This window comes from Triticum aestivum, chromosome 7B, assembly GCF_018294505.1.
Source record: "Triticum aestivum cultivar Chinese Spring chromosome 7B, IWGSC CS RefSeq v2.1, whole genome shotgun sequence".
NCBI classification, from domain to species: Eukaryota; Viridiplantae; Streptophyta; class Magnoliopsida; order Poales; family Poaceae; genus Triticum; species Triticum aestivum.
Genome location: NC_057813.1, coordinates 626,067,957 through 626,126,540, shown reverse-complemented (window position 1 = coordinate 626,126,540; position 58,584 = coordinate 626,067,957). Strand labels below are relative to the sequence as shown.

General features: G+C 45.7%; 2 protein-coding genes and 1 long non-coding RNA gene across 8 annotated transcripts; 1 reads left to right on the top strand and 2 right to left on the bottom strand.

Moving 5' to 3' along the window:
* Nucleotides 1-23,100: 23,100 nt before the first annotated feature.
* Nucleotides 23,101-23,954, bottom strand: LOC123156069 (probable phospholipase A2 homolog 2). The gene is made up of 2 exons (XM_044574233.1): nt 23,689-23,954; nt 23,101-23,590 (listed from the first exon to the last, which is right to left on the bottom strand). The coding sequence occupies exons 1-2, from the start codon at nt 23,858-23,860 to the stop codon at nt 23,241-23,243; spliced, it is 522 nt and encodes a 173-aa protein (XP_044430168.1). The 5' UTR covers nt 23,861-23,954; the 3' UTR covers nt 23,101-23,240.
* Nucleotides 23,955-27,288: 3,334 nt separating this feature from the next.
* LOC123156067 (uncharacterized) lies at nt 27,289-35,975 on the bottom strand. Of its 6 annotated transcripts, none has more exons than XM_044574228.1 (20): nt 35,745-35,975; nt 34,648-34,825; nt 34,474-34,555; nt 34,316-34,393; nt 34,136-34,195; nt 33,948-34,052; nt 33,311-33,421; nt 32,499-32,540; nt 31,983-32,081; nt 31,819-31,907; nt 31,457-31,575; nt 31,270-31,382; nt 31,127-31,169; nt 30,945-31,036; nt 29,842-29,890; nt 28,918-28,988; nt 28,169-28,288; nt 27,960-28,075; nt 27,803-27,848; nt 27,289-27,699 (listed from the first exon to the last, which is right to left on the bottom strand). In XM_044574228.1, exons 2-20 carry the CDS (start codon nt 34,803-34,805, stop codon nt 27,667-27,669), a joined length of 1,626 nt encoding a protein of 541 aa, XP_044430163.1. In that variant the 5' UTR covers nt 34,806-34,825; nt 35,745-35,975; the 3' UTR covers nt 27,289-27,666. The 6 variants fall into 6 exon arrangements, with proteins under 6 accessions (XP_044430163.1, XP_044430164.1, XP_044430165.1 ...); XM_044574229.1 differs by having other exon boundaries at nt 28,169-28,291; nt 30,945-31,003; XM_044574230.1 differs by having other exon boundaries at nt 30,945-31,003.
* Nucleotides 35,976-39,140: 3,165 nt separating this feature from the next.
* Nucleotides 39,141-39,757, top strand: LOC123157250 (uncharacterized). The gene is made up of 2 exons (XR_006478837.1): nt 39,141-39,239; nt 39,411-39,757. It is a non-coding gene; the product is annotated as an uncharacterized lncRNA (long non-coding RNA).
* The last annotated feature ends 18,827 nt before the right edge of the window (nt 39,758-58,584 follow it).

Genomic DNA, 58,584 nt, shown 5'->3' with positions numbered 1-58,584 from the left:
ATGATGATCATGTAACTTCAGATCAAGTTACCACCGAATCTCGTAGGTAAACCAGAGTAAGGTCCGCACCAGAGTGGTACGGCAATCCTGTTCTGGAAGTCATGCTACTAGATCATGATGAACCTACGAACTATGAAGAAGCGATGGTGAGCCCAGATTCCACGAAATGGCTTGAGACCATAAAATCTGAGATATGATCCATGTATGAGAACAAAGTATGGACTTTGATTGACTTGCTCTGATCAGCAAGCCATGTTAAATAAATGGATCTTCAAGAGGAAGACGGACACTGATAGTAGTGTTACTATCTACTAAGCTCGACTTGTTGCAAAAGGTTTTCGACAAGTTCAAGGGGTTGACTACGATGAGACTTTCTCACCCGTAGCGATGCTTAAGTCTGTCCGAATCATGTTAGCAATTGCTGCATTTTATGATTATGAAATTTGGCAAATGGATGTCAAAACTGCATTCTTGAATGGATTTCTGGAAGAAGAGTTGTATATGATGCAGCCAGAAGGTTTTGTTAATCCTAAAGGTACTAACAAAATGTGCAAGCTCCAACGATCCATCAATGGACTAGTGCAAGCATCTCGGAGTTGGAATATACGCTTTGATGAGTTGATCAAAGCATATGGTTTTATACAGACTTTTGGAAAGGCCTATATTTACAAGAAAGTGAGTGGGAGCTCTGTAGCATTTCTGATATTATATGTGCAAGACATATTGTTGATTGGAAATGATATAGAATTTCTGGATAGCATAAAAGGATACTTGAATAAAAAGTTATTCAATGAAAGACCTCGGTGAAGCTGCTTACATATTGAGCATCAAGATCTATTGAGATAGATCAAGACGCTTGATAAGTTTTTCAGTAAGTACATACCTTGTCAAGATTTTGAAATAGTTGAAAATGGAACAGACAAAGAAAGAGTTCTTGCCTGTGTTGCAAAGGTGTGAAATTGAGTAAGACTCAAGACCCGACCACGGCAGAAAATAGAAAGAGAATGAAAGTCATTCCCTATGCATCAGTCATAGGTTCTATAAAAGTATGCCATGCTATGGACCAGACCTATTGTATACTCTGCCCTGGTTTGGCAAGGGAGTACAATAGTGATCTAGGAGTAGATCACTGAACATTGGTCAAAATTATCCTTAGTAGAATAAGGATATGTTTTTCGATTATGGAGGTGATAAAAGAGTTCGTCGTAAAGAGTTACATCGATGCAAGCTTTTACACCGATCTAGATGACTCTAAGTCTCAATCTGGATACATATTGAAAGTGGGAGCAATTAGCTAGAGTAGCTCCGTGCAAAGCATTGTAGACATAGAATATTTGGAAAATACATACGACTCTGTAATATGACAGACTCGTTGACTAAACTTCTCTCACGAGCAAAACATAATCATACCTTAGTACTCTTTGGGTGTTAATCACATAGCGATGTGAACTAGATTATTGACTCTAGTAAAACCTTTGGGTGTTGATCACATGACGATGTGAACTATGGGTATTAATCACATACAGATGTGAATATTGGTGTTAAATCACATGATGATGTGAACTAGATTATTGACTCTAGTAAACCCTTTGGGTGTTGATCACATGACGATGTGAACTATGGGTATTAATCACATACAGATGTGAATATTGGTGTTAAATCACATGATGATGTGAACTAGATTATTGACTCTAGTGCAAGTGGGAGACTGAAGGAAATATGCCCTAGAGGCAATAATAAAGTTATTATTTATTTCCTTATATCATGATAAATGTTTATTATTCATGCTAGAATTGTATTAACCGGAAACATAATACATGTGTGAATACATAGACAAACATAACGTCACTAGTATGCCTCTACTTGACTAGCTCATTAATCAAAGATGGTTATGTTTCCTAACCATAGACATGTGTTGTCATTTGATTAACGGGATCACATCATTAGGAGAATGATGTGATTGACATGACCCATTCCGTTAGCTTAGCACTTGATCGTTTAGTATGTTGCTATTGCTTTCTTCATGACTTATACATGTTCCTGTAACTATGAGATTATGCAACTCCCGTTTACCGGAGGAACACTTTGGGTGCTACCAAACATCACAACGTAACTGGGTGATTATAAAGGAGTACTACAGGTGTCTCCAAAGGTACATGTTGGGTTGGCGTATTTCGAGATTAGGTTTTGTTACTCCGATTGTCGGAGAGGTATCTCTAGGCCCTCTCGGTAATGCACATCACTATAAGCCTTGCAAGCAATGTAGCTAATGAGTTAGTTACGGAATGATGCATTACATAACGAGTAAAGAGACTTGCCGGTAACGAGATTGAACTAGGTATTGAGATACCGACGATCGAATCTCGGTCAAGTAACATACCGATGACAAAGGGAACAGAGTATGTTGTTATGCGGTTTGACCGATAAAGATCTTCGTAGAATATGTAAGAGCCAATATGGGCATCCAGGTTCCGCTATTGGTTATTGACCAAGAATAGTTCTAGGTCATGTCTACATAGTTCTCGAACCCGTAGGGTCCGCACGCTTAAGGTTTTGATGACAGTTATATTATGAGTTTATGAGTTTTGATGTACCGAAGGAGTTCGGAGTCCCGGATGAGATCGGGGACATGACGAGGAGTCTCGAAATGGTCGAGACGTAAAGATCGATATATTGGACGACTATATTCGGAGTTCGGAAAGGTTCCGAGTGATTCGGGTATTTTTCGGAGTACCGGAGAGTTACGGGAATTCGCCGGGGAGTATATGGACCTTATTGGGCCATACGGGAATAGAGGAGAGAGGCCGAAAGAAAGGAGGCGCGCAGCCCCCCTCTGGTCCGAATTGGACAAGGGGTGCGGCCCCTTTTTCCTTCCTCCTCTCCCCCTCTTTCCTCCTTCTCCTACTCCAACAAGGAAGGAGGGAGTCCTACTCCCGGTGGGAGTAGGACTCCCCTTGGCGCGCCCCTCCTAGGCCGGCCGCCCCCTCCCCCCTTGCTCCTTTATATACGGGGGCAGGGGGGCACCTCTAGGTAGAACACAAGTTGATCTACGGATCGTTTCTTAGCCGTGTGCGGTGCCCCCCTCCACCATATTCCACCTCGGTCATATCGCCGCGGAGTTTAGGCGAAGCCCTGCGCCGGTAGAACATCATCATCGTCACCACGCCGTCGTGCTGACGGAACTCATCCCCGACACCCTGCTGGATCGGAGTCCGGGGATCGTCATCGAGCTGAACGTGTGCTGAACTCGGAGGTGCCGTACATTCGGTACTTGGATCGGTCGGATCGTGAAGACGTACGACTACATCAACCGCGTTGTCATAAAGCTTCCGCTTATGGTCTACGAGGGTACGTGGACAACACTCTCCCCTCTCATTGCTATGTCATCATCATGATCTTGCGTGTGCGTAGGAATTTTTTTGAAATTACTACGTTCTCCAACAATGGCCAACGCTCATGTCCACCTCAACTTCAACGCGTTCCTAGAGAAAACCAAGCTGAACGATGATGACATCAACTATACGGACTGGGTCCGGAACCTGAGGATCATCCTCATAGCTGCAAAGAAAGATTATGTCTTAGAAGCACCGCTAGGTGAAGCACCCATCCCAGAGAACCAAGACGTTATGAACGCTTGGCAGTCTCGTGCTGATGATTACTCCCTCGTTCAGTGCGGCATGCTTTACAGCTTAGAACCGGGGCTCAAAAGCGTTTTGAGCAACATGGAGCATATGAGATGTTTGAAGAGCTGAAAATGGTTTTCCAAGCTCATGCTCGGGTCGAGAGAGATGAAGTCTCTGACAAGTTCTTCAGTTGTAAGATGGAGGAAAATAGTTTTGTCAGTAAGCACATACTCAAAATGTCTAGGTTGCACAACCGCTTGACTTAGCTGGGAGTTAATCTCTCGGATGACGAGGTTATTGACAGAATCCTTCAATCGCTTCCACCGAGCTACAAGAGCTTTGTGATGAACTTCAATATGCAGGGGATGGAAAAGACCATTCCTAAAGTATATTCAATGCTGAAATCAGCAGAGGTAGAGATCAAAAAGGAACATCAAGTGTTGATGGTGAATAAAACCACTAAGTTCAAGAATGGCAAGGGTAAGAAGAACTTCAAGAAGGACGGCAAGGGAGTTGCCGCGCCCGGTAAGCCAGTTGCCGGGAAGAAGCCAAAGAATGGACCCAAGCCTGAGACTGAGTGCTTTTATTGCAAGGGCAGCGGACACTGGAAGCGGAACTACCCCAAATACTTAGCGGACAAGAAGGCCGGCAACACCAAAGGTATATATGATATACATGTAATTTATGTGTACCTTACCAGTACTCGTAGTAGCTCCTGGGTATTTGATACCGGTGCAGTTGCTCATATTTGTAACTCAAAGCAGGAGCTGCGGAATAAGCAGAGACTGGCGAAGGACGAGGTGACGATGCGCGTCGGGAATGGTTCCAAGGTCGATGTGATCGCCGTCGGCACGCTACCTCTACATTTACCTACGGGATTAGTTTTAAACCTCAATAATTGTTATTTAGTGCCAGCTCTGAGCATGAACATTGTATCTGGATCTTGTTTAATACGAGATGGCTACTCATTTAAATCCGAGAATAATGGTTGTTCTATTTATATGAGAGATATGTTTTATGGTCATGCCCCAATGGTCAATGGTTTATTCTTAATGAATCTCGAACGTGATGTTACACATATTCATAGTGTGAATACCAAAAGATGTAAAGTTGATAACGATAGTCCCACATACTTGTGGCACTGCCGCCTTGGTCACATTGGTGTCAAGAGCATGAAGATGCTCCATGCTGATAGACTTTTAGAGTCTCTTGATTATGAATCATTTGACACATGCGAACCATGCCTCATGGGCAAAATGACCAAGACTCCGTTCTTCGGAACAATGGAGCGAGCAACCAACTTATTGGAAATCATACATACTGATGTGTGCGGTCCAATGAGCGTTGAGGCTCGCGGAGGATATCGTTATGTTCTCACTCTCACTGATGACTTGAGTAGATATGGGTATGTCTACTTGATGAAATACAAGTCTGAGACCTTTGAAAAGTTCAAGGAATTTCAGAATGAGGTAGAGAATCAACATGACCGAAAAATAAAGTTTTTACGATCAGATCGTGGAGGAGAATATTTAAGTCACGAATTTGGTACGCACTTAAGGAAATTTGGAATCGTTTCACCACTCACGCCACCTGGAACACCTTAGCGTAACGGTGTGTCTGAACGTCATAATCGCACTCTATTGGATATGGTGCGATCTATGATGTCTCTTACCGATTTACCGCTATCATTTTGGGGATACGCTCTAGAGACAGCTACATTCACTTTAAATAGGGCACCGTCTAAATCCGTTGAGACGACACCGTATGAATTATGGTTTGGGAAGAAACCTAAGCTGTCGTTTCTAAAAGTTTGGGGATGCGATGCTTATGTCAAGAAACTTCAACCTGAAAAGCTCGAACCCAAGTCGGAAAAATGCGTCTTCATAGGATACCCTAAGGAAACCATTGGGTATACCTTCTATCTTAGATCCGAAGGTAAGATCTTTGTTGCCAAGAACGGATCCTTTCTGGAGAAAGAGTTTCTCTCGAAAGGAGTAAGTAGGAGGAAAGTAGAACTCGATGAAGTACTACCTCTTGAACCGGAAAGTAGTGCAGCTCAGGAAAATGTTCCTGTGGTGCCTACACCGGCTGGAGAGGAAATTAATGATGATGATCAAGGTACTTCAGATCAAGTTGCTACTGAACTTCGTAGGTCCACAAGGACACGTTCCACACCAGAGTGGTATGGCAACCCGGTCCTGGAAATCATGTTGTTAGACAACGGTGAACCTTCGAACTATGAAGAAGCGATGGCGGGCCCAGATTCCAACAAATGGCTTGAAGCCATGCAATCCGAGATAGAATCCATGTATGAAAACAAAGTATGGACTTTGACAGACTTGCCTGATGATCGGCGAGCGATAGAAAACAAATGGATCTTTAAGAAGAAGACGGACGCGGATGGTAATGTTATCATCTATAAAGCTCGACTTGTCGCTAAGGGTTATCGGCAAGTTCAAGGGGTTGACTACGATGAGACTTTCTCTCCCGTAGCGAAGCTGAAGTCCGTCTGAATCATGTTAGCAATTGCCGCATACTATGATTATGAGATATGTCAAATGGACGTCAAAACGGCATTCCTTAACGGCTATCTTAAGGAAGAACTGTATATGATGCAGCCGGAAGGTTTTGTCGATCCCGAGAATGCTAACAAGGTATGCAAGCTCCAGCGATCCATTTATGGGCTGGTGCAAGCATCTCGGAGTTGGAACATTCGCTTTGATGAGATGATCAAAGCGTTTGAGTTTATGCAGACTTATGGAGAAGCCTGCGTTTACAAGAAAGTGAGTGGGAGCTTTGTAGCATTTCTCATATTATATGTAGATGACATACTTTTGATGGGAAATGATATAGAACTTTTGGACAGCATTAAGGCCTACTTGAATAAGTGTTTTTCAATGAAGGACCCTGGAGAAGCTGCTTACATATTAGGCATCAAGATCTATAGGGATAGATCGAGACGCCTCATAGGTATTTCACAAAGCACATACCTTGATAAGATATTGAAGAAGTTCAATATGGATCAGTCCAAGAAAGGGTTCTTGCCTGTATTGCAAGGTGTGAGATTGAGCTCAGCTCAATGCCCGACCACGGTAGAAGATATAGAAGAGATGAGTGTCATCCCCTATGCCTCAACCATAGGGTCTATTATGTATGCCATGCTGTGTACCAGACCTGATGTAAGCCTTGCCGTAAGTTTGGCAGGAAAGTACCAAAGTAATCCCGGCAAGGAACACTGGACAGCGGTCAAGAATATCCTGAAGTACCTGAAAAGGACTAAGGATATGTTTCTCATTTTTGGAGGTGACAAAGAGCTCGTCGTAAAGGTTTACGTCGACGCTAGCTTCGACACAGACCTGGATGACTCTAAGTCACAAACCGGATACGTGTATATTTTGAATGGTGGGGCAGTAAGCTGGTGCAGTTGCAAGCAAACCGTCGTGACGGGATCTACATGTGAAGCAGAATACACGGCAGCCTCGGAGGCGGCACAAGAAGCAATCTGGGTGAAGGAGTTCATCACCGACCTAGGAGTCATACCCAATGCGTTGGGGCCGGTCGCACTCTTCTGTGACAACACACGAGCTATTGCACTTGCCAAGGAGCCCAGGTTTCACAAGAAGACCAGGCACACCAAGCGTCGCTTCAACTCCATTCGTGGAAATGTTCAAGATGGAGACATAGATATTTGTAAAGTACATACGGACCTGAATGTAGCAGATCCATTGACTAAACCTCTCCCTAGAGCAAAACATGATCAACACTAGAACTCTATGGGTGTTCGATTCATCACAATGTAACTAGACTATTGACTCTAGTGCAAGTGGGAGACTGTTGGAAATATGCCCTAGAGGCAATAATAAAATGGTTATTATTATATTTCTTTATTCATGATAATGTTGGGTAACGTAGCAGAAATTCAAAATTTTCTTACGTGTCCCCAAGATCTATCTATGGAGAAACTAGCAACGAGGGGAAGGAGAGTGCATCTACATACCCGTGTAGATCACTAAGCGGAAGCGTTCAAGAGAACGGGGTTGAAGGAGTCGTACTCGTCGTGATCCAAATCACCGGAGATCCTAGTGCCGAACGGACGACACCTCCACGTTCAACACACGTACAGCCCGGTGACGTCTCCCATGCCTTGATCCATCAAGGAGAGAGGGAGAGGTTGGGGAAGACTCCATCCAGCAGCAACACAACGGCGTGGTGGTGGTGGAGGAGCGTGGCAATCCTGCAGGGCTTCGCCAAGCACCGCGGGAGAGGAGGAGAAAGAGAGGTAGGGCTGCGCCAACAGGTGAAGAACTTCGTGTATTGGGCTGCCCCTTTGCCTCCACTATATATAGGGGGAGAGGGAGGGCTGCGCCCCCACCTAGGGTTCCCTCCCTAGGGGTGGCAGCAGCCCCAATCGCCATCTAGGGTGCGGCCAAGGGGGGGAGGGGGGAAACTTGCCCCCCAAGTAAGGTGGAAGCACCCCCTCCCCAAACCCTAGGTGCCTTGGGCCCTTGTGGGGGGCGCACCAGCCCACCTGGGGCTGGTCCCCTCCCACACTTGGCCCATGCTTCCCTCTGGTGATGGTGGCCCCACTTGGTGGACCCCCGGGACCCTCCCGGTGGTCCCGGTACGTTACCGATAAAACCCGAAACGTTTCCGGTGACCAAAACATGACTTCCCGTATATAAGTCTTTACCTCCGGACCATTCCGAAACTCCTTGTGACGTCCGGGATCTCATCTGGGACTCCGAACAACATTCGGTAACCACATACAAACTTCCTTTATAACCCTAGCGTCATCGAACCTTAAGTGTGTAGACCCTACGGGTTCAGGAACCATGCAGACATGACCGAGATGTTCTCGGTCAATAACCAACAGCGGGATCTGGATACCCATGTTGGCTCCCACATGTTCCACGATGATCTCATCGGATGAACCACGATGTCGAGGATTCGATCGATCCCGTATACAATTCCCTTTGTCTAGCGGTATTATACTTGCCCGAGATTCGATTGTCGGTATGCCGATACCTCATTCTATCTCGTTACCGGCAAGTCTCTTTATTCGTCCCGTAACACATCATCCCGTGATCAACCCCTTGGTCACATTGTGCACATTATGATGATGTCCTACCGAGTGGGCCCAGAGATACCTCTCTGTCATGCGGAGTGACAAATCCCAGTCTCGATTCGTGCCAACCCAACAGACACTTTGGGAGATACCCATAGTGCACCTTTATAGCCACCCAGTTACGTTGTGACGTTTGGTGCACCCAAAGCATTCCTACGGTATCCGGGAGTTGCACAATCTCATGGTCTAAGGAAATGATACTTGACATTAGAAAAGCTTTAGCATACGAACTACGATCTTTGTGCTAGGCTTAGGATTGGGTCTTGTCCATCACATCATTCTCCTAATGATGTGATACAGTTATCAACGACATCCAATGTCCATGGTCAGGAAACCGTAACCATCTATTGATCAACAAGCTAGTCAATTAGAGGCTTACTAGGGACATGGTGTTGTCTATGTACCCACACATGTATTTGAGTTTCCTATCAATACAATTATAGCATGGACAATAAACGATTATCATGAACAAGGAAATATAATAATAACTAATTTATTTTGCCTCTAGGGCATATTTCCAACAGTCTCCCACTTGCACTAGAGTCAATAATCTAGTTCACATCGCCATGTGATTAACACTGACAGGTCACATCCCCATGTGACCAACATGCAAAGAGTTTACTAGTGTCACTAAACTAGTTCACATCACCATGTGATTAAGACTCAATGAGTTCTGGGGTTTGATCATGTTTTGCTTGTGAGAGAGGTTTTAGTCAACGGGTCTACAATATTCAGATCCGTATGTACTTCGCAATTCTCTATGTCATATTGTAAATGCTTCTTCCACGCTCCAGTTAGAACTATTCCAAATCGTTGCCCTACTATACATATCCGGTTTGCTACTCAGAGTCATTCGCATAGGTGTTAAAGCTTGCATCGACGTAACCCTTTACGCCGAACTCTTTATCACCTCCATAATCGAGAAACATGTCCTTATTTACTCCAAGGACAATTTTGACCGCTGTCCAATGATCCATTCATGGATCATTCTTGTACCCCTTGACCGATTCATGGCAAGGCACACTTCCGGTGCGGTACACAGCATAGCATACTATAGAGCCTACGTCTGAAGCATAGGGGACGACCTTCGTCCCTTCTCTCTCTTCTACCGTGGTCGAGCTTTAACTCTTAACTTCATACCTTACAACTTAGGCAAGAACTCCTTCTTTGACTGATCCATCTTGAACACCTTCAAGATCATGTCAAGGTATGTGCTCATTTGAAAGTACCATTTAGCGTTTTTGATCTATCCTCATAGATCTTGATGCTCAATGTTCAAGTAGCTTAATCCAGGTTTTCCATTGAAAAACACTTTTCAAATAACCCTATATGCTTTCCAGAAATTCTACATCATTTCTGATCAACAATATGTCAACAACATATACTTATCAGAAATTCTATAGTGCTCCCACTCACTTCTTTGGAAATACAAGTTTCTCATAAACTTTGTATAAACCCAAAATCTTTGATCATCTCATCAAAGCATACATTCCAACTCCGAGATGCTTACTCCAGTCCTTAGAAGGATTGCTGGAGCTTTGCACACTTGTTAGCATCTTTCAGGATTGACAAAACCTTCTGGTTGTATCACATACAACCTTTCCTCAAGAATATCATCGAGGAAACAATGTTTTGACATCCTATCTGCAAGATTTCATAAATCATGCAGTAATTGCTAATATAATTCCAACAGACTCTTAGCATCGCTACGAGTGAGAAAGTCTCATCGTAGTCAACTCCTTGAACTTGTCGGAAAACATCTTAACGACAAGTCAAGCTTTCTTAATGGTGATACTTACCATCATTGTTTGTCTTCCCTTTTAAAATCCATCTGTACCCAACAGCCTTACGACCATCAAGTAGTTCTGCCAAAGTCTACACTTTGTTTTCATACATGGATCCTCTCTCGGATTTTATGGCCTCGAGCCATTTGTCGAAATCCGGGCCCACCATCGCTTCTCCATAGCTCGTAGGTTCATTGTTGTCTAGCAACATGACCTCTAAGACAGGATTACTGTACCACTCTGAAGTAGTACGCATCCTCGTCACCCTACGAGGTACGGTAGTGACTTGATCCAAAGTTTCATGATCACTATCATAAGCTTCTACTTCAATTGGTGTAGGTGCCACAGAAACAACTTCCCGTGCCCTGCTACACACTATTTGTAGTGACGGTTCAATAACCATATCAAGTCTCCACCATCCTCCCACTCAATTTTCGAGACAAACTTTTCCTCGAGAAAGGACCCGATTCAAGAAACAATCCCTATTGCTTTCGGATCTGAATTAGGAGGTATACCCAACTGTTTTGGGTGTCCTATGAAGATGCATTTTATCCGCTTTGGGTTCGAGCTTATCAACCTGAAACCTTTTCACATAAGCGTCGCAGCCCCAAACTTTTAAGAAACGACAACTCAGGTTTCTCCAAACCATAGTTCAAACGGTGTCGTCTCAACGAAATTACGTGGTGCCCTATTAAAGTGAGTGTGGTTGTCTCTAATGCCTAACCCATGAACGATAGTGGTAATTCGATAAGAGACATCATGGTACGCACCATATCCAATAGGGTGCAACTATGATGTACGGACACACCATCACACTATGGTGTTCCAGGCGGTATTAATTGTGAAACAATTTCCACAGTGTCTTAATTGCGTGCCAAAGCTCGTAACTCAGATACTCATCTCTATGATCATATCATAGACATTTTATCCTCTTGTCACGATGATCTTCAACTTCACTCTGAAATTACTTGAACCATTCAATAATTCAGACTTGTGTTTCATCAAGTAAATATACTCAACATCTACTCGAATCATCTGTGAAGTAAGAGCATAACGATATTCACTGCATGCCTCAGCACTCATTAGACTGCACACATCAAAATGTGTTACTTCCAACAAGTTGCTATCTTGTTCCATCTTACTGAAAACGAGGCTTTTCAGTCATCTTGACCATGTGGTATGATTTGCATATCTCAAGTGATTCAAAATCAAGTGAGTCCAAACGATCCATCTGCATGGAGTTTCTTCATGCGTATACACCAATAGACATGGTTCGCATGTCTCAAACTTTTCAAAATGAGTGAGTCCAAAGATCCATCAACATGGAGCTTCTTCATGCGTTTTACACCAATATGACTTACATGGCAGTGCCACAAGTAAGTGGTACTATCATTACTACCTTATATCTTTTGGCATGAAAATGTGTATCACTACGATCGATATTTCAATAAACCATTCATTTTAGGTGCAAGAACATTGAAGGTATTATTCAAATAAACAGAGTAACCATTATTCTCCTTAAATGAATAATCATACTGTGATAGACATAATCCAATCATGTCTATGCTCAACGCAAACACCAAATCTCGATGGTAGAGGGAGCGTGCGATGCTTGATCACATCAACCTTGGAAACACTTCCAACACACATCGTTATCTCACCTTTAGCTAGTCTCCGTTTATTCCGTAGCTATTTTATTTCGAGTTAGCAACCGAACCGGTATCTTAATACCCTGGTGCTACTAGGAGTACTAGTAAAGTACACATTAACATAATGTATATCCAATATACTTCTATCGACCTTGCCAGCCTTCTCATCTACCAAGTATCTAGGGTAATTCTGCTCCAGTGGTTGTTTCCCTTATTACAGAAGCACTTAGTCTCGGGTTTGGGTTCAACCTTGGGTTTCTTCACTAGAGCAGCAGCTGATTTGTCGTTTCATGAAGTATCCCTTCTTACCCTTGCCCTTCTTGAAACTAGTGGTTTCACCAACCATCAACAATTGATGCTCCTTCTTGATTTCTACTTTCGTGGTGTCAAACATCGTGAATACCTCAAGGATCATCATATCTATCCCTGATATGTTATAGTTCATCACGAAGCTCTAGCAGCTTGGTGGCAATGACTTTGGAGAAACATCACTATCTCATCTGGAAGATCAACTCCCACTCGATTCAAGTGATTGTTGCACTCAAACAATCTGAGCACAAGCTCAACGATTGAGCTTTTCTCCCTTAGTTTGCAGGCTAAGAAAATCGTCGGAGGTCTTATACCTCTTGACGTGGGCACGAGCCTGAAATCCCAATTTCAGCCCTCGAAACATCTCATATGTTCCGCGATGTTTCGAAAACGTCTTTGGTGCCTCAACTCTAAACCGTTTAATTGAACTATCACGTAGTTATCAAAACGTGTATGTCTGATGTTCGCAACATCCACAGACGATGTTTGGGGTTCAGCACACTGAGCGGTGCATTAAGGACATAAGCTTTCTACTCTCCGCATAATCGCTACTGTCAACTTTCAACTATATTTTCTCTAGGAACATATCTAAAACAGTAGAACTAAAGCGCGAGCTATGACATAATTTGCAAAGGGTTTTTGACTATGTTCAGGATAATTAAGTTCGTCTTATGAACTCCCACTCAGATAGACATCCCTCTAGTCATCTAAGTGATTACATGATCCGAGTCAACTAGGCCGTGTCCGATCATCACGTGAGATGGATTAGTCATCATCGGTGAACATCTTCATGTTGATCGTATCCACCATACGACTCATGCTCGACCTTTCGGTCTCTTGTGTTCCGAGGCCATGCCTGTACATGCTAGGCTCGTCAAGTTAACCTAAGTGTTTCGTGTGTGTAAATCTGGCTTACACCCGTTGTATGTGAATGTTAGAATCTATCACACCCGATCATCACGTGGTGCTTCGAAATGACAAACTTTCGCAACGGTGCACAATTAGGGGGAACACTTTCTTGAAATTTTAATGAGGGATCATCTTATTTACTACCGTCGATCTAAGCAAATAATATGCATAAACATGATAAACATCACATGCAATCAAATACTAACATGATATGGCCAATATCATTTTGCTCCTTTTTGATCTCCATCTTCGGGGCTCCATGATCATCATCGTCACCGGCATGACACCATGATCTCCATCATCGTGTCTTCCTGAAGTTGTCTCGCCAACTATTACTTCTACTACTATGGCTACCGGTTAGCAATAAAGTAAAGTAATTACATGGCGTTGTTCAATGACACATAGGTCATACAATAAATTAAGACAACTCCTATGGCTCCTGCTGGTTGTCATACTCATCGACATGCAAGTCATGATTCCTATTACAAGAACATGATCAATCTCATACATCACATATCATTCATCACATTCTTCTTGGCCATATCACATCACATAGCATACCCTGCAAAAACAAGTTAGACGTCCTCTAATTGTTGTTTGCATGTTTTACATGGCTGCTATGGGTTTCTAGCAAGAACGTTTCTTACCTACGCAAAAGCCACAACGTGATATGCCAATTTCTATTTACCCTTCATAAGGACCCTTTTCATCGAATCCGTTCCGACTAAAGTGGGAGAGACTGGCACCCGCTAGCCACCTTATGCAACAAGTGCATGTCAGTCGGTGGAACCTGTCTCACGTAAGTGTATGTGTAAGGTCGGTCCGGGCCGCTTCATCCCACAATACCGTCAAAACAAGATTGGACTAGTAACGGTAAGCATATTGAACAAAATCAACGCCCACAACTATTTTGTGTTCTACCCGTGCATAGAATCTACGCAATAGACCTAGCTCATGATGCCACTGTTGGGTAACGTGGCAGAAATTCAAAATTTTCTTACGTGTCACCAAGATCTATTTATGGAGAAACCAGCAACGAGGGGAAGGAGAGTGCATCTACATACCCTTGTAGATCGCTAAGCGGAAGCGTTCAAGAGAACGGGGTTGAAGGAGTCGTACTCGTCGTGATCCAAATCACCGGAGATCCTAGTGCCGAACGGACGGCACCTCCGCGTTCAACACACGTACAGCCCGGTGACGTCTCCCATGCCTTGATCCAGCAAGGAGAGAGGGAGAGGTTGGGGAAGACTCCATCCAGCAGCAACACAACGGCGTGGTGGTGGTGGAGGAGCGTGGCAATCCTGCAGGGCTTCGCCAAGCACCGCGGGAGAGGAGGAGAAAGAGAGGTAGGGCTGCGCCAACAGGTGAAGAACTTCGTGTATTGGGCTGCCCCTTTGCCTCCACTATATATAGGGGGAGAGGGAGGGCTGCGCCCCCACCTAGGGATCCCTCACTAGGGGTGGCGGCATCCCCAATCCCCATCTAGGGTGCGGCCAAGGGGGGGAGGGGGGAAACTTGCCCCCCAAGTAAGGTGGAAGCACCCCCTCCCAAAACCCTAGGCGCCTTGGGACCTTGTGGGGGGCGCACCAGCCCACCTGGGGCTGGTCCCCTCCCACACTTGGCCCATGCTTCCCTCTGGTGATGGTGGCCCCACTTGGTGGACCCCCGGGACCCTCCCGGTGGTCCCGGTACGTTACCGATAAAACCCGAAACTTTTTCGGTGACCAAAATAGGACTTCCAATATATAAATCTTTACCTCCAGACCATTCCGGAACTCCTCGTGACATCCGGGATCTCATCCGGGACTCCGAACAACACTCGGTAACCACATACAAACTTCCTTTATAACCCTAGCGTCATCAAACCTTAAGTGTGTAGACCCTACGGGTTCGGGAACCATGCAGACATGACCGAGACGTTCTCCGGTCAATAACCAACAGCGGGATCTGGATACCCATGTTGGCTCCCACATGTTCCACGATGATCTCCTCGGATGAACCACGATGTCGAGGATTCGATCGATCCCTTATACAATTCCCTTTGTCTAGCGGTATTATACTTGCCCGAGATTCGATCGTCGGTATGTCGATACCTTGTTCTATCTCGTTACCGGCAAGTCTCTTTACTCGTTCCGTAACACATCATCCCGTGATCAACCCCTTGGTCACATTGTGCACATTATGATGATGTCCTACCAAGTGGGCCCAGAGATACCTCTCCGTCACGCAGAGTGACAAATCCCAGTCTCCATTCGCGCCAACCCAACAGACACTTTCGGAGATACCCGTAGTGCACCTTTATAGCCACCCAGTTAAGTTGTGATGTTTGGTGCACCCAAAGCATTCCTACGGTATCCGGGAGTTGCACAATCTCATGGTCTAAGGAAATGATACTTGACATTAGAAAAGCTTTAGCATACAAACTACAATCTTTGTGCTAGGCTTAGGATTGGGTCTTGTCCATCACATCATTCTCCTAATGATGTGATCCCGTTATCAACGACATCCAATGTCCATGGTTAGGAAACCATAACCATCTATTGATCAACGAGCTAGTCAATTAGAGGCTTACTAGGGACATGCTGTTGTCTATGTACTTACACATGTATCTGAGTTTCCTATCAATACAATTATAGCATGGACAATAAACGATTATCATGAACAAGGAAATATAATAATAACTAATTTATTATTGCCTCTAGGGCGTATTTCCAACAGATAATTGTCTGTTATTCATGCTATAATTGTGTTATCCGGAAATCGTAATACACGTGTGAATACATAGACCACAACATGTCCCTAGTGAGCCTCTAGTTGACTAGCTCGTTGATCAACAGATAGTCATGGTTTCCTGACTATGGACATTGGATGTCATTGATAACGGGATCACATCATTAGGAGAATGATGTGATGGACAAGACCCAATCCTAAGCGTAGCACAAAGATCGTGTAGTTCGTTTTGCTAGAGCTTTTCCAAATGTCAAGTATCATTTCCTCAGACCATGAGATTATGCAACTCCCGGATACCGTAGGAGTGCTTTGGGTGTGCCAAATGTCACAACGTAACTGGGTGACTATAAAGGTGCACTACGGGTATCTCCGAAAGTGTCTGTTGGGTTGGCACGAATCGAGACTGGGATTTGTCACTCTGTATGATGGAGAGGTATCTCTGGGCCCACTCGGTAATGCATCATCATAATGAGCTCAATGTGACCAAGTGTCTGGTCACGGGATCATGCATTACGGTACGAGTAAAGTGATTTACCGGTAACGAGATTAAACAAGGTATTGGGATACCGACGATCGAATCTCGGGCAAGTAACATACCGATTGACAAAGGGAATTGTATACATGATTGATTGAATCCTCGACATCGTGGTTCATCCGATGAGATCATCAAGGAGCATGTGGGAGCCAATATGGGTATCCAGATCCCGTTGTTGGTTATTGACCGAAGAGGCGTCTCGGTCATGTTTGCATGTCTCCCGAACCCGTAGGGTGTACACACTTAAGGTTCGGTGACGCTAGGGATGTAGAGATATGAGTATGCAGTAACCCGGAAGTTGTTCGGAGTCCCGGATGAGATCCCGGACGTCACGAGGAGTTCCAGAATGGTCCGGAGGTAAAGAATTATATATAGGAAGTCAGATTTCGGCCATCGGGAAAGTTTCGGGGGTCACCGGTATTGTACCGGGACCATCGGAAGGGTCCGGGGGGTCCACCGGGTGGGGCCACCTATCCTGGAGGGCCCCATGGGCTGAAGTGGGAGGGGAACCAGCCCCTGGTGGGCTGGTGCACCCCCCCTTGGCCCCCTGCGCCTAGGGTTGGAAACCCTAGGGGTGGGGGCGCCTCCACCTGGCTTGGGGGGCAAGTTTCCCCCCCCCTGGCCTCCGCCCCCCTTGGAGATTGCATCTCCTAGGGCCGGCGCCCCCTAGGGGCCCTATATAAAGAGGGGGTTAGGGAGGGCAGCCGCACCCATGCTCTTGGCGCCTCCCTCTCCCTCTGCTACACGTCTCCCTCTCGCTGAAGCTTGGCGAAGCCCTGCCGAGATCGCTGCTGCATCCACCACCACGCTGTCGTGCTGCTGGATCTTCATCAACCTCTCATTCCCGCTTGCTGGATCAAGAAGGAGGAGACGTCTTCCCAACCGTACGTGTCTTGAACGCGGAGGTGCTGTCCATTCAGCACTAGGATCATCGGTGATTTGGATCACGACGAGTACGACTCCCTCAACCCCGTTCTCTTGAACGCTTCCGCTCGCGATCTACAAGGGTATGTAGATGCACTCCTCTCTCTCGTTGCTAGATGAACTCATAGATTGATCTTGGTGAAGCGTAGGAATTTTTTTATTTTCTGCAACGTTCCCCAACACTTGCGTGCACTCCAAGAAATAAGGTTTGGTCCAAAGAAAACAGCAAAACCTCCTGTTGATCTTCTGTCATCAGGACAGCCTGCCCAGTCTGCATCTGAGAAAGCACTCACCATAGTCGAGGTTGACTTTGTGAATTTTAAACCTGTACTCATAGTACCTCTCAGATATTTGAGAATTCTTTTAACCGCAGTCCAATGCTGAAGAGTAGGAGCATGCAGAAACTGGCATACCTTATTAACAGGAAAACATATGTTAGGTCTTATAAGTGTTAAGTATTGCAAAGCACCTACCACACTTCTGTAATTTGTAGCTCCTTCAGCTCCTAAGGCCTCACCTTCCTCCTTGGATAATTTTTCTGTAGTTGAAAGAGGCGTGTTGGAAACTTTACTATTCATCATACCTGACCTTTTCAGTATATCTGACACGTATTTCTCCTGACTCAGGACTATGCCATCTGTTGCTCTCTTTACTTCTATTCCCAAGAAATAATGCAAGTCACCAAGATCCTTTAGTGCAAAATCTTTCTTAAGATCCTCTAGCAATGCATTGGTTGCTTCATGCGATGAGCTAGCTACTATGATGTCATCAACATATACCAACATGAAAATGGTTACCTTGCCTTTCTTATAGAAGAAGAGTGACGTGTCAGGCTTTGCAGTTTTTCACTTAACCTAGAGTACCATGCTCTGGGTGCTTGCTTTAGACCATATAATTCCTTGTCAAGTTTACAAACATAATGATTCTTTCCTTTTACCTCATACCCAGGTGGCTGTTTCATGTAGACTTCCTCCTCTAGAACGCCATGGAGAAACACATTCTGCACATCCAATTGCCGAAGACTCCAACTGTTTGATACTGCAATAGAGAGAACAAGTCTGACAGTAGCTGCTTTAACAACAGGGCTAAAGGTGTCCTCATAGTCAATGCCATCTCGTTGTTTAAAACCTTTTGCTACTAGTCTGGCCTTGTATCTGTCAATTTCTCCACTAGCTTTCCTCTTAATTCGATAGACCCACTTGCAGTCGATAATGTTTCCGCCTCTCTGTGGAGGAACTAGGTGACACATTCTATTTTTAACAAGAGCATTATATTCCTCATCCATAGCATTTTTCCAATTCCTATTTCCAAAAGCCTCACCTAAACTGTTTGGCTCACCCATGACAGCTAGACCACCAAAATGATTGTTGACATACCTGACCGTACCATTGTACGGACCTTAGGTTTTAGAATTCCATGTTGCGATCTTATTCGCTGTGTTGGCACAGGTGCAGTAGCAGAAGACGGTGCCACAGAAGATCCCGCCAAATCTGCCATCACGTTGGACCCAGGCGCACCTGATCCAAGGTGGATGCTGGCGGGATTAGCCTGCGGTGCGCACGCATCCCGTGGTTGCAGTTGTCGAGCCACCGATTGGCTGGACCCAGGCGCAGGAGACCGCCCGGACCCAGACAAATGATTGGCGGGCGCTGGCGCAGGGGACCTCCCGTCACGGTCTGCGCGTGGAGATGGCCCATCACCGGGCCCGTTGCTTGTTGTGGAGCCACCGGCAGGACCGCATGAGGACGCGTGGCCGCGCACCGATGGCCCGCCTGGCCCTGAGGCGGATGCGCCTCCACTGCCTGGCGCGGCAGGCGAGGGAGGATCGCCCCTGGGATTGCTGCCAGACAAATCTGGCGCAGACCCTTGATCATCCTCGTGTTCGGCATTTGTCTCTTCCTGCTACATAAAATGATGGTGCAAAACAAAAACTCCTCCAAAATTTACAGCAGGATTTTCATGAAAATTACTCGAACGATCATTAGCTATATGTTCGTCCCCTTGATCAAGAGATGTAGACGGAGGCTATTCAGAGAGAAGGAGGACTTCAGAACGAATGAGTGCACTGGCGTTTGGATTAAGAGCAGCAAACGGAAAGACCGTTTCATCAAACACGACGTCACGTGAAATATAAACACGACCAGCAGCGATATCTAGACACTTGAACCCTTTGTGTAAGTTGTTGTAGCCTAGGAACACACACTACTTAGATCGAAATTCAAGTTTGCGGGCATTGAAAGGGCGAAGGTTTGGCCAGCATGCACACCCAAAAATGCGAAGGGCATGGTAGTTTGGTTTCTCATGGAACAATTTTTCAAGTGGAGTTTCTAGATTGATCACCTTGCTAGGGGTGCGGTTTATCAGGTATGTGGCGGCAATGAACACTTCATCCCAAAACTTAAAGGGCATAGAAGCATGGGCTAGGAGAGAAAGACCAACTTCAAGGATGTGACAGTGCTTTCTCTTAGCGCAGCCGTTTTGCTGGTGAGCATGAGGACAAGAGACGTGGTGTGTGATGCCTATTTAGCAAAAAAATGAGTTTAACCGTTCGTAGTCACCACCCCAATCTGTTTGCATGGTGATGATTTTGCGATCAAAGAGTCTCTCAACAAGTGCTTGGAATTCATGAAAAAATTTGAACATTTCAGATCTATGCTTGAGAAGATATATCCAAGTAAACTTGATGTAATCATCTATGAAACTCACATAATAATTCTTTTTATTGCTAGAATCACGGGCAGGCCCCCATACATCGGAGAAAATAAGCTCTAAAGGAGCATTCAAGGTGCTACTAGAATTTGGATAAGGGAGTTGGTGACTTTTGCCTTTTTCGCATGCATCACACACTCCTTCTTTATTCAACTCATGACTAGAAAAGGGAATTTTGTTTTGCCTAAGAACATGCTGAACAATTTGCGAAGATGGATGACCTAGTCGATTGTGCCACCTTGACGGAGACATCTTGGTGGCGCCAAAAGCTTGCCTGCCCGGGCTTAAGGAAGCCGATGATAGGGGGTAGAGACCGGATCTACACCTGCCTTGGAGGAGGGTGTTCCTCGTTGCCTTGTCCTTGATAAAAAAGAAACGAGGATGAGTTTCAAGAAATACGTGATTATCTTGTGACAAACGATGGGCAGAGACAAGGTTTTTAGTGGCTTTAGGAGAATAAAGGACATCCATAAGATGAAGATTGCGAGTAGGGGTACGAACATATGCTTGACCAATATGAGTTATTTTCATACCTGATCCGTTGGGCATGTTTACTTGGTCATGGCCGTTGTACCTCTCCCTCATGGTGAGCTTGTCTAGCTCGCCGGTGATGTGGTCGGTGGAACCTGTGTCAACGTACCAATTCGTGTCAACACCATAGGAGGAGTTGGACACGGCGCTTGCACTTTTCTCCTTGGTGAAGGCGATGTCGAAGCGACGATAGCACTCGAGGGCAGTATGATTTGGCTTCTTCCAGATCTGACAGAAAACCTCCGGGAGCTCGTCACAGCCGCCGCCTCCATTGCCAAGACCACCGTGGCCGTTTCCACGGCCGCCGCCATTGCCTTCATTGCCACGGCCACCACCGTGGCCACGGCCTCCGTCGTTCCTGCCGCAGCCGCCGCCACGAGGAAAGCCACCACATCCGCCGCGAGTCCGCCGTGAGAAGCAGCGTTGGCGGAGGAGTGCGACGATGAGTTCCCCTCGAACATGGCGAGGCGGCTCTCGAAGCTGATCAACTGGGAGTAGAGCTTGTTCGGCTTGATTGGGACTGTCCTGGCGCAGACCGAGGAGATAAACGACATGTAATCGAAGTCAAGCCCGGTGAGGATGTACGACACCATGTCGTCGTCGGTGAGTGGCTTGTCGATGGTAGCCATCTCATCGCCAAGGGCCTTCATGCGGCCAAGATACTCGGCGATGGTGGAGTTCCCCTTCTTGGTGGTGGAGAGCGCGATCCTCGTGTTGACGATGGCCGCCTGTGTCTGGGAAATGAAGATCTCGGTGATTGCAGTCCATGCTGCTGACGCCATGGTGCAGTTCGCGATCTGAACCATCACAGGAGGTGAGATGGAATTAAAAAGGAAGCTCAAAACCTAAGAATCTCTAGCCCTATCGATCTCGTACGCCGGGTTGGGCGTATTTGTGGGCTTGCCATCCTTGTCAGAGAGGGTTGGCGCCGATAGTTCCCTCTCTGGATCAAGGTAGGCAACCAGCTGGGCGCCACGGATAGTGGCTAGGGCCTGCGCACGCCAGACGTTGAAGTTGGAGCGGTGGAGCTTTTCAGCAATGGGGATGAGGACGGATGGTGCGGCAGCGGTGGAGCTTGAGGACGACATGGCGGCGCGAGGGAGATGTGATGTAGAGGAGAATGGCTCTGAATACCATATAAAGATGCGTGAAGCGTATGCATCTGCAGGGACGCGTTAGGTGTTATATATAGGCAAAGGATTACAAGGTTAGTTGTTAGGTAGTTGATGGATTGATCTCCAAGTTATATCCTATACAAGATCTATGAGACCGATCACAACAACCTAACAACCTGGTACAATACGCAACACCATCCTTATCTACACATGTATATGGTTTATACAAGATACAGTATACACATTACATCAATACACTTTAACATTTCTAACATCCTCAATTACCCTCATTCCGTTTGGTGTTGTTACATAATAAATGCACTTTTGCTATGTTTTCACCAGGTCAAAGACGATTGACCATAACGGAGGCAATGCGTGGACATGTTTCCCCTCCTTACATGTGTGTCATTTGAGAAACGTTTAGCCTTACCTCCAGTGGCGGAGCTTGAAGCCCAACTCTGGGCGGGCTGCGCGGGCCAAAATGGAAGAAATAGCCTGTGGCTGGTGATCTAAGGCCCAACAGTAAAAAAAAGGTGTGTACAAATTTCAAAATGCTGGGCGGGTCATGGCCCATCCGGCCTGGCTGTAGCTCCGCCATTGCTTACCTCTCCCTTCCCATTCTCCCCGATTCCTCCCTTCCTCTTCATAAGGCCTAACCCTGGTTACACGCCTCAGCTCTGATTCTCTCCCATTCCCGTTCATAACTCATAAGCCACCACGCGCGCACGATGCAATGAGCAAGAGGCAGTTTCGGCTGAACTAGATCAACGATCGGAGGGAGAGGAGGCACGATGCAGTGCAGTTTGATGTGTGCCTTCAATCTTTCTTTCTCTTTTACACAAGCCATTCCACATATTGTCTCAATTACGGTCAAACATCTTTGGCCTGACGAAAATGGAGCTGAAGCGCATTTACGTAACACCATCAAAGAAATAGGGGCATACACGAGGATGTCAAAAAATCGAACGAGGCTCCCCTGACATCATGTTGATGCACGTTTGATATGTACTGCAGGGTGTGGTTGAGCCACTGACATGTGGGCCCGGAAGCTGGTTGGCTCACATGTCAGTGACCCAACTGCACTCCGCAGTACGTACGTCGTACGTCAGGGAGCCCAGTACCGAAAAATCAGAGGGGATCGAGAGTAGTGAGGACCAGAAAAAAAAATCCCTTCAATCAATAATCCACCCTCTGCCGACACCGGTCCATCTTTACTTAGGTGCTAGGCCACCGACTTCAACCAGACCACACCTGCTCAGAACTCCATATCAAACGCGCATCAACAGTGGCCAGGGAGCTACGGCGCGGGCGCCGGCGCCGGCGCTCTGTGCAGGATGCTCCCGGCATACACGGCGGCCTCGAGGATGGAGGTGATCTCGTCGGCGACGTCCGTGGCGTTGCACCGGTTCCCCTCGAACGTCGTCAGCACGGCCTCCACGCCCCCGCCCGCCGCCGCCGCCGCCGTCCTCACGGTGGCCACGCAGTCGAGCAGGCTCTGGTTGCACCACATGTTGAGGTAGTCTTCGGTGGTCTGGATGCAGGCGTCGTGGAGCATGCAGCAGGCGTCGAGGGCGTCGCAGGGGGGCTCGCCGGGGCACCCCGTGTAGGACACGCCGCAGTACTTGCCGTACCGCATCAACGGAGCCTCTGATACACGTAAGCGTACCCTCTGGTATGAGTGAGAGACAGAGAGATGGCGGTGCATATCGCAGTCGATCGGCCGCAAGCACGGACGACGTACGTACCTAAGGTGCCCGTGCAGTACGCGGACTCGCACGTCCGGCTGCACTTCTGGTCGTCGTCGCCACCGCCGGGGCTGGACGGCGGCGGTGCAGTCCCGAAGATGCCGCCGCGGCCCAGCGAGCGGCCGGCGGCGGCGAGCAGCAGGAGGAGAGGGAGGAGGCGGCGGGCGTGCATTTTTCACCGTCTGATTATGATTTGGCTGGATAGCCAGGAGGAGGATGGTGGTGAGCTAAGAGCTAGCTCTAAGCCTCCAACTGTTGGCCGTGGATTAGTACGTGCATGAGTGTGCCAGCGTGGTGGTGGTTTTGGAGGTTCAACGAAGTGGTGTTTGTTGGTGGTAGTGGCTTTGGTGGCAGTTTGGTGGCGCCGTTGGGAAATTGGACGGGTTAGTTCAGTTCAGGTGTTCAACAGTAACTTCCCGCAAAAGGAAAAAAAGTAGTGACTTCAAAAGGCAATGAAAGAAGACTATTTTTTCTTGAACCTGGGATAAGAAGACGGTTCTTTTGACAACGAATTATTGAAAGGAACCGTGTCTTCTTCTGATTGTCTGTTACAAGCAAAAGGCCAGGGGATTAGGCTAGCTCAGGCATCCTCAGAATAAAGATATACCGTTGTTCGGGTTGGTTGTTTTGGTAGTTCAACGTACTCAACGGCATGGTTGGTTCGTACTACGCTCTTGGCGAGGTAGGGTGATCGATCCCCTTTGGTGGACCATGTGAATGGATGTCATTTTGGATTAACTTCATAATGATATTGTCCCTTTAGCCTTCTTGGTACTTGTTACTCGCGATCTATGAGTTCGGTGGAAACTGGACATTGGTCAGGTCCAAGGCATAGTTGGCCTAGCTAGGAGGCTCTCATGGCCACAACAACTTGACGTTTGCGGTCTCGCCCTCATCGATTTCGTAGTTGGCGGTGTTGTCATCCGCCACATGTTCGATGGGCAGGAGCCCCTAATCGACACCATCGATGAGTGTGGATCGGCGGCCGAATTTCGTGCTCTGACCCTTTTTCGATACAAATTCAGTACCTGACCCCGGTTCCGAAAATTTTCGAGATCTGACCCTTTCGCTACCGCCACGGGTTCTGTCGGTAGGGTTACACACGCTACCGCCAAGGTCCATGGCGGTATGGTGCAACGGAGGGCGACGGCCGCCGTTTGCCCGAGCTGACGTGGACAAGTAGCCTACCGTCAGGGACCCTGGCGGTAGCGTGTCTAACCCTACCGCCAGAACTCGTGGCGGTAAGGTGTGGCTGGTGTTTTACCTTCTAAAGTTTCTGCAACGAAATATCGAGGTGCCCTGGCGAGAGGTATGTTCGTCCTACCGCCAGGGTCCTTGGCGGTAGGGTCCTGTGTTTTATGGTTTATAAGTTTAATTTTGCTTCTTTTCAAAAACAATATAAACCCTAAAATATGAGCTCACATTTTTTTTAGTGATTGTTTCTTTTGTAAAGTTTTATCACATAGTTTCACAAAGATAGCAAAATATGAGCTCACAAAGAAAGCCAACAAACGGTTTCACATAGTTTGTTTTGTCACAAGTTTCACATAGTTTCACAAATAGCAAAAATATGAGCTCACATAATAATAAAGGTTCCACATAACAAATATCAAATAGTTTACACATAGATTCATAAGTAGAAAATAGCAAATAGCAAACTTATCCATATAGTTTGACAACCCCTACTAAAACAGAGATACATATGCAATCGACATTTTTATGGGGCGGACAAACCTCCCCCCCTCATATGTTAGGCATGGCCGTGGAGACAGATACGGCAGCGGATCCACCGGTTCAGGCGGAGGCGGAACGCTGGTCGGCATCCGACCGTTCAAGCAGTCCCACCTTGCCTTGCTCGCTGGAGTTTTCGCCTCCGCCCTTGCCCAGTTGATGATATCGAACGCCGATGCACTTGGGGGCGGCATCCTAGCTCTCTCCTCCGTATTGCTCTCGAAGTAGATCCTCTGGCCCAAATTGCGCAGCTCCCAGTTGGAGCGTTGCTTGGCAGCTCAATGTTCCATTCCTGTCGTTCTTGGGAGATAGTTGGATCTCCCTCCATCTCTGCAATCACTCTCTTCCACTCCTTCACGCTCTGCGCCCAACACTTCTGACCATCGGAGATCCGTTCTGCCCTCTTGTGCCACTGCACTGCCCTCGTCTCCTGTAGGAACTCGTCTGAAAAAGCGGTCACCAGCTGCAGAAGCTCGGGGCAGGACTCGTACACGTACGGAAGTGGCAAGCCGGACGGGTCGTGTTGGAGATGAAGGGGCAATGGTTGCGCCACTGTTGCAGACCTAAACATATGGATCAAATAAATAAAATACATATATCAAGATATGTCAAATGCAAAATCATATCATATCATATTTACTCCAACCAAATCCACTACTTGCATCATATGTTTTTTTTACTCCAATATGCATCATATCAACATGCTTACTAAAGAACTAAGAACTAAGAACTACAACTACAATCATACCACTACTTACTAAAGAGCTAAGAACTACAACTACAATCAAGCTAAAACAATCTTAAATTCAAAAATATGAGGGATTTGAAGCAAATAATGCGTCGAATCGAAAGCAAGTTTGCAAAAACTAATGGGAGGGATCGGAGGAGCTTACGTTTCTCTCTTCGGGGTCATCTCGATCCGCAAAAATGGTGAAGATCCGAGGGGAAGAGTGGAGGAGATGAGAGAGGGAGAGAGAGGACGAGTTGGGAAAGAAAAGATGAACCAAACGACGGGGGGAGGGGGAGGGGCGCGGGGTCTCGGGCAAAATAACTGACCGGATCCTACCGCCAGGGGTCCTGACGGTAGGGTTAGACAGCATACCGCCAGGTTCCCTGGCGGTAGGGTGTGACGGAGGGGGACGGCGGGCGTCTCCGCGTGCTGACGCGAATTACTACCCTACCGCCACCTTTTCTGGCGGTAGACTGTCTAACCCTACCGCCAGGGCTGCTGGCGGTAAGAAAAAGGGTCATATCCCGAATTTCTTTTCAACCGGGGTCAGATCCTGAATTTATATCTAAAAAGGGTCAAAACACGAAATTTAGCCTGGCTCGGCCAACATCACTAGGGAAGGCGGTAGGGAGCACGCACGGTCACCGGAGGAGGCATGTAGGCTTGGGGTGCCATCGATTTCATCGTTCGCGGTGTTGCTCTTGCTCATCAAACCTGTGGCCACACAAAAAAAGAAGGATTGGATTGGCACTGAGATATGTTATTGTCTAAAGGAACAGGGAGTTGGCCACTCCCTGGCTCCGTTACTCAAATGAAACCTGCGGTCAGGTCCAAGTAGCAAGTTATTTTCCTTCCGTGAGCAAGTTCAAGCACAAAGTTCAACGCACTACAAAGGTTCAGAGATATCTCGGCTAGCTAAGCAACCTAGAGTCCTTGCGCACATTTAATCAAGATCTACAATAACATACCCTTTTCTGCTGTTTCACATATATACTTTGGGAGTAAGCAGGCAGCTTCCATCTTTCTCCAAATAAATGGAAGGTACTTTACTTCTTCGAAACACATTAGGAGTTTAATAGCAGCAACAAACAATGGACACATTACATTATGGGAGTAGCAACACAAACGGTATCAGCAGCTGTACTGGCAAACTATCTCCGCTATCGAATAACTCAGAAATTGATTACATTAATCGACTTGCTCAAGGTTTACCAGCAAGTGCAGTCCCAGGTCTAATTAATAACCTAGAGGGGGCAGTAAAGAGAGAAAAAAAACAATGTAAAGAAGAGAAAATCGGAGGGGAACAAAAAAAAGACACTACAGAAAATTACAGTATTATACACAAAATAACCTAGGAGGACCACCCAGCCTTTTTCTGTTGCTTAACGCCTCTACACAAATCTTTAGAATGCATGGTATAATCAAGAACGCCTTCCACCTTCTGGCAAAAAAATGTTGAACACTGCACAAACCAATGAGAAGAACTCTTCTAGACAGGAATCTCTGGTTCGACACGTCTAAGCCTTGCCTTTCCTTTTTGCATCTAATGCCTGCATTAAATTCAGTTTCAGTCAGTCACAGAAAAGGAACAAAAAGATTTAAAGGAGCCAGGCATCGTAAAAAGCAAGCCGAAATACCCTACACAAGAGATACCTTATTCTGGAAAGTTCGCATGACCAATACGATCAGATCACGTAGCCTGCACAAGTATCACTTAGTCAGATAGTCAGATCTATGAATTTTCACCGTCTGTGAAAAGAAACATTAAACAAAAGGTTAGAGGTCGAGAAGGTAAGGTAACAGTTGGCACCTAACGTCATTGTCCTCACTATTGGGCTCCGTTATTCCCTGTGTATTAAATGGTAGATTTACACCCCCAGAACTTACTAACACAAACTGAGTAGTCCGTCCATTGGGAATTTTTGTCTGCGAAGAAAAAATATATAGAAAGATCAAATTATATCTCTCAGGTGCAATCATAAATACTGAGTGGATAAATGTGCCTGTCAGACATTGTACCTGTAGATCTGATGAATATTTCTCGTCGATTACAACTTCATCCTTTTGACTGAAGTTTATTTGATATCCAGTTCGTCTAAGGACCAATGTGGCATGTTCCCATTCTTCAGGAGAATACCCCTGCTGTGAAAGGAACGCATATCTAAGCCTTGACTTATAGTTTAGGAGCAATTTTGCTATCGAACTAATGAGTCATTTTTTAGCATAACCATCTTGGCAAACTAGATGCATCGTTAACGAGCTAACAATCCGAGGATGCTCTGAGCTTAATGCTGTCAATTTTGAACAAACCACATTAACAACAATTTTTGCCAGCCCTACTCCTGGCCCTTATATTGTACAGAATACCCTTAATCAAATCGAGGAACTGTTTCAAGTCTATGCTTCTAATTAAAAAAAACTAGAAAGATGCCGGTCATTTCTTCAACTTTGAAGTGCTAACTCTGTAGTTTATCAAACACAAAATGTAACAGTAGAATATTGTAAGCTCTCTCATCTTGTCTCTCCGTAGATGGTGTGAAAAGGTAGGGTTAAGCATCATTTCTTTCAGGAAGCACCATTAATCTCTGGTAATATTCCCGGTTGTATATGGAGGGCCACAAGTTTAAGCTACATCAACAAAAACACATAATAACTTGTAAAATATGATTGATGGCATCATCAACAAGCCTTCCAGGTGAACATTCTGTTAACTTCATAGGGTATCGAATTTTATTTCGGGCAGATTGACGGAACACTTCGAGACATACCAGGACAAAAACATCAAAGTCAGCTCTCCCCCTTGAAATACATATATTGATATCATTCTGCATTTCTTGATCTGCGTAATATAGAACGGAACTTGGATAATTCTAAGAAAATGAAGTATAAACCAAATGCACAGCTATTCTAACAATAGTTCACAAAACTTAAAAATGTATGTATACTGCACCTCATCATTTTCGAGAAAACACAAAGAACTAAACCTAAACCCGATATTATCATGTGTGACAAGGTATGGAAGATTACCACAAAACCCTAGATTACCCAAAACACTAAACCCCAATCCTATATTACCACAAAACTTGAAAATACAAGTTCACTAACTTTGTTGGTCTTCAGGTTCGTGCTTTTTTAGACCTTTGGTTTACTGTATGTGTAAGCATTGCCATTCCCTTTAAGTTCTTTTAGAGGTACAAAATAATGACACAAACATACATGTTTCCTATCTATAAGGTGACTATAAGTCTGTAACTCATTTTCCAACAAAATGCACTTTCCCACAAGCATGTTAGTACAAAAATGCAAAGAATTTTAATCATGTCTAGAGTAATAGTGTTATTCGAAAAATTAGTATAAGTGTATCACGGCCCTACCATGGAAGAGGGTATGTACTGTCTATCATTATTTCAAATTAATTTAGTGTTATTGAGGGGTTGATTTATCAAACATGCTAAAACATAGAAAAAGGCATTTCATGTAGATGAACTTCCACTTTACCAACAAGATACAATGGACTACTAAATACTAATCAGTGTAGTAGTGTCTCGACATTTTGTAAATTCAAAATATGAAAGTGAAAATGCAACAATTGCAAACGTTGATCCAATAATATTAGAGCACAGCATGACAATATAACAATACATGCTGTCAGGGATGCAAAAGAGGCAACGATATATACATCATAAACTTACCACAAGTTATCTTGTTCTCATTGTTAGCAAACTCCCTCACCAAATCACCCTACAATCGAGAGGAACAACTCATCAAACTCAGATCCCAAAAAAGAGCACTATGAGTAAAACAAATTCAGAACTATCAACATAACAGATTCATGTATCAGTACTGTACATAATTTCATTTCGGACCCAAGTATTTGGAAACAATTTGCATTTCTATCAGCTAGATAATAAATATGATAGTCTGCAAGCTAAAAGGAACTGCGAATGAAAATTAACATGGGAACTTCCTGTGCAAACTATCAGTTTTAGAAAAAAGGAATCAAGAAACACAGGATAAACAGGTTTTGTAAATAAGCCAGATGGTTATGGGCTTATGCCTACATCAAATCAAGAAATAGCACTTTAAATGATAGTGTTGTGCTTTACAAGCTATTCAGTAAGCAAATACACACACTGATGCATCAAATGATGAAACAAAAATAACAAAACAAAATCAGCACATCAGGACACCAAGAGAGTCAAAAATAACCAAACTACTCCCTCCGTCCCATAATATAAGAGTAAAAAACGCTCTTATATTATGGGACGGAGGGAGTAGTTTATAACAATGGATGGAGGAGAGTTGGCAAGAATATATAACAAGAGAAGACGCAAAATGCTTCAAAACTTGAGGGTAGCAAATCAGGTTCAAATCAAAGATAGTGGTAAAAAGATGTGAATATTTCTAATCGCAAGACCAGCATTTTTAGTAAATACAAGGGAGAACTGGCCCTCCATAGTCAGTTTGGTCAACTTTTTTAGTAAAACTCAATTTGCCAAAGTTGCAGAAACTATTTAGCTTTAGTTTTTTTCAATGTACTGCAAAAAACATCCCCCCTCAATAACTTTGCTAGTTTCAACAGAACAGTGCAAAAGAGTCCGAATTGTTGCTGGGAGAAATAGTATCTTCCTAAGTGGGTCCTTGGACAAACTTTTTCTATCAAAAGTTGTGTCTTTGGTTCCTCCATTGCGAACAACTGTTGTTCTATGAGGTGTTTGGTATCTTCAAGACTCGAGTACAACATCACATGGGTACAATACAAAATTATCCCTAAATTATAGTACTTGTTAACAACCTGGCGGCCACTATCGTCCATAGGAGTGCAGTCTACAGCAAGAAGAGTGCCAACATCATCTGCAGTAACCACATAGTCATACATCGTAGCACCTGAATTGCAGAAAATATAGAGCTAGTCAATATAGCTACTTTTTCTCTGAACATTATCACATGGGTTGTAGGACAAAATTCCCTCTTTACCTTCAATAGAATACCTGGTGCCATCTTCATGACAGCGAACCCACTGAAAACAACATTCCCAAATGAGAAGTTTTATTGCAGGATTTCTAAATTCACAGCAAAAAGATAAAAGAATCACAATCCATAGTCAGAACACAACATACCTGGAAATTACAAAGTGTAGTACCATTTGTAGGGAAACCACATGCTCTTAAAGTAGATCCTGGCCTAGGATCGCCGACAATTTGAAATCCCTCAATACCAGGTAATGGATCACCTATGTTAAAAGTATGTATATATCAAAGGATAATCTAGAATCTTTTCTAGTTAAAATATTAGTTATTAATTTACCATCAGCTGAGTACTCTTGATTATCATTCCTATAGAACTGTGAGTCATCATCTAATCTTGCTTCTCTAGGACCAGGATTTTCTTCGAAATAATTAGAGTGAGTAGCAGCTACTATATCCCTGAAAGGCAGTGCCAGGCAAGAAACAGAGATCAACGTTCTTCCATAAAACAACAACAACAACAACAAAGCCTTTAGTCCCAAACAAGTTGGGGTAGGCTAGAGGTGAAACCCATAAGATCTCGCAACCAACTCATGGCTCTGGCACATGGATAGCAAGCTTCCACGCACCCCTGTCCATGTTTGACATATTTGACTGGATAGCTGTTAAGTAACATAATTTCAAAATCTAAACTAAACATACTGATTAAACGTGGATCCATTGTATATTTGCTCAGCATGTCGATCATTTGGATCTTGAGCATACTGAGGGAAATTGTTCCTGTTGGGGTCCTGTAAATAGGAAACAAACATATGTAAATAGGCTACAATGTTGAACAAGCTAATTGCAGGATCATGTTATCATACCATATTGTAAGATGAGGAAGTTTCATTTCTCAACGGAGTTGCTTGTTGAGGATTGGGATTATATATGTTTCCAGGTTGATTTATATCACCTAAACTGTCCTGGATCAGTATAATCAGTCAACTGGGTGCCTTAAAAACCAAATATTTTAGTAGATACTAAAACCATTAGTAACAGGCTTCAGTAACATAGAAGGTAAAAAGGCTGTTGTAATCAGCAATTAAAGACACAACTACACATTCAGTCATGCAGAGTCATACACAAGCTATTCAGCAAACCAACATACTTCAGTAAGCATTTGTTGAAATGAAAGTGGTACTGACTATAATCTGTTTTTTTGTGCCAACTTGATTAAAGCACCATTTTTTATGTAATTCTAAACTTGTGAACTATTAGCAGTCTTGGTGATGCACAAACACAATCCATATGTGCCAACAAGGAACCTCAAATAGTCAAAATAATTCAGAGTTGAATACTTCACCAGCTTGAAGATGCATAACTGAGCTGAGCTCACTTACATTTAGCGATCTGATCTTCCATTGCATCTGTTGGTACAAGCGCTGAAAATTGTGGTCAAAAGAAAGATATCACATATCCGTGCTAACCACTGGGCATTGAGTTTAAAAAAGACACTGGTAAACGACTCCATCATAAACACTAGACTAAGCATTCTGCATCAAGCACAACTACACAAGAACTGAGCCAACCAGAAAACCATGGTGGTATAACAGATGTCTTAACTAAGATAGCAAAAGAGAACTCCAGTCCCATAGAGCTATTATGATGGCAGTTAAAATCACATACATATCTAGATGCAGAATATGTTTGACTTAACGCTTAACAGATAAGAGAACCGAATTCTTCACTAACAAACAGGCCTTTAAAGTCAAACCTTGTAATGAAAATAATCTTTGTAAACAATATAGCACGCAGCCACTAACTGCCCTGTTGTGCCTCAAGTCGACAGTACATTATACTTGATAAAAGGGATAAAAATTAAGATGAAGTTTATGTAACGATGTGAAGGTATCTATCAGAGAATTCGGGGGAATCTATTGTTGAGCTTTTGATAAGGAGTGGATCCGTTATATCCATATTAAGTCTACACTGACATCAATAATATTTCATACCATGTTTAGTAAACATTGTACATTATATAGCAAAACAAAGCTAATACAACTCTAGCTCATGACAAATAAATCAATGTTTATGAACCAAATCATTATTATTACCATCCAAGTAACAAAGAAACTAATTTGGGCAAATACAAAAGTATGTATGTACTTCCTAGCAAGAACAATTTGGAAGTAATTGACCAAATAGGAGTTACCTTTGTAACAGTTGTAATGGTTGAAGGATATATTTGAGGTGGGCGAACATCATATTCTGCTAACATACCAAGCAATGAAGAAGTGAACAAGTAAAGCTCTTCTTCCTCACCCTACAAGGTTTCAACCATAACTTCTGAATTCTTAGAGACATTAAAAAAGCATGTACTACATAATCGAGTTCATATTAAATGGTTGATAACAATGAACTGAAGTTGCCTGATGCAGCAAGCTAGGACTACAGCTGTATATGCCACTGCAAAGTTAGTGGCATAGAATAAATGTCACTCAAAAACTCTCTGAAATGCAGGCCAGGGAATCAGGACCCACTTAGCATTTTATCTAAATCACAAAATATTTTGGTCGGATACGCGATCATGCAACAGCAAGAGTAAAGGAGCTACAGCATCTAAAGAAAGTAATGCACAAGTTTGTATAATTTTGGCACCTTGTTATATGTTATAATGCTGTATTTAATACAGTAATGAATAGTAAATTACACGCAATCTTGAAACACCCAACCCTTTATAAAAAAGGGCTGCCTGGATGACTAGGCATATTGGTGGTAGTAGTAGCAAAAATGGATATATCATAAAGAGGCTTGAGCATACATTCTTGAAATGTACAATAGCACCATACTTTTAGTTCATTTGCCAATCTCATATTTTCTTCAATATGGTTTTTTTTCTCGTTCAGTTGCTTCAAAGCACCAGATATAGCATCTTCCTGCCTCTCGTCAACAGCCTGTCATAGTAATATACTTTTATTAGCACAAGACTTTACAGATTGGTTGTGCAGCAAATGTAAATCATATCATTCATATAGACCATCCTCAAGTCCGCAAGCTTCCTCTCCAGAATATGTTTTTCGCTCAGCAGCTGCAGCTCCTACCAACACAGAAAATAATAACTGCAGTGGGTTACACAGAGGTGGTAAAAGAAAAGGAAAGGACAAGGCACTTTTGGTTACAAATATGGTTAACTGATTCATAACTTTTAACATCATACCTTGAGAGATGCATCAGCAATTTGTTTGCGAAGCAGCAGGATCTCTTCTTCCTGTGTCCGTGATCTAATGTAAAGCTCCTGCAAGAAAACATCATCAGGTTGAGAGATTGGAGCAAGTTCGGAAGATGCGGTAAATAGAAAGGATCCCACACAGTTACCTTAGTTTCAGGATCCATCAAACGAGTATTAGGATCTTCTGCAATTAAGTCGTTGCGGAGGGATGCACCCTGGAGCTGATGCCTGCCAGTACACGACATGGCCTCATTTCTCAGAAAATGGAATACAATCTAAGAATACACCTAGAACAGTTAACTTTCCCACAAGTAAAGGACCTGACTAGAGTGTCGGAGTTCGGAATGAAGGGTTTAGCATCACCATTTTGCAAGCCATAGTCCCTAGCAGACAAGGCCACACTAGTCCTGGTGAGCTCATTCCCGGCACGATGATCTGTGCCAATCAAATCAACAGGGGCATCAAATGGATCTCGCATATTCTCCTCCCGCGATCCTCCTGTAGAAGATGAGATCACCACGTTAACCTAACCAAACCAAACTGAATGTTCCTCAAGACTCTAACCTGAAGGTCCTGAACAATAATCACATGCACAGATACGCAGACAACCAAGCGATGTTTGAACTTCTACATGGGTATCAAACAACCAAATAGTCTTTCGCTCCCAATGGACCACAAATAGTCTCTCCCTCCCAATGGACCAGTAAAGCAAGGCATTAAACCTCCCATAATTTCTTCCTCTATTCCCAAGCACCTGTTTCTGGAATCCAAATTTTCAAACTACAAACAGCATTCACTAGATGATCACGACCCAACAAATATTACATACTACTATCTAAAATTGGCCAGAGAAAAAATTGAGCTCCAAAACTACCATATAATTTCTTCCTCGAGTCCCAAGCACCTGTTTCTAGAATCAATTTTTTTTCAAACTCCAGACGATGTTCATACGACGATCACGGCCCAACAAACATCACATACTATCTAACGCAGGCCAGAAATAAAATTGAGCTCTACAACTACCATATAATTTCTTCCGCAATTCCCAGGCACCTATTCCTAGAATCAATTTCGTTTCCAGACCCCAAACGACGTCCACCCGACGATCACGAGCCAGCAAACATCAAATACCACCTACCGCAGGACAGAGAAAAAAAATTCGAGCTCCAAAACTAGCATTTCTCAGCCAAGCAATGCGTCACGGGCCCAGCACGGCCCCGTGACTAACCTTCCTACCACTTGCGCACGAATCCAATCCGCAGGGCGAGCAGGAATAAAAATATAAAAAGCACAGGGCCCTTCCGCGAAGCGAGGGAATCACGGCGGCAGCGGCGGCGGCGCTGGTGCGAAGCCCGAATCGCAGCTACGGCGCGGCGCCCGAATCGTGGGAGGAGGGAGGGGGGTTTCGAGCGCGCACCTGCGTCGGGGTAGGGTTGGACAGAGAGGAGACGGGCGCGGCGGGGCGGGGTCCTTCGAGGCGGGTTCCGGGAGGAGACGGGGAGGGAGGCCCGTCGTCTCCTTCCGCCGGGTCGCGCTCTGCCTCCGCCGAGGAAGCGACGAGGAAGGGAGGGGGGAGGGGCCGGGGGTGGAAGGACGGCCAGCGAGTGAGAGAGAGAGAGAGAGAGAGGAATGGCAGCGAAGGGGAGAGACGGGTACGTGCGCCGTGGAGAGTACGCGTGGTCTGGGCCGGGTCGACCCGGGTGGCGCGGGTTCCACTGAGCCAGATTTTACGGGCGCGGGCTCCACTGGTAGCTTCGACTCAAGCGAGCGTACAGTGGGCCGGCCCAAGGACTGTTAGGTTCGTTCCATTTTCTTTCTTTTCCTCTTCTTTTTACTTTTCTTTACATTTAGAAAATATTATATGTTTGAAAAAATAATTTACTTTGAATGTTCATCACACATTTAAGGAAATGTTATACTGTGGTGTAAAAAAAATTTGATAGCATTAAAAATGTATGTCACATTAAAAAGATATGTTCGTGACATTTAAAAATAATGTTTATACAATCTAAAAAATGGTTTGTGTAGTATTAGAAAATATTTTGTACCATTCAAAGAAAAAGTGATAATTAAAAAATCACGTTTCCAAAGACATGTTTGTGGTATTTATTATTTTTAAACTAATATAAAAAATGTTTGTGTAGTTTGAAACATATTTCGTGCATTGGAAAATGTTCAAATTGTATTTGAAAAAAATAACATGCATTTGAAAAAAAATGTTTGGAAATGTATTTGAAAATGGGCATGGGGGCTGGCCGGGGGGGGGGGGGGGCAACAAGCTCAGGGGGCGCGCCCTGGGGGGTAGTTCTCCCTCTTCATATAAACCTTGTAAAATAAGAGAGAAAAGGCATAAGAATTGTATCTTAAAATGAAATAACAGTCCATAATGCAATAAATATCAACATAAAAACATGATGCAAAATGGACATATCAACCCCCCCCCCCCCCAAGCTTAGACCTCGCTTGTCCTCAAGTGAAAGCCAAAATCGATAATCATGTCCACATATTTAGAGATAGATGTGTCGATAAAACAAAAATACGGGCATGAGGACATCATGATCATCCTTAGAACAACAACATATTGTCATATAACTTCTTATACTAAGATAATTCATTCACAAGGTAAAGTATGAACTCAAAAACTTTATTGAAAACTAACAAACTATGATCTCGGTCATTGAGGAAATTACAATTCATCATAACATCTGAAAGAATCAATGTAAGAGCTCTTGTAGCAAGTCCACATACTCAACCATCTTTTAGTCTTCCCTAATTGCTAACAATCACGCGATACTTATGAGATCAAAGTTTCAATCAGACACATAGAAAGACACGCTGTCAGTTCCTCTCAAAACTATTCTGAATAATAATGAAAGAATTCCACAAATAAATCCTCGATACTCTCATCCTACTAACACTCAACACATCGTGATTACCTTAAGCTTATGATCCCGTAGGTTTGGTAAATCATATACATGAATGAATCCCCTTCGTTCAATGTCCGATAGCGGAATCGCGGACGTCCATATTGATCCCTATGATTACAGGAATGACATTCGAGTGAACCTTTAGTTATCATGTGATGTTCCATTTGCTTCACAATACTTTACAAAAACCAAGATGTACCGGTATCCTCCTGAGTCATGCACATGCTCACTATACCGACATTCTCGTTGTTGGTTTTGTTCTTCTTTCTCGTTGAAGTGTTTTGGCATCCCCGTGACGTAGTCACATGTGTCTGGACAGACGATGGTGGATGCTGTCACACCGAGAGGGCCATAAAAATATCTCTCCATTGTCGAAGGAGCAAATCCCACTTTGGATCTATCCAGTCCCTTGTCAAACTTTTCGATAAACTTGTAAGTTGTTCTTATGATATCCATATTACAGATGACGTTTGAGCAACCCCGAAGTCCACCGTACGGTAGGAAGTGACTACGATACTCTCATGGTTTGAGGAACTAGAACAAATGCTAACACTCTGTGTTATAGCAATTGATTTCAGACAATATAATCTCAAAGTATAAGCAAACAAGTTTATGTCACTTCAATATGAGGGCATGCATGTACAATGGTTGATAAGACAATCTTATCTTAAATATTGCATGCAATTTAGAGATGACAAAAAAATTACAGTGGCTTATATCTTAGTCTTATCTTCAATAACTAGCTACTCCTAAAAACATGACGAGACATATTGTGCTAGGAGATCATCTCTTAAATAAGAAAAGACAAACCTTTTCTTATGATTTCTCTCTCTTTCACCTCAGCATTTATCCTACGTGGCACTCAAAAGATAGCACCATTGTACATGCCTTGATCGTTTTTCTAACACCATACTCTCAATGTTGTTTTAGGGTCATAATTACACTTAATGATATCCTAAGATCCGGAAACGGGATCACTAACAACACTTGAGCCACTCTTAGAGGCGAGACTAGGAAACTATTCTTTACTTTATCATTCCACACGTGCATATGAGTTTTTCACATCACATATTGCAAAATCATCACAGTTATAGAATAAAATATAAACTTTTAATTATGAGAATGAAAATATACTAATACAATATTATTGCCTCTAGGGCATATTTCTAACAAGGCGAAGTACACACTCCCGGTATGTACACTCATGTTGGATTTTTGATGATCTCCGACATGTACTGCATTTGGAATGATGTTTCTTGTCCAACGCTAATTGTCTGTGCGTTGCAATGGGGGCATACATATTATAGTGATCCTCCCGTTCAACGTTCGGTGACAATTTACATAATTAATGTGATCCTCTCATCCAACATTTGACTATACTTTTCATAATTAATGTGATCCCCAATATAAATAATGATAATCTTCACAATTAACACGACCCTCCCATCCAACGCTAGATGATACTTTCCATAATTAATGCGATCCTCCCGTCCAACGCTCAATGACACTTTCTGTAATTAACACAATCCTTCCATACAAAGTATGATACTCCCAATAATTAATATGATCCTACCGTTCAAAGGATATGACACTCTCCATAAATTAACGCATTTTTTTGAACTGTACCATTTTGATTAGATTATTCAAAGTTAATCAATGAGGGGGAGGGGGGGGCAGAGGCGAGGAGGCGAACGTACAAACTCCTCTTTAATACTCCCTCCGTCTCATAATGTAAGACGTTTTTTTGACGCTTAAAAGTGCCAAAATTTTGATAATCTATCTTTGGATTTTGATTAATGATGTGCTTTTATTTCAAGCCCTGTACGCGTTGATTGTTAGTATGTATAAAACGAGGACACCCCTACGGGGTTACGAGCACGTCTAGCACTGTCTCACTCCCTCCATGGCCAGGTCCATGAACCCCTTCCATACCGCAGTCGTACTCTCAGTGCTTCTTCTCATCTGCTTTGGTAACCACGGGCAATGTAAGTACCCGCAGCTAGATAATCACCAGGCCAATTGCCAAACCTCAGTTAATTTGTCTTCCAAACCATTTTTCTTTCTCCGGATTGGTGCATACGGTTAATTCGCCGAGTGATCGTACCATAGAGTCGAAAACTAACATGAATATTGGCGGTTTGTTTCCTGTTCCACAGGCAGAAACTTGGAGCGAGTCATGGAAAACGGCAGCAAGATCCACTTACCATACGGGCTCTGCCAGGCTAGAACCTGCGTGGATATGCCGGATTGTTACTGCTGTTTGATAGATAACACCTGCCACCCTTCGAGTGAAACGTGCATTAAAGCCTGTCAAAGCTCTTCCTTTACAGGTGTTCTCCGCCGCCCTCCCATGTAATATAACTGTATAAGTTTAAATTCTGGAATAATGTGTAGCTTCTGTTGCTCGGTTGCTCCGCGATCCGAGTTTTCGAGTGTCGAGTATTGAAACTTTTCTGTTGCGTTCCTCATCACAAAATAAATAAATATATGTTGTGTTAATCTATATTCATTACTGACTGGTTTAATTTCCTTTTTATCCTTGTTAAAAAGAAAACCCTGAATCTAGAACGCGAATGTTCTCTTCGTGAAACTACAGCGCGACCCGGTCCAACACCGTCCGATTGGGCATGCGTCCGTCAGTCCGTGTGCACCTAGCCTGATGATAACGCCAGGCCGAGGCGTACTGGGAGTTGGTCACGCGTATGCGCCACCGCGCAAGTGAAATAATTTAAACTGTTAGGTAATACTCCATGTATATACCATATCCTCTTTGATACTGGTAGGCCAACTCCTATGCACGACCCTAAATAGCCCGGATGCGTCTGGTTGAAACTAAACACACACAAAACATAGCCCAACACGCGAGAGCGAACGGCTAAACGTCCTTCTTTTTGTTTGGTTTCGACCCATTCCCGGCCTAAATTTGGGTCGCGTTTACGTCAAAACAGACAACACGTGACGGACGGGACGTGCGTCCCTGTCCTCCCCTGCCCAGCCGTCGGGGACACAACCCCCTTTTCTCTTTCACTGCCCCTCCTTCCAACCCCCACCATCGGCCGCCACCCGTCGGTACCCATTTTCTCGGTCGCTTTTCTCGCTTTCCTGCCAGGCCGCCCTAACCACGACCACGCCATTGCCATAGCCGGCCCACGCCCGCGTTTTGGAGGAGTTTTTTGCCGGCATTTGTGGCTCTTTGTTGTCGCAAAAGTGTGAGAGAAACTACGGCCGCAGACGACGCCCATCGACTCCAACACCTTCCGGCAGGTGCTGCATAGCCGCAGGGCGCGCCCCGCCAAAGCAAACCTTGCCTACTGCATGTGAGGGGAGCTTGAAGTGCTCTTCCCGGCTGCGTCTCCACCGCGACCGCAAGGTGTTCGACACTTTGCTCACAAGGTACCATGGATAGTGGGGATGAGTATTTTTTGCACAACTTAATTTGTTCGCCGGATGATTCATCCTTGATGACGAAGACCTTGTGGTGGCTGCATTGGTCGTCAATGACCACATTGCTAGGCAGCGGCCTCGGGTCAGGGGATCAATCTCGGGTCATGCTCCGGCCTTGAACTGCAATATAGGGAGAGAGGTCACGCCCTGCTCTATGCCAATTACTTTGAGAATGGGCCGCTCTTCAAACCACATCAATTCTGCCGCCACTTCCGTATGGCGAGACATGTGTTCAATCGTATTCAGGAGAGAGTGGTAGCATATAACCCATACTTTGAGTGCACAGAGGATGCCCTTGGCCAGCTTGTCTTCTCATCTTATTAGAAATGCACTTTGGCTATTCGCATGCTTGCGTATGAAATTCCAGACAATCTCGTGGATGAGTACGTGCGTATGACCGAGTCCACATGCCTCCTATCAATCTACAATTTCTGCAAGGCTATGGTGGTAGTGTTTGGCCCTGAGTACTTGAGAGAGCCAACTGTCGCTGATACAAAGAGATTGTTGGCGATCATTGCCGATAGGGGCTTTCCGGGCATGCTTGGTAGCATAGATTGTATGCACTGGAAGTGAAAGAATTGTCCATTTGCTTGGCAGTGGCAGTATAAGGGGCACATGAAAGATGTCACTGTCATACTAGAAGCGGTGGCTTTACAAGATCTGTGGATATGTCATTTTTTCTTCGGCGTGGCTGGTTCTCATAATGATATCAACGTGTTTCAGCGTTCTCTAGTGTTCGCAAGGCTTGCAAAAGGTCACTCCCCAGAGGTCAACTTTGAGATCAATGGCCATCATTACAACTAGGTATACAACTTAGTTGATGGTATCTATGCTCAATGATCAACTCTTATGAAGACAATATCCAATCCGCAAGGAGACAAGAGACAATGATTTTCCCAAATGCAAAAGAGTGCTAGGAAGGATGTGAGCGTGTTTTTGGCGTTCTTCAATCTCGATGGGGTATCATTCAAAACCCTACGCTGACATGGAGCATCCAGAAGCTTTGGGAGGTGCCGACTGCTTGTGTGATCATGCACAACAAGAAGGTGGAGGATGAGTGTGATGACAACATCTACGACCAAGGTTTTAATTTTCAGGGTGAAAATGTTGAGGCTGAGCACCAAGAACCGGCAACCTTTGAACAGTTTGCCTAATTTCATTGTGAAATGCGTGATTGGCATACTCATATGCAGCTCCAGGATGACTTGGTTGAGCACATGTGGACTCACATTGAAAACCAGTAGATGCATCGGTTCATTTATTTTCCATATATTGAAGACAATTTCGATTGGGTTGTAAAACTATTTGATTATGTTTTTATTTGGACGTGGGACTATTTGTTTGTGAAACTATTTGCAATGTTTGATTTATTTGGTTATTAAAACTATTTACAATGTGTATTGTTCATAAAAGGGCCTCCGGCCGGTCGTGGCGGACCAGATGCGGCCGCGCGTTGGGCGTATGGCCCACACATCTAGCAGAACCCCCGGCCGCCGCCCCATTGCCATACCCGAATAGACAAAATCTAAACAAAGCAGACGTCCATTTAGGATCGTGTGTTGGAGTTGACCTAAATGAACCTTCACGTAGTTTTAGGAGTGGATTTGATGATGTGGCAGCAAAACGCTGGGTTTGCTAACTTTGACTAAATTATTGTCTCCCACTTAGCATTGACTTGTGGTAACTATTTTGTGTCCAAATATTTTCTCCCTATATATAACTATAAAAAGATATTCTCAAATTTCCGTCGTCCTTGCGTCCCATCTACCCGCTCAACCGCTGCTCCTCCTCGCGCCCCATCTCCCGCTCAGCGCAACGCCGTGGGGCCGCTGGTTGTGCACTCCTGTGTGTGTCATGGATCTACTGATACTAGTTTAGTATCATAAATGCTATTACTTTTTTCTAGAAAGTTGGTCAAAGTGTTACAACTTTGACTTAGGACAAAACTTAGGCGTACACTTATTCGTGGACGGATGGAGTATAGAGGTGACAAGCAATTAAGCCACGGTTGTCTCCTCGTAGCTGCCGGTGTAGGTAGACACGCGCGGTGCCAAGGACGTCGGTGTCTGGGAGGAGGGAGAGCACGTGGACGAGCCATGACACACACAGGAGCGTTGCTATAATGTATCTGCCATTAAGGACTGTAAAACTGAGCCTAAACGGAGCTCTCTCGGGCTAGCAGTGATTTGGGACATCAGATTTCGCATTTGAATAATTTCTGGCCGTCAGATCACGTCTCAGTTGTTCTGGGCCATCCAGAGAACTGTTTTCTCCCGCCTCGGCCGATCCCGGGCCGGCTGTCCTTGGCCGCTACTCTGGTGCCGAATTGGAAGCATCTTATTCAGTGCCATTGATTTCTATACCCAATAGATATTGATTCCCTTCCCAAGCTCGACTACTCCACGCGCAACTCCTATCCACATCGCATGGACTACTCCATGTGCTGCCACGACACCGACCGCCGGTGCTGTGAACCAGGTCCTCTGGTGTGAAAAACTACAAAACTGACACTTTTCGTAAGATTCAACACAAAATGAACCTATTTTATAAAAATTTCATAAAATGGCCCTTTTTGCATGACGCCCGTGTCCGGGACGCCATGCTAGACAGCATGACACCCCGGTCAAGGGCGCCATGTGGGTTTGTATTGAGAACAAGAAGCATAACGCCCTAGGCGAGGGCGCCATGAACAAGAGCACGACGCCACAGCCAGGGGCGCCATGCAGGCGCTTAAGTTTTGAGGCGTCGGTTGAAGGCGCCATGCATGTACTAGTTTGGTAACTCTGTAGGGGGCCAGTGAGCAAGTGTGTGGAATGGTGTAATCAGTGCATGTGTCAGTGAAGATGCCTGCCTTGCTAGCTAGCTATGGATCACGATGGCACTAGGCCGGTTAGCTAGAGCAGAAGGGGATCGGCCTAGCTAGTTACAAGGCAGCTGCTAGTTTATTTGCAACAAGACGGTTTACAAGTTATGGCATATATTTCGTGGTCCATACTTCTTGATATTGGTTTTCCTGTGTTGCTTTGGAACTAGCAAGCATTCTTATTACCAGGTATCGCATGTCCATTTAAAATTCTTATATGAAAAAACTAATAATTTAAGGGTGCGTTTGGTTTACCACCAACACCAACCCTACCAAAAAATCGGCTCACCCACAGGATTTGGCAACCGTTTGGACTAGCGCCAAAAAATCGGCTCGCCCAGCCCGCCCGGAGCGCCTGCGTGCTATTCTCGCCAATTCATGGCCGTAGCGAGTGCGAGGAAAACATTCGCCAAACAATTGGTAGAACAGCTCCCGCCCGCTCTTTACGCGAATCTTGTTTGTTTTTTCTTCTAACAGTGATCACGCTCAATGCTGTGGATTAATCGCTCGTGGGACACTGTGTAATCACCGAGCAGTTATTTGGAAGGATATTTTTTACATGCGGCCCATTCTTTTTCTTTTTTTTTTTGACAATCTATAAGCGGTAGCTCAACGTACCTTTTACTACTGGACTATTGTCCCAAAAACACTTTAAGATTTTTTCAAAAGCACTACTAATTATCTCATTCGTCCACGAGTCTCTGTATTAAGAATACCTTTTACTACTGGCATGCTCACTTCGTTTATTTTGACATACTAGTAAAACGCCCGTGTGTTGCCACGGGCTTTTAATTTATTTATTTTGATTACACCTACGAATAGAATGCATATCAAATTTTACATGTATAGATATTTTCTGATTACGCATATAATGTGTATCATATTTCACATATATAGAAAAGATAGCCTACAACAATTGGAAAATAATTGAAATCCACTGCAATGTAACTTTTTTGATGATGTATACGTAGAAATAGTGGCGGAGCTACACCAGAATTCTCGGGGGCGGAACACAAAATGTGAAACTTTGAGACAGCAAAATACTAAAAAAATTCTCCTAGCTAAGACATGTATTTATTTTATTTTTCTTCACAAAATTGTTCAAGGCTGGAGCCCACATCACCCCTAGAGTACACTCTCCACCGGTGCGCAGAAAGCAATGATAAACATTATTATATGTTATAATTAAGATCTACATGATGCGCTTAAGATATTCCCGGTTAGAATTGTTGTCTTTAGGTTGACTTGCACGCTCAACTCATGACCACCATGGACAAGTACTATATAATTAGTACTCCCTCTGTTTCATAATGTAGTGCATATAGATTTTCTACAAAGTCAAACTTTATAAACTTTGATCAAGTTTATAGAGAAAATACAATACCAAACGGAAATGCACTTTGGCACATGGGAGCATATGCTCCTGCTATTGAAAAAATATTTCAAAATGTCAAAAAATTCCAAACTAAAATTTTCTCTATAATATGAAAGTATGTCTTGTGATGTATCAAGCATATGTATTTGGTATTCTAGATGTATATAATTTTCTCTATATACTTGGTCAAAGTTCATAAAGTTTGACTTTTAGAAAAAAATTATAGGCGCTACATTGTGGAACGGAGGGAGTATGAAGATTTATCCAAGTTAACATACACCTATAGATTTCTCATGCACATCTGCAATTTACTTTTCGTATCAATAAATCACTCAATATCTATTTCTTTCTCCAACAACTCAACTCTCTCCGCAACCCCGTTCCATGGTTTCCACCTCAATTAGTGATAGATCCGGCTCCCAATCCCCTCTTCGACCTCGATCAACACCACCTTTGAATTTCAAACACGTAACGAGGTGATCAGAGGTGTTAGCGCTAATCCCCCCCCCCCCCCCCCCCCCAAGGCGCTCCCGCGGGCGTCCCCGGGAGGCAACCCTAGCGCCGCCGCCCCGTCTCCTCGCCCCGCCCCCCATCCCTCGCCCTCGCCGGTGGCGTCGCCGGCCAAAGGCCGCGTGGCGCAGGCGGCGGCGAGGCGTCTTCCTCCCACGTGCAGGTGACGGGTGGCGCGGGGCGCCCTCCCCTGATCGATGGCGTCGGGCGCCGGTCGGCCGCTGCTCCATTTTCCTCCCTCCTCCTGGCGTCCTGGTGGACTGCCCGCGCTCCCTCCTCCCCTCCTCCCCCTCCTCCTTGGCTCGTGGGGGCTGGAGGCCCCGGGGAGTGCTGGCGGCGGATTTGGCACCCCCTGCCCAGATCCGGCTGGTGGTGGTGGTTGGCGGCGTCGGGGGTGGCCGGTGGCCCTTCCAAGGTGGTGGCGTTGCAACTGGTCCTCGTTCTGCTCCGGTGGGGTGGCGGGGCATCGGCTGCTCCTGGCCAGGGCGTGGAGACGCAGGTGCTGTGGTGGTGGTTGACGCTCTTGGCGGCCTTCTTCGGTGGCTGGGTGCGGTCGATCCGGCGGCCCTCGCCGGCGGACGGGTGGCTGCCTCTTCCTCGCAGGTTCTGGTTGGAAGCCATGGCAGGGTGTCAGGGGTGATGCAGGGGAGGCTGCTGGAGGGACGGGTAGACCGACTACCTGTCACCGGCGCAGGGATGCGCCGGTCCGGACGAGCTCCGCTCCCCCTCCCCTTTTCTTGCCCTAGTGCCTCCTTGCCGCTGACAGTTGTTCAGGGCGGGTCGGTCACCGGCGGTTCCGATGGTGCTAGGGGTTTGCCGGTCGGCTCAAAGCTCGTGCCTTTGATGGTCTCCGGAGTGTCTGGATGCAAGGCGGCGGCCTTGGTGGCGGGACCTGCTGGCTCGTGGGCGGAGCTCGTGGCTCGGGCGCTGACGAGTTTGCTGTCATGGCCGCGTGGGCGGCATGGGGTGGGCCTTCGACGATCGCGGTGGTGGTGCGGTCGGCGCTCTCATGTAGGGCTGTACCTTGGACGGGGGCTAAGGGTGGTGGCCGGGGTGAAAACCTCGTCTGGCTCGGAGCCAGACCGATGGCGGCGGCGTCCATGCGTCGTTCCCTTCTTGAAGGCTCCATCGCGGTGACCCTGCGTCCTTCGTGTTATTCCGGGTGAAAACCTAGATTCCCTGGATCGGGCGATGGCGGCTCTTCGGTGTCGTTTCTTTCTTGGAAGCACCGCTTTGGAGTCCCTGGTTCGTCGAGTTACGGCTTTGTCTCCTCGCGGTGACTCGTTCACGATGGAGAGCTCTTTAGACCCTTAGCTATGCTCTTCTGCCTACTTGTTGTTTGCTTTGGGGTGTTTGTCAGCTCCCTTGTATCTGCCTTGGGTGTGTGTGGTGTCGGGTGGTTTGCATCATGTATGTCGATCGTTGCTTTATATATAAAGCGGGGCGAAAGCCTTTTTCGGTAAACACGTAACGATGTAATTATGCTACATTTCACAACAAAGCTCTCTATCTCTCCTCTCTCATTGTAATATGTCACTTTCACTCTCTCTCTCCCTCTCCCTCCCCCTCGCTCAGGACCATCAATCACTTGATTTTGAATAAAAAAGGTACCGTATAAATAGCATGCAATCATGCTAAATATTGCAGGGAAATAATAAATATAGTACTTGTGAAAGGGCGTGAAAAAACTTTGCAACATCACTGTTAGGAAAAAAAACAAGGCTAATACCTCTTATGTTATAGATTTGTAATATCAACTTGTGTGCTTCTACAAGATGTCCGCACCATAATAAAAATGAGATCAATACGCCCATTCTTCATACATGAACAAGCTCAGGTTTGTAATGAAAATAGTGAAACATGCTAGTGCCTATTGGAGTTTCAGATTCCTCGTTACACAAGTTTCAGTTCCACCTAGGTACTCCTTGACGTGCTATAGCATGGCCATTAGAGGTGCTAATCATGCCTTTAGTGCACTGATGCATCTCTTGCACCTAGCGTGCACGATATGCCAAATCATGGACACACCAATTCAGACGCACAAAGGACCCATGGACACTGCACCACTCAGGATAACAAATGATTGCGCCCCTCGAGACCTAGTAGAAAATGTGGCCTTCCAGCGAGGAAGTATAGCAGACAATATACATGTTATCCACAGTTTCATAGGCGCAAAGCTACCAAGAAATTAATCACCCCGCTACAGCTAACAACCAAAAAATGAGAATACATGTGTGTGCACTTCTTGGCAAAAGAGAGAAACATGAAACGAATCTTTGCATAGATGATCTTACCAAACAATCTGGACAAGACATCATCCTTTGCCTGCTACATGAAAAATCGCAAGATCCCAAACCATCAATCAATCTATTTAGTGCAATGGACAGGTGATGTTCTGCTCAATACTGTCGACACCGGTAGGCTAATGGCAGCACCTCTTCTCCTTTTCAGCTGCTGTGTGCAGTTTGTTGTCGATGGTAGTCAATGACAGTGCAACTCTTGGGAGCTATAGGCATCCAGTCGACAGAGACTCATTCTAGGGAGAAGGCTAGTGGGCATCACAAAATGTTGTCGATGGTTCTGGTCAAGTGTGCTATGGATTTACATTGCACTCATCCATGAATTGATCTCAAGTGAGAAATCTCCTCCAGTACTTCTTGTAGTCTGGTATGCCTACTGCAGCCAAGGCTTCATATTGCCCATTGTAGTGCAATTCTGCAGAGCTCTGTGCAACCTCCGGATCGATTCCATAATCATATCCAAGTCCAGACAGAATCGGGGGTAGATGAGATTTTGAAAAGACGACAGGCTTAAAGAAAAGGCAACTTCTCGCAGAGATACTTCATCTTTTTTCTTGACCTGCAACACAAGAGTGGAATAAATTATGCAGCGTCGTAATTGTAGAAGACTATAGGATGCAACTCAATTGTATTCCATCGGAGTCGGTTACATTATATACAAGAAGTGTCTTGCGTGACAAGCCAACTAACTCTACAATATCTCTAGAGATCAATCTATACAAGGCTAGAGATAAGAGGAGAATCAGTCGGAAATAAATACAAGGATATCACGTTTCAACACCCCCCCGCAGTCGAAGCGTCGGCGTCGGCGTCGGCGTCGGCGATGCAAAGACTGGAACGGAACTCCTGGAATGCAGCGGTAGGCAATCCCTTGGTCATGATATCGGCAAACTGTTGGGTGGTCGGTACATGAAGTACACGGAGCTGACCCAACTGAACCTTCTCGCGGACAAAGTGAACATCGAGCTCAATGTGTTTAGTGCGCTTGTGCTGCACTGGATTAGCCGCGAGATAGGTGGCCGATACGTTATCACAGAAGACCACAGTAGCCTTCGGAAGAGAAATCCGAAGCTCACCAAGAAGATGACGGAGCCAACAAGTCTCCGCAACAACATTGGCGACAGCACGGTACTCGGCCTCAGCACTCGAACGGGAAACAGTGGGCTGCCGTTTAGAGGACCAAGAGACCAAGGAGTCACCCAAGAAGACACAATATCCAGACGTGGAGCGACGAGTGTCTGGACAGCCAGCCCAATCCGCGTCAGTATAAGCGAGGAGCTTAGTCGAGGCGGATGCACGGAGACGAAGACCGTAGGTCGGAGTGCCACGAATATACCGAAGAATGCGCTTGACCAAAGACCAGTGGACATCACGAGGCGAGTGCATATGCAAGCAAACTTGCTGGACTGCGAACTGAATGTCTGGTCTGGTGAGCGTGAGGTACTGAAGGGCGCCCACAATACTGCGATAAAGAGCAGCGTCGGTGGCAGGCTGGCCGGCGGAGGCTGAGAGCTTCGGCTTGGCCTCGGCAGGTGTGGCGGCTGGTTTGCAGTCAGTCATGCCGGCACGGTCTAGAAGATCAAGAGCATACTGTCCCTGATGTAGAAAGAACCCAGTGTCATCACGTCGCACATTAATGCCGAGGAAGAAGTGCAATGCGCCGAGATCCTTCAGTCGAAACTCAGAACCGAGGCGACCAATGATGTCGCGAAGAAGATCCGTGCGGGAGGCAGTGATGACAATATCATCAACATAGAGCAGAAGCATAGCCACATGATTAGCCCGATGCAGCACGAACAGGGACGTGTCAGATGTAGTGCTGCGAAACCCAAGAAGACCAAGGAATCCGGCGATGCGCTGGTACCAAGCGCGCGGAGCCTGTTTGAGGCCATATAAGGACCGGGACAACAGACAAACATCATCCGGCCGATGAGGGTCAACGAACCCAGTCGGCTGCTGACAGAGGACTCGCTCCTGAAGATGGCCATACAGAAAAACATTGTTGATGTCAAGCTGATGGACGGGCCAGTGACGAGAAGCAGCCAGCTGAAGCACCACACGAATCGTGGCGGGTTTGACGACCGGAGAGAAAGTCTCAGAGAAGTCAATGCCAGCACGTTGTGCAAATCCTCGGACAACCCAGCGAGCCTTGTACCGATCCAGTGAGCCATCCGGATGGAGTTTGTGACGAAAAACCCACTTGCCCGAGATGATGTTGGCTCCAGGAGGACAAGGAACAAGGGTCCAGGTCCGGTTGGCGACGAGAGCATCGTACTCAGCTCGCATAGCGGCGGTCCAATGCGGATCACTCAACGCAGAACGCACCGATCGCGGAACCGGAGAGAGGGTCGTGACGCTGAGGTTGTGGTAGCGCGGGTTCGGCTGGTGCACACCGACCTTGGCACGCGTCACCATATGATGGTGAGGTGGCGGAGGAGGCGGGCGTGGACCGCGACGCCGAGGCACCACAGCGACCGGCTCAGATGACGAAGAAGAAGCCGACGCTGTGACGGGTGTCAAGGGCCCGACCGACGGGGCCGAGAGGGTCGGCTCCTCCAGAGCCGACAGGGAGCCGGAGTGCGCACGCTTGGTCGGCGATGTGGGCGTAGAGGAGCCCGAAGAGCCCGGCTCCGCCTGAGCCGACGAGGCCCCTGATGGTCCGGCTGGGGTGGCGCCCGACTCCACCAGAGTCGGGGGGCGACGACCCAACGAGGCCGGGGGGACGGGCTCCTCCAGAGCCAAGAGGCGGGGGCCCGGCGTGGCCGGGGAGGCCGACTCCCCCTGAGTCGGCAGAGGAAACGCCGAGGGCGGCGAGGCAGCACGCGACGAAGGCGCAGCCGCGCCCGAACGGCGAGGCGGTGGGAGCGCAAGGGCTCCACAAGGCCTGCGAGGAGAGGCGTCCAGAGGTGGCGAGGGACGCGGTGCAGCCTGCTGAAACGGAAAAACAACCTCATCAAAATACACGTGCCGAGACACGATCACACGATGGGACTCCGGGTCGTAGCAACGGAAACCTTTGGTGTTTGGTTGGTAGCCAAGAAAAACACAAGCGATAGAGCGAGGCGCAAGCTTGTGCGGTGTCGTGGCGGTGATATTGGGATAACAAAGGCAACCGAAAACATGAAGATCATCGTATGACGGAGGTGACCCAAATAAGAGGTGATGAGGGGTGTAGTTCCACCGGGGTTTGCAAGGCCGGATGTTAAGGAGAAGGGTAGCTGTGGCGAGGGCACCGGGCCAAAACCGCGCCGGCATGTGTGCGTGGAAGAGCAAGGCGCGAACACTCTCGTTAAGAGTGCGGAGAACACGTTCGGCACGACCATTTTGCTGAGATGTGTATGGACATGTGAGACGAAAAATTGTGCCATGAGAGGATAAAAGAGTGCGAATGGCGAGGTTATCAAATTCCTTTCCGTTGTCGGTTTGGAGGTGAGCAATGGTGCGGTGAAAGTGGGTGGCAACATAGGCGTAAAAGGCATGAAGAGAGGAGGCGACGTCGGATTTGCGGCGCAACGGAAAGGTCCAAGTAAAGTGAGAAAAATCATCCAGAATGACAAGGTAATATGATAAACCCGAATTGCTAGGCACGGGAGATGTCCACACATCACAATGAATAACATCAAAAGGGAAAGTAGCAATGGTTGATGAGGTTGAAAACGGCAAACGAACGTGTTTTCCTACGCGACAGGCATGACAAGTGTGTGCTGCCGATTTATTACATGAAAAGGGAAAAGTCTGCAAAATTTTATGAAGAGCGTCGGCGCCGGGATGGCCAAGGCGAGCATGCCAGAGAGACACATCGGCGTGGAGGGCGACGGGACCACTGCTTGTCGTTTGGCCACACGGGTAAAGATCGCCGGGGGAGTCACATCGGTGCAGAACCTTCCGGGAGTGGGCATCCTTGACAGAAAAACCATGTTTGTCAAACTCAACAGTAACAGGATGTTCACGGGTAAGAGTGCGGACAGAACATAAATTTTTGATTAAGGATGGAGACACAAGTACGTTATGGAGAGGGAGGGAAGATGATGAGAGAGGGAGGGAGGATGCACCGTGGTGGGTGATGGGAAGAGTGGATCCATCACCGACGACGATGCGAGAAGACAGAGGGTACGGGGAGACACGAGAGAGGATACCGGGGTTGGACGCCATATGAGCAGCGGCGCCTGTGTCCATGTACCAGTCCCCGCCGCCAGAGTAGTTGCTTGGGGAAGGGGCGGCGTGGAGGGCGGCTAGGAGCGCCGGGTCGTAGGTGTAGCCGGTCGGTGCAGCGCCGTAGGAGGATGACGAAGCAGCACCGGGAGCCATGGCCCCGGTGTACGCCGAAGAACCGCCGAGTCCGGGACCTCCGGGCGCGGCCAGGAGAGCCTGATGAAGACCCGGGCGAGGGCCAAGTATGCCCGGAGCGGGTGCCCGCGGAAGGGGCATCGAGTAGGCGTGCACCACCCCCGTCCAGGGGTTGTACCCCGTGAGCCAGGGCGGGGGCGCCGCGGCCTGAGCAGGAGCGGGCGGGGCCGCCTGGCGGGGCTGGGTGCCGCCGTTGCGGCCGCGGCCGTCGCGACCTCCCCGCCTCTTCTGGCGGCCCTGGTCAGGGGCGGCGGGCGGTGGTGGAGCCGCGGCGCGAGGAGGCTGCGGGAGGGCGGGGATGCCCTTGGTGGTGCCGGTGTGGAGGGCGGCGAGAGGAGCTTGCCGCGCCGCGTGACGAAGGCGCTTTTCCTCCATGCGAAGGTACGTGACCGCCTTGGCGTATGTCGGCGTGAGGAGGGAGAGATTGGCGGCGGACTGGCCGAGGTCGGGGTGGAGGCCGCGAAGGAGGTTGGTGAGGAGGACGGAGTCGTCGATGTTCATGCCGACATCGCGGAGTTCGTCTGCAAGAACCTTCATCCGCGTGCAGTACTCGTCGATCGAAAAATCGTTTTGCTGCATGGTGAAAAAATCACCTTGGAGGAAGACGCGGCGTTGGAGTTGATTGTCGAGGAAGAGATCGCACAGCCGTGTCCACATGGTGTACGCCGACGGATCGCGGGAGTTCACCATGTTGAAGATGCCGGGAGAGATGGTGAGGAAGAGCCACTTGACGATGCAGGCGTCCACAGCGAGCCACTCGTCGTCGTCCTTCATGTCGGTGTGGTCGACGCTCCCGTCAACGTGCTCGATGAGACGGTAGGAGCGGAACAATAGCGCAAAGTACGTGCGCCATGCGTTGTAGGACGGCGAGGCGAGGTCGAGGATGACCGGAACATGGTCCTTGATGTGGATCTCGTTGAGGCGATCGGAGGCGAACGTGGTGCCGGAGAAGGAGCCGGCGTCGGAGGCAGAGGGTTTGGCCATGGAGATGGTTGGGGTTTTTGGGTGAGAGGGGTAGAGCGGCGGCGGCTACAGGAGGTACAGAGGAGCGGTGGCGGCGATTAGGGTTTTGGGAGGGAGAGGTGGCGGCAGGAGGAGAGGGTGCGGCGGGAGTAGAGGCTGCGGCGGGGGCGAGTGCTAGGCGCGGCGGCGGCGGCAGGAGGAGTGGGCGCGGCGGCGGCTAGGGCTAGGCGCGGCGGCGGCGGCAGGAGGAGTTGGCGCGGCGGCGGCTAGGGCTAGGCGCGGCGGCGACGGGTTGCGGAAGCGATAGGATCACGGTAAAACTGATACCATGTAGAAGACTATAGGATGCAACTCAATTGTATTCCATCGGAGTCGGTTACATTATATACAAGAGGTGTCTTGCGTGACAAGCCAACTAACTCTACAATATCTCTAGAGATCAATCTATACAAGGCTAGAGATAAGAGGAGAATCAGTCGGAAATAAATACAAGGATATCACGTTTCAACAGTAATGATATGAAGCATCATTGTCCGGTATTAAACCAGAATTAATAAAATGACGATACTTGTTCAGTAACAAAAATGAATTCAGCATGCTACCTATTCCATGCAAGTAATTGATAATAACCTGAATTTCACACCACATATAAAGTGTCCAAATGTTCTTCCAGGCCGCTTTATATGCAAGCTCGGTTTTTTATACACTGTAGCATGTTAAACCAAATATCCAAGACTTATACCAACCTGTTTAAGGAGCAGCAGGTATTTCTCTGTCACTTTATGCTTCTAGGTTGGGTTTCTACTCCTTTTACAAATAGATGCACAAAATACGTATCACAACCATAACCAATGAGGCACCAAAAGGTACTCCTTCCATTTCTAGATCATGTGCCCTTATCACTTTGTAGCTTTGTTCGTACCTCTACATCAACACAAAGGAAAGTAAAAGTATGATGACAGTAGATTTGCACAATAACTTACAATCTGAGTAACCAAATGTAGAAGAAGACCCATCTGATCATCCAAATAATATATATACAATCTGCATCGTGAGCAGTACATTCTTAACCTAGATCAGGAATTGCAAGTAACAAGAATTTTTTAAAATTACCTCTCCTAGCTGTAGACTCTGTTGATTTTTCTAAAGTTAAATCCCTAATTAATGGGTTCACAATTCTTGAGGGATTTTTAGTGGAGTTCATCTCACTGGTATCTGCCAAAGGCCGTATGAGGCAATAGAAGTACAGAACAGAGTGGTTGTAGCAAGAAGGATGTCAGCTGGATGGTCTCATTAGAATTGCCGGTGGTGTGGATTCCTGAAGAAAACCAGATGGTCCATAACAACTCCTGCAAGGTTAAGGTGTGATCCATCAGTGCCACGGGTTTGAAAGATGAGAAGGACAGGGAGTAGCCTCACTGTTACTGTCACAGTTTGTGAAGCGATGTAGAGAGCACCAAGGCCCAAGAAAACAACATATAAATAGGTTGAAGCATACATATGGCTGAGGAGCCCGTGAGTTGCAACGGGGTATACATATTTAATGCCTCAACACCAATTGTGTCTAAATATAGATTTAGAACTTTATTAATTCAACACTGGTTGTTATTATTTTTTAAGGAGAGATCTGTTAAATACATAATTACCAGAAAAATCAAACATAAAGGATATTTTGTTGCAATCAGGGGTGTCTAGTGGTGAACCTTCCCTGATGCACTACTTTCCCATGGTTTTAAAAATTTATAAACAATGTAAAAAAAACTCACCTGCCTTTAATATTAAAAAAAGAAATAAAGGAAAAGAGGTTGTACGTTGCAACAGGGGACATATATATAGGGTTCAAAAACAACTTATGTATGGCATGTTCATTAATTTGACAGAAATTGTAGAATAATAAGCCTAAATAACAAAACATATATATATTTAGCGGTTCATTACCAATTTATATATGGCATGTTTATTACTTTGCCAGAAATTGAAGAATAATGAAGCCTAAATAACAATGCATCAGGAGAAATAAAATCATTTTTTATGAACTAAAAAAACTCTGAGCCAGCATTTCAAGTTATTTAGATGCTGAGCTTAGTGCTGACGCATCATTGTGCATAGTACTATGTTATATTACACGGTGGTGGTGATACAAGCATGATGAAATTGAGCATTATGAACTAAACTCTTGCCTGAACTGTAACAAACAGCCCCATGACCATGAACTCAATCTAGATATTTATGTTACCTTCTAAAATCAAGGCCCTCGAGTTTATTTAAAGCGGACTGTTATTTAAAACCAAACCAGCACTCAGGTGGATAGAAACCATGCTATATGCAGACCACCCTAGAACTACATCCTTTTCTTGCATTTCTTCTAAAACTTCTCCAACAACATCTATCCTGTTCAATGCCGCACGACTGGTCATTAGAATGCAACATGTGAGGTTATCCGGCTTAATAATCTTCACCTTCATCTCCTCAAAAAGGCTACGGATCTTATGATGTTGGCCTAACTTCATGCAAAGGGACATCAAATTATTGATGAGGCAGAGTACTGGCTGAGATGCCAAGTTCGTCCATCAATAACTACGGTGTTGTATATCGACAGATGTGATGAGCACCTTCGAAGAACACTTTAGGAGTAGAGATTACTCAAGTAACTATGATTCAGTAAAACTGGAAGGTTATCATCAGCATGTCCTGGTGTCAGATTCAGAAGTTTCTGTAAATATTGGAAGATATAACTGACATGAGGCAACATCAGGTAACCCTGTAGTAGCAACCTGCCATTATAGAAGTTGCATCAGAACAAATAGAAACGACCTAGTATCATGAAGTTGCATCAAAATATGAAGAATGCCACCCTTTCTGGAGCTAATGCAGTCCTGAATCATTTAGTTCTATATATATCACAAATACCGCATGCCATCTGTCTTTTGAGTTCATCGTCAGACTTCTTCAGAAAAAACATCACAAGCCCAACAAAAGCTTCATCTTCCACCAAAAGAGCAATTGCACCGTTGCCTTGCTAAAATGCTTCAGATTTGTTGACTTGATTGCTGCAGATTACCACACTGAACTGAAATAAACCAAAATAGGACAGTGGAAATTAAGATTTCAGACGTCAAGTTAATAATCATGGAGAATTAGCATCACTTTGAAGATTTTCCGGAGTGGAATCAAAACAGATTTTGTTATAGATTGACACTAAACAAAACAAACACATTTTTTAAAAGCATAATCTCGATAATGAGAAACATCAGATGTATTATCTGAAAGTCAAATTTACATCTAGTCATCTCCTGAAATATTCAAGTCAGACCCGATGCGTGGACCAGGTTGTTCTGCATTACAGATGTGTGTAACTCGTTACCGACAAAAAAATTCAATCCATCTGAATTATTTAGTCTAGCCAGATATGTGTTGAGCAATCACTTCCAACAATTTCATTACCTGGACATATGCCAACGCATCTCCAAGCATCCTGGTAAATACTCGTGCCATCACCTCCACAAACCTGTGTGAGTTGCAACATTGATTGATTTCATATACGCATCATAAACAGAATGTTCTTGCTGTTGGTTAAAGAGGGAGAGTAGCTATACCCGGTGCGGCCTCGACAGACACATGTCTGGGAAGCCGGTATACACCGTCCTGCTCATGTCACTGGCATGGCCAAGAAGAGGACTTGGCCACAATGCGGTGCAGCAACGGGAACGCTCATCAAGAAATTCAGAGAGTACCACCCTATCAAGAAATAAACCAATTACATACGTACAAAGAAGAGTCAGGTCAGACCTGCAAAAGCAGAATCATTTTCAGTGCCATCAATACGTTTCGACTATACTGAAATTGGCGATAGACATTAGTCTTGACATTAAGTGTACACAATGTTACATCCAATTCAATGGAAGGGGGCAACATATATAGTAAGGACTTTATATAAAGATATGGAGGCACCATATTTTTTTGATTCCTGATGCGACAAACAAAATTTCACCTCGAACTAAGTAAGATGCATATTCTCCTGAAAGATGAACTTACCAAATGCAAGCTAAGGGCTGGTTCAAACTTTATATCTTCGGACAGATTGGTGCAGAAATAGCTCTTGCTTGTGTGCAATAGAGCGAAGTGCTTTCTGAAGAAGTAAACAAAAGGAGTACGCAATTAAACAAAGAGAAACATTAGCATGGCTCAATAAGAAATGCTGATTGTTCACTTGCATTAGCAATATAATGATTTAAGTGTGTAGTGCAGGAAAAAATACTTTTTTTCTCTATGTACATTTAAGTGTGTAGTGCAGGAAAATATTTCTTGTCGAATCCCTCATTAGGATCGTAAAGCACAACCTGCAAATGTATATACGAGATTAATCTAGGAGGACTTAACATCATTACTAATCTCAGGTGAATGCATCAAATACTTGATAGGCATGCAGCCACAAGTTATGATACATAGATGTACACATTATAAATAAAACAAACATCGCTCCAGCTATCCCATAGAACTTATCAAAAAAAATTTAAATGGGGAGAACATATATAGAAAGTACTTCCATCAACCTTATCTTGAGCTGAGGCTTATGTACAAACAATTACATGTAGTCGTCATGGCTGGATGTGTAACTTTGGCTGCCTGTAAACAACATGAAGAGAAGTTCGCACAATTCCACAAAAGTGTATTTATCCAAATAGCATATCAAATTGAGCCATAGTACTGGCTCATGTATCATCATAAAAACTATTACTATTGACTGTGTAGGTTGGGGGAAGATGAACATGTGTTCTGCAGTTTCGAATTGCTGCAAAAACAAAAACTAATCTGAAATTGTAGTCAATTGGATGTGGACGAAAAACGACTGACCGCTTCCTCCTGGTGAATCCAAACAACTTCGATGCAAACAATTGAATCTGGCACATGACAATATAACACGGGTCCCTTTTTGTTGACATCCACATGATAAAAAAAAGGAAATTGCATAAATTTGTGGTCTTGAGGATCAGTGTAGCACCATCCTGCTACTCTAGCAGGAATCTTTATGTGAAAATCGGGAGGGGCATGAGAATCAGAGAACAGGTCGTCAGAGATTACAACCTGTGGTCCTCCTCGCTCCAGGGCATGCCCTTGCGGAGCTCGTCGCTCCTCGCGCCACGGCCATGGTCACAGCCTGCCGTAGAGATTCGCGATGGTGGCGGCATCGTCGTCGTCCCACGAGTTAGACCTGGACGTGGGCGAGGCAGGCCGTCCGAGGAGGAGCAAGTAGCCCACGGCGGCGAGATCCATGACGCGGCCATGAAGGCACCTGTAGAGAGGAACGACACGTAGTTCAGAGAAATCGGGAGGGGCATGAGAATCAGAGAACAGGTCGTCAGAGATTACAACCTGTGGTCCTCCTCGCTCCAGGGCATGCCCTTGCGGAGCTCGTCGCTCCTCGCGCCACGGCCATGGTCACAGCCTGCCGTAGAGATTCGCGATGGTGGCGGCATCGTCGTCGTCCCACGAGTTAGACCTGGACGTGGGCGAGGCAGGCCGTCCGA

Coding starts and splice junctions, on each gene's coding strand:
- LOC123156069 (XM_044574233.1), bottom strand. CDS start 23,860: ATGCACGCCCGCCGCCTCCTCCCTCTCCTCCTGCTGCTCGCCGCCGCC. Junction 23,591..23,688: donor GTACTGCACGGGCACCTTAG/GTACGTACGTCG, acceptor TACGTGTATCAG/AGGCTCCGTTGATGCGGTAC.
- LOC123156067 (XM_044574227.1), bottom strand. CDS start 34,805: ATGCGAGATCCATTTGATGCCCCTGTTGATTTGATTGGCACAGATCAT. Junction 34,053..34,135: donor AGCTTGCGGACTTGAGGATG/GTCTATATGAAT, acceptor TTACTATGACAG/GCTGTTGACGAGAGGCAGGA. Junction 31,170..31,269: donor CTACACTTTGTAATTTCCAG/GTATGTTGTGTT, acceptor TGTTGTTTTCAG/TGGGTTCGCTGTCATGAAGA.